Below are 72,089 nucleotides of genomic sequence, written 5' to 3'. Positions count from 1 at the left end.
TGTTCACCCAATAGCCTTTTCCCATCAGAAAATTTATCAATCTAAATCTCCAAGCATGGAAGTTGTTCTTGTCAAGCTTCTCTGCAACAATATGGTTAATTCCATCATTTGACATCTTGTCTGCAACAACACAAACTTACCAAAAACAACACTCTTGTTTGACCTTGCACAAACTGTTGTATTCTTTGCAGTGGTACTATACTACACCCAAACTGTCACAACTAGTGACCTCAACTTGCATACATACACCCAATAGCACATGTAAGACCTCTTTGCAGTACACACAGTGTCTGCACAACCAATCGCCCTTCCTACAATACCAAAAATAAAATTTTACAGAGAATCAAAACTTACCCGTAGTGTCCGTGGATGCCTGCTCTGCGAACTGAAAAACGGAGGTCCAGACACGCCTGAAACGCGTTTTCGGCTTGAAATTTTTTGTCTTAAGGACCAAACAACTGCCCTTAAGCTCCACTCCCACGAAGAAAGCTCCTCAATCGGAGTTTGTTTGTCGATGCCTCCCAAAGAGCTCCCGATATATAAGGGTGTAGTAGCCAATACAAAGGGGGAAGAGTAGATGAAGATCTTACCCTCGTACCACGCCCTATGCTTCTCTTACTTAGCATGAACCAAGCTCTGATACTATGAAAAGATGTAGCGGAGACGGGAGATTGAGCTCTTGCAAGCACACACACACTCTCACAAACCCTAGAAGAGAACACACAAGGTGAGAGGCTAAAAAATTGTTATTCTTCTTCTTCAACAAAAGAGGTCTACAAAGGAGAGATAAAGTGACTAACACACATACCTAAGTATATACAAGTCGGTGCCAGGTACTAAACCTGCTAGTAATGTAAATGTCGAACGGCCACACAGGCGCCTCGTAAGTGTCAGCTCATGTTGAGCTTGACATCTCAACAACCACTTGAAGGTAGGTAGACGCTTGAAACCATGATAAGAACACCACATACACTTATAACTATATTTACAACAACAACAAAACATCTAAAAAAAGAAAATCAATATAATGAATCCATCAAATAGAAGTAGTAACAATGGGCTTCGACTACAAATGGTGGCATAGATGGATCCAAGTTCATGTCCTTTACCATGTACACAACCTCCTATTTTGAACTCAAGAATGCATCTTTTTCAGGGTATTGTACCAAGCCTCTCACCCTGGGAGGGCTTCTACATGAGAGTTGCATTGTGATCCAACCATTCTCATCTTGAACTGCAAAGGTATCCACACACATTCCTCTCTAACATTATGCATAATACATGAGGGTATAGAAACATGGGTCCTTCTAGAGCTGAAGCTTCCCATTGAAAATAAAGCTTTAGGAAAAGGTAATTAAGATGAGAGGGAAAACAAGTAGATTATAGGTTCCAAGAGCAAGAAGCTCTCAAGAAAGGATGAGGAAAATAAGAGAGAGAGAGAGAGAGAGAGAGAGAGAGAGAGAGAGAGAGAGAGAGTGAAAAAGAAGCAAGTTGCAAGATTCAAGAGAAATTTACAGGTTGGAGGCTCCAAGAGCATGTAAAAAGATCCAAATGGCCTTGCATATAAGTGAACACTTATGGCCTTGCATATAATTGAACATTTCTCATATTGTAAACACACTCTCTCATTGTACAATAGAGTCTCGCTCTTGCTTCCCTCTTCTATCCTTATGCTTGTGTAGCTACTATAGGTGTGTGAGAGAGAGGAGAGGTGTACACCCATTTAGTGAACGTCATTGAGGTGACATATCTGGGGTGGGAGATTGTGAGAAGGATGTGAGAGAGAGGAGAGGTGTATACACATTGAGTGAATGGCATCGAGGTGTGGGAGCTATGCACGCTGTTGCTTCGTGCGGCTTACAAGCCAACAGTCCTCATGACACATGTTTGGATGGAGGTAGTGATGTAGAGTGATTTCTTGAGCTAATCACAAGGGGGGAAGGGGGGGGGGGGGGGGGGAGGGGCGGGAATTTCATTGAGTCTATAATAACACATACATGGAAAAGGGGAAAAGATGGGGATCTGCATCTTGATGCTTACATGAGCTAAGGATAAAAAATTCCACGAGTTTGTAAACGCCCTAAGAGTAGAGTTATACTTGAATGGCAGTAAAGTGAAGCATGCAAGTTATTTAAGCACGGTTGCACAAAACTCTATGTGGTGCTTGTATTCACATCGAGGTGGAGTTGGGCCAGTTGTAGATAATGGGTTGGGAGCTAGAAGCCAAAAATCTCTAGGTGTGAATGCTAGGTGTGAATGGTGACCTATTTGACCGAAGTCAAGTGAACCCAGCCTCAGGCACACTAGAATTGTCTCTCACACAGGCTTAGACAATGGCAGATCCAACTCGTCTGCCGTTTGCCAGGAGTTTTGAGGAAGGCCAGGAGCAGCTCCAACTTGAGCAATACGAGGATGCCGTGAGGAGTCTTGCACACGCGCATCAACTTGCCCTGAAATTTGATGACAGCACGGGAGCTTTCTTCAGCTACGATTACCTGAGACAGAGCATCCACCCCTGCATCGCCCCAGGGAAAGAGGAAGAAGAAAGGTGCTACTCGATGCTGGTGGGCTTCTTGCGGGAGGCCTGCGAGGGCAACAATAATGCTGAAGAAGAAAAAGCCTGGGCAGCATACTATTTGGGCGGATCGCTTTTCTTACAGGGCGAGGACATGGACGATAAGGCCGCCCATTGGCTGCAGATCTGCTACCGCCTCGCTTCCACAGATTACCTTAAATACGAGGTAAGCATGTCCCTTGGTGTATTGTTCTCACAAACAATTATCAGCAAAGCAGTAGATTATTATAAGTGCGCATTGCAAGCGGCCTTATCCTTGCAAAGAAGAGTTACCCTCCAAGTCTGCACTTTTTACATGCTTTGCCCTCTTCTTTGCAAACTGCGTAACACTGAAGAAGCACTTCGGCAGCTTTCTCACCTCCAAAGTCTGGCCGATCTTTCCGACGATCCATTCGTCAAAGGGGTTTCTGCACGAGTGGAGGGTCACCTTCGCTACCTATTACGTCAATACCACCAGTCTAAGACTTAGCTGCCATCACACTACTAGAACACCTCCCTGCTCATTTAAACGAATATTATGACACATACTCCCCCTTAGTTGGAGATCCTAATGACCCGATCCAGAGGATCAATATCACAGCTGAAAGCCTTGCTCGTGCGTGGTATGAAATTGGTGAGATAGAATTTTTTGGAGACCTAGCACATGCAATGGAAGCATTCCATAAAGCCTTGCAGTATGGCAGGATCGATGATGAAGTAGATGCCCTCAGTGGTCTTGCTAGGGTTTGCTTTTGGGAGGGGCGACTCCAAGAAGCAGATGAGTATGTTGATAAGATGCTTGAGCTCTCTGAAGATTCACATCAATCAGCTTTCGCACTTGTATTACGGGCAAGAATAACATACAGACGCCATGAAGGTGTCCTCAGTGAAGAAATCTTCACAAAAGCATATGGGTTCTTAGATGAAGCGGAGAGGAAGATAGCAAGAAAATGGCGAGGGGATCTACCAAAAGTCCAACATTGGCAAGGATTCCTTTGTGCTAAAATGCTAAAAAAGGATCAAGCAATTCAAAAATTTGAGCAGAGTCTGAAAGGTTTTTGGGAGGAAGAGGCTATGCTGGGGCATTCCAATAGCGAAGGGCAGATATCACATTTGGAGTTCGAAAAGTGGATTTTCCGCTACTTACAGATATGCTTGGTTAGTTCAGAACCAGAGCAAGTCAAGCGTGCAATCATCTGGGCCGAAAAGGAGCGTGCAAGGGATTTGATTCGGGAGATGAATGGTTATGTTGATGTTGGGCTGGATTCCTTTGATTCAAAAGATGAGGACACGGCATGGGAAGAAATAGAATCCATCGTCAGTCTAGCTGGTGAGGATTCTGTGTTTCTGCTGTTCACACAGCTACAAGACAATATAGCCATAATCTACCTCCTACATGGAGGAGATGAGCCCAAATATAAGCTCTCAGTCATTGAAACCATGGAAGAGTCAAATCAGTTTCTTATGCTTCCCATCTTTACCAGAGTGCAGCAAGTCAAGTGTCAGATCCTACATCCAAGTTCCACTACTAGTATTAGCGATAGCTGCAGGGTACAAAAAGAATGGCTAGAGTATTTTCACCTGCTGTTGATAGAGCCTTGGAAAGCTGAACTGGAGAGAATCAAGCCAAGCAAGATTATTCTTGTTCCTACTGAGGTGAGTAGCTCAGAATCTCTTTTGCTTCGAATATATACTTCATGGAAACTCATAGAATGGTGTGCACTGCAGGAATTATCTTTGCTACCATTTGCTGCTCTCCGGGATAGGTCACGAGAGGATGATGAAGAGCCGTATTTGATTCAACAGTATGCATTGGTTTATGCTCCTTCTCTCCAGGTGTTCAAGCAGTGTGAATTACAATGGGAGAGACTAAAAAACAGACAACCATCACATGAGCAAACAGCACTCGTGGTTGGGAATCCTACACTTCAACATGAACCAGAGCTTCAAAGCCTGGCATCTGCCCAAGAGGAGGCAGTCAATGTTGCTCAAATGCTGCAGAATGATGCATGCTTTTGTGACGTCAAACTTCTCCTAGAGAATGATGCCACTGTGGAAGCGGTGCTTGACTCTCTCGCAAGCTGTAATTGGGTTCACATGGCATGCCATGCTATTGTGAATGATGAATTTCCAAATGGTGCACTGCTACTGGGTTCACACAGTTCAACCAGTGGTGCCATGCAGCCTGGATTTACAACTGTCAGGGATCCTAGATCAAGGAAGTCGCTGGACGAGTCCAGATATTTTGATTCTGTGATGATGGTGGCAACAGAGAGTACAACATTGTTCCGAGGGATGGCAAATAAAAATCTTCATCATGGCAACATGATGCCTGCCACTGTGAATCTTGAGCAGCCCCAAGTGGAGAAATCTTTGCTGAAGTTTGCCCAACAGACACAACGGTGTGCTGGGAGGCTGACTGGGGAGGACATCACCAAGAAACTTCAAGCATCGGCAGTTGTGCTTAGTGCATGCAGCACAGGGCTGGGACAGGTATGTGGAGAGGGCATCCTAGGGCTGTCCAGGTCGCTTCATGTGGCAGGTGTACCTGCCACACTTGTCTCACTTTGGAAGGTGGGGGACAAACCAACTCTTGAATTTATGGAACTTCTGTACTCCAGACTATTTAAAGGACTGGAGCTTGTCCTTGCAGTCCAGAGTGCCATGAAAATCATGATTGAGGCAGAGGATGATTTTGGTAACCCGGTATACTCTGTTGAAGATTGGGCAGCTTTTATGATGTCAGGGGGGCTTTCCATGAAGCTTGTTTACTAGAATGAAACCATGCCCCCAAGCCTCCCCCCCAACGACAACAACAACAACACACACACACACACACACACACACACACACACACACACACAAAGATACCAGGTAAGTTTTGTAATGGTTTACACTGGGATGTCTTGAAAATTCACACAAGCCAATGAGTGAGTACCCTGCTGGTGTGTCTTGAGTACATCCGGCTGCTTTGAAGTACCACCTTTGCAAGTTACTACAACAGAAGGATCTACCCATGGGAAAAAATTCAAACCACAGCATAGCTTAGAGCTATAAATAAAATATATGAACACACTTAATACCTTGTGGTTGTCAAGGCCCCAAGGAAGAAGACAGAAATCTCCAAATCCTCGTTTTGTCAAAGATTTCAGGGTATCAGAATAAATGGCATTTGTAGATAGACTTGACAAGGGCTTTAATTGTGACAGCGATGTATATTTGCAACCATTAAGGACTACAGAAGGGTCATTGGTGCCCTGTTCTGCAGAAGCACTCGTGACCATTCTGTTCCACCATGGAGGCGGTGGACCATGGCAAGGCTGAAATTTGAAGGCTTACCCTAACCTTCATTTCGAAGGCCATAAACCAGGTTGACCTTCAAAATATATATGTTTGTGTAAAGTTTACGAATTTTTTTCGAAATAGTGGCCTTATATGGCTGCCTTTTGTAACCCTATTTTCTAATAGGAAGGTTTGAAGGGCTTGGATGCCCTTTGAAGGCTTCAAATTTCAGCATTGCCCAGAAGGCCAAATTTTACTTTGATCTTCATTGGCCATCAAATATATCTAAATATGTAAAAAAATTTAAAGAAAATTTCAAAATTTTGGCCTTCTGTTTGCAACCCAATTTAAAAAGAGGCCTTCTCTTGAAGGCTTGAAGGTTAATTTTGCCCTCTGAAGACTTCAGATTCTAGCATTGCTCCCTTGGGGACGTCCTGTCTGGAATGGGGCATACGGGTGTAGTCGGTCTTTGATTTTTGGGCCGATCAAATGTCCGTGACGGTGTAGGGAAAGGACTTGGGGAGGCCTTTTCCTAAAAGAAAATGGGGAGTTGGTGCTCGCCAGTGACCCATTTTCCTAGGGAAAGGCCAACCCGTGGCCTTTCCCAACCATAATGGTCTTGGAGGGTGGAACAATTTTTTAAAATTCCTTTTGTTGATGTGGCAATTTTTTGTTAGCGCTCTATTTTTAAACATTCCATGTGCTGATGTGTCAGGTCTTTATTGATCTTCTATTTTTTTTAACATTTTGATTACTTATGTGTCAACTATTAAGAGACTAAGGTTGAGTAGAAGGGTGAGAGAAGGGTGTGAGTGTGAATGGACTTGAGGTCCACTTGTTCACCTATTTAAAGGTGAGGCCATGAGGCATTTTGCATGAGAGCAAAGCCTAGTTGTATGCATAAGCAACTTAATAAGCAAGAGTTCTTTCTTGTATTTTGTGAGTCCCTCTCCTCCACACACTTCATCTAGCATGAGCACCACGTTTTTTTATCATGGTATCTAGAGCCTAGGTGATTTGAACCATTTGTGGTGTAGATTAGGTCAAAAATATCCATTTTTCTCTCTTTTTTCTTGTGTGGAGCTCAACCCTTTCATAGTGGAGGAGCTACAGCAGCTTGTAGAGGGCATATCTCTCCAAGATTTCTTCATGGGAGATGTAGACAAGGTCTGGGCGCATCCGGTCGTACGGCCAATTTGAAGCAAAGAGGTCTCCACGCGGCGGCATTCCGACTGCAGCAGCCCGGCGTCGAGTTCCTGCAGCGTAGTAGTCCGTACGTCTATTCTCACTGTGTAGTCCACCATTTGCTAAAGGGTTTGAGGGCTTTTTAAGCTCACCTCATCCCCTACCTACAGCTCAAGTTTGAGCTTCAACCGCCCACTGTAGCGCCGGCTGGAAGCAAAAGACCAGGCGCCATTTTTTCTCATCATTCAAGCTTTCCATTAAAGCTTGGATTTTTGGTTTTTCTTGCTCAATCATCTTAATCCCTTGCTCTAATCACTCAAGAGGGAGTGTGAATGTTTGTTGTTGAGTTCTCTCTTGTTTTTGAAGAGCTCCTATCCACATGAGATAGCCATAAGCCTCATGCCCGTCAAGCTTCAACATCAACACCAATTTTTATGCTTTCAAAGTGATTAAAGTGTGCTTCTAAGCACTAATTGTGTTGTTTAACATTAATCACTCTGTTAATCCAACAAAGGGAGGTTATCTTAAAGTGTTTTTAAACACTCATAGTGTTATTAACACTAATGGTGAGTTAATCACTATTATTTTATACTAAAAATATGCTTTTTAGTACTAATTGTGTTTTATCCACACAAATGGTGATATTAATCATCAACTAAAGTGTTGCTAAACACTAAGGTGGTCTTAATCATCAAAGGAGGAGGTCATTTACATTACGGAGGCTCTTCTTCATCAACATGGAGGTCGGGCACACACCAGAAGTGCTACATTTCAAGCCTTCATCAACAACCGCTTCTTCCAAAGAGGAATGGTGCAACCATGAATCAATTGCCTTCATCTCATGAGCTAAAGAGGTTGAAGAATTTTGGTTTTTTATCATAAAACTCAGATTTTCGAGTGTTCTTAAAGTTGGGCACATGTACATTAAGTGCTCATCTTCAATGTTTATGTGTGTTACCCTTGAGGCCCTTGTTTGTAAGAGGCATAGGCAATCCATAAGCCGTATGCTCTCGTTTCCCAAGCCCAAGACACTTCATTCCGTTGCATATTCTGATTTTTCATCGTATAAGATGAGTTGTAAGGTTGAGCATAGAATCCCTAAATGCTCTACCTTGTTGTTTGTCATGATTTTGAGCATTTTTTGGCATTACTTTTGTAAGAGGCATTGGCAACATTATGAGCCATGTCCTCTCCTTCTTGAGCCAAAGATGATTAACCTTATTTGTTTGAGTATTTACCTCAACCAATTACTCAGTAAGCTTGTAACTTCAAACCCTAAAGGGTATCATTTAACTAACATGCATAAAAGCTATTGTAATTGTGGAGTAGACACTGCCCTTGACCAATGCATAAGGCAAGTGGTAAGACCCTCCCATTCCCTTCCCCATTTAAATCTACCTCATTACTCATGGAGGAGATATATTATTCAAGGAAGCATAAAGCATGTTGGAGGACCATCTAAAAGCAAACCACTTAAGCAATGGTGGTGGCAGCCTGCTTATGATCATTGTGTGAGAATGGTCAAGGTGGAAAGCATATGGTGGAAGCAATGGCATGTATGTCTCAACCATGTCATCTACAAGAAGCCAAGCAAACACAAAGAGTGGGGTACACCGTCATCGAGGTGTACATCTTCATCGACAACAAATTAAAGACTTAGATGGCATCAATGTAATAGCCTCTAAGGCTCTAGGAACACTTTTGTAAATCCTAGATTACCACACCTATATTCCAAGCCTTGTACGCCTAATGTTATAAAGGCATCTTATGTCTAATACCTCCTATTCCATCCTTCCATAGTTGGTATTGAGGGGGGGTATTAAGAGACTAAGGTTGAGTAGAAGGGTGAGAGAAGGGTGTAGTGTGAATGGACTTGAGGTCCACTTGTTCACCTATTTAAAGGTGAGGCCATGAGGCATTTTGCATGAGAGCAAAGCCTAGTTGTATGCATAAGCAACTTAATAAGCAAGAGTTCTTTCTTGTATTTTGTGAGTCCCTCTCCTCCGCACACTTGATCTAGCATGAGCACCACGTTTTCTTATCATCAACTCATTTACTTTGCTTTGAGTAAAATTCTCACTGCTGATATGTCAATGTTCTATGGTGCATTCTTTAAAAACAATGCTTGTTGGGATTGATTTTTCCAAGATCATGATGATTAGGGTTTGGTTCTAGAGTAGCTGTTTATCGACCATGTATAAGCATGCTCAAATCATTGAGGTTAGGGTTCTATTCTAGAGGAACCCTTTATAGATTAAAATGGCTAAGAAAAGATAACATCGCCTATTCAGAGATGATTAGGTAAGGAAGAGTATCTCATGTGCCATGTTGCCTTTGCTGTGCATTGAAGGGGATGTTAAATTTTACCCTTGAAAAAGAAAAGCCAAAGTTTGAAAAGTTATCACATTAAAGCAAAGAATTTTGGTTATTAATGTGCCCTTCAAATGAAAAATGGGGTTGCCTTGAAACTTGAGGCCTTTGCAAAACTAATTTAGGGTGATGTTGCATTTAATTATGTTTTATGTGGAAGCTTGTGGGATCTTTTACTCGTTAGAGAGTAACATTCAATTTAGGCCTTGCACCCAACCTTCACCTTTTTACCCCCTTTACACAGCCCCAATGCCTCCTTGTGTCCATAATTCAAAAAAGTATGGGCAACCATTTCCTCTCGGACATGGATGGGTATAGAGACCTCCAACCAATGAGAATTTTTGGGATAGCTCGCGACACTTTTTTGGGAGTTATGGGCTCCAACACTAGGGTGAAAATTTGGGTTGTGTGGAGAGTGCCCAAGCTTAGGTGCCCATCCCATTGTAACTATATAGTTTGGGAGTCCTAGTGTTGTGCAAAGGGTTTTAGACTGTCAATGCATAAGAGAGAGAAAGAGAGAGTGAAAGTGTGTTCGGTCCCACCCATAGGTGTATTTACTTGTAGGCTAAATAGTGGTGTGTTGATGAGACTTGCATGAAGCTTCTTGAGGAGGAGATAAATTTGGTTGCTCTTTCAGGCAGGAGGCATGCACCTCTTTTATACATGAACTTGCTTATTGAGTATTGGCCTTGCAAGCATGGTTGATCTTGAGTAAGGGGTTGGCCATAGGGCTACATAGCCAGAACCTTGGACACCCTTCTCCTATGTCCTTTAGGCATGGTCTTGGTCCCCTTATGGATTGCTAACATGGGTTGTCCATAGCCTTAGGAAAGATCCACATACCAAGGATGTTGTTTTTGATGAGCAGCTGGTATGCTGCTGAAAAAGAAGCTGTTGGGACTGATGTGAGTGGAAATGTGATTGCATAGAATGCAAGTCAGTAATCACAGTCTTTGAGTGGACCAGGAGAGTCCTCATCTAGTGGTTCCGTTAATAGACCATGGAGTGGCAGGCTGCGTCATAATACCAGTCCTGCAAATGTGATTAGTACATTACATAAAGGCAAAGAGAAAGTGGTTGAGCCCCTTAGTATGCCTGACATTTCTACAGGGCATTCTCATGTTGATGGAGAGTCTAGTGGCTCAGATTTGAGCCTTGATGAGGATCTTGGGATACCAGCTATGAGAACACCTGGTGTAAAGAAGGCTATGGAAGCCATGAATGCAAAGCTGCAAAGATCTGGGAGAGTGAAGAATCCTGTGCAGAGGTTTACCTATGATGGTTATGTGGCACATCACTATATGCATACATGGCAAAATTTGTACACGTTGTAGAGCCCATGCATTGATGAGGCTGTTGGAAATGTGTGTTGGGAGAAAGCTATGGATGAGGAGATGGATGCACTATATGGAAATGAGACTTGGGATTTAGTGCAATTGCCTGAAGGCAAGAAAGCCATTGGATGCAAGTGGGTGTACAAAGTAAAACATAACAGTGAGATGGAAGCATAAGCACGTACAAGGCTAGATTGGTAGCCAAGGATATGCGCAGACATATGGCATTGATTATGAGGAAACTTTCAGCCCAGTTGCCAAGATGGTAACAGTGATAGTTGTGATAGCAGTGGCTGTGTCAAAGTAATGGTCTTTATATCAGATGGATGTAAAGAATGCATTCTTGCATGGGGATTTGTAGGAAGAGGTGTATATGTTGCAGCCACCTGGTTATGAGGATGTGACTCACCCCTCGAGCATGTTTGCAGGTTGAAGAAAGCCTTGTATGGCCTAAAACAAGCACCAAGAGCATGGTCTGACAAGATTTTTGAATATCTTGTCACTATTGGTTTTCATATAGCCAATGCAGATTTCTCGCTGTATGTGAGACACAGTGATAGAGGGGTTGTGCTTGTTGTCATCTACGTAGATGACCTGATCATTACGGGGGACCATGATGCAGAGATCTTTGAAGTAAAGATCTTGCTTAGACAGAAGTTTGAGATGAAGGATCTGGGGGAGCTCCGATATTTCTTGGGCATTGAGGTGATTAGGTCGCCACATGGTATTGGATTACTGCAGACACAGTATGGCTTGGATATGTTGTCTAAGTATGGTATGATAGGCTATAAGCCTATCTCAGTGCCATTGGATCAGAATGGCAAGTTGAGTGCAGAGAGATTTTGGAGGATCCTACTATGTATAGGCGCATAGTAGGAAGCTTGATTTATATGACAATTACCAGGCCAGATTTGAGCTATGATGTTGGGTTGGTGAGTCAGTTTATGCAGGTTCCTAGGAAGCTGCATTTGGATGCATTGAGACACGTACTGAGGTATGTGAGGTCTACTTTGCATTATGGACTATTTTATGAAACTGGGACAGAGATATGTGTACCCATGTACACAGATGCTGATTGGGCTGGTAGTATCTCAGATAGAAGATCTACTAGTGGTTTCATGTTTTCTTTGGGGAGTGCTGCTGTGACTTGGAGCAGCAAGAAGCAGCCTACGGTTGCTCTATCCAGTACAGAGGCCGAGTACAGAGGTGCTGCTATGGCAGTATGTGAGGTAGCTTGGTTGAGAAAGCTACTTGTAGATTTGGGTCTATCAGTGGATAGACAAGTTGTCATTTTCTGTGACAACATTAGCAGTATATAGTTGGTCAGGAACCCAGTTTTTCATGCTCGCACGAAGCATATAGAGGTCCACTATCATTTTGTTAGAGAGAAGGTTTTGGCAGGAGACGTTGACCTTGTTTATGTCAGCACACAGGATCAGGTCGCTGACATCTTCACCAAAGCATTGGGTAGTACAAAGAAGCTCCGAAGATTCAGGGCTTCGCTTGGTGTACATGAAATGGAGTTGAGCTCGAGGGGGAGTGTTGAGATATCGAGCTCATCTAGTGAGGCGGTGGACACTGATGACCCACCTAGGGGATAGGCCCCACACTTACACCACTGGCATGGTTGGTAAGATCATGGGTGATATGCGGCCAGTGGGATGACAGGCTGTTTGACAGCCATTCTAGAGACTAGCATAGTTATAGCGCCAGCTCATTTAGTTGGGTTCACACTATAGAGAACCCTAGTATGTACTTGGTTGAGTACCTTTTCATATTGTGTGTACTCTTATCTTTGTATATGGTGTGTTGAGTGTTGTGTGTGTACTCTTATCTTTGTATATGGTGTGTTGAGTGTTGTGTGAAGAAGAAGAAGATTTTCAGCCTCTCACCTTGTGTGTTCTCTTTTAGGGTTTTGTGAGTGTGTGTGTGTGCTTGCAAGAGCTCAAGCTCTCTTCTCCCCTGCATCTTTTCACTATAGGCCTCTTATGCTTTTGCCAAGCGATCCTAGATCGCGTCCAAGACTTCTTGGTAGAGTTGTCACATGCAAACCTTTCAGTGATGTGATGTGGTCATGTCTCTACCATTTAGCCGCTTCAGAGAGCATGCTTCTAGTCGAGTTTGGATCAATTTTGGGGTATTTTATTTATTTATTTATATTTAGTCCAGGTGCACAAAGAGTAGCCAAATGTAGACATGTATATTATTATTAGACACCTTTTATTGTAATTTTAGGGTTGGTAGCTAACTAAATTTAAAGGCCATCCAACTAACACTATAAAAAGATGGCAAAGGGTGAGAGTCATTCATGTGAGCAAGGGGTGAGAATTATTCATGTGAGCAAAAGACAAAATGCTTGGAGATAGAGGGCAACCAACAAACAAGAACCAAGTGAAATTTTGGAATTTCAAAACGAAATAAACTAGAATAGCATAAGGTTTCAAGTGATTGACATAGAAAACATTGTGCTTAGTCCAACTCGATGGAAGTTGGAGCTTTAGAGATGCTTCATTTTTTTTCTTATTTTCTCAAAATTGAAAAGGGTTTGAAAGGGTGGCTTTTTGGCTCTTTTGTGCTTTATTATTCAAAGCTACATTCAATAGTCGTCTGAGACTTCAACGTCTTTTTCGTTCTTGTTGGCTTGCCTCCTATTAATTGTCACAGGAAGCCATGTCTCGACCATTAACTAGTCCATAATACTACAACTCTTACATAGTTAGGATTGCAATGGTTTGTGTTTGTTATTGTAGCCAGTTTTTCTAGGTATTTCACGTTAGGTTCGTTGCATGCATATGCATTTTTGTCTAGGCTACATATCAATAGTCCATTAAGTAAACTGCATTTGCATTTTTAGACCAGCCAACAGGTACATGCATTTTTTTTTGGTATTTGTAGTACAACATTCCAAAACATCATGCACGTGAGCGTTTCTAGTCAAATGTGTGTTTTTAGCATTTAGCCCAATCGTACCCACATGCATTTTTGAAAAGGTAGCAAGTGGAAGCAGAGGAAAGAATGATCCAACACTTGAGAAAAATGATGAATGAATGAAATGGCAAAAAGCCTATTCTTATATACAACACAATAGCCATGTTAGTAGCTAGTAGAAGAAACCCACAATTGGTGAAAAATACCTATGACTATAAAAAAGCGCTTAAAAATGTGGGAAAAATACCCACTACTGAGTAAAATACATCAGATAAATATGGTGCATAAATGGTGCGATAAATGCTGGAGATGAACACAGTCCAACACCTCCTTGTAGCTCCAGCATGGTGGACCGACTCCTATACGGGTCAAGAGCCGATCAATAGAATCTCAAGGAAGAGGTTTAGTGAAGAGGTCAGGTAGGTTGTCTTGAGAGGGACAATACCCCTGAGAAATGCTGCCATCAGGGGCCAACTCATGAACAAAGTGAAAATGAACCTCAATATGTTTGGTCCTACCATGAAAAGGTGAAGTTCGAGCCAACACCAAGGCACTTTGGGCTTCTGTCTGTAAGAATGCAAACAAAGGAGTACGAAAGAACAATAAGGCTACTCAGCATTTGCATCAACCATAACAGCTCACATCAAGTATATCTAAATAAGCCTGGTATTTAGCCTCAGTAGAAGAAATTGAGACTATATCCTGCTTCTTGGATCAATGGGAAACGAGGTCGAAACCTAAAGTGAAGCAATAACTAGAAGTGGACCACCTGGTATCTTGGTCACCTGCCCAATCAGGCACATCAGAGTATCTAGCAAGCTCAATGCTGAAAGAGAGATCATAGTCCAAGGTACCAAATAAAGATTAAAGAATCCTGAGAGAGGCCAAGCAATAACTAGAAGTGGACCACCTGGTATCTTGGTCACCTGCCCAATCAGGCACATCAGAGTATCTAGCAAGCTCAATGCTGAAAGAGAGATCATAGTCCAAGGTACCAAATAAAGATTAAAGAATCCTGAGAGAGGCCAACTAATAACAATGTCGAGGAGTGGAAGAGAATGGACTAAGAACACTAACACTGTAAGAAATGTTGGGCTTGGTATAAGTCAAGTGAATAAGAGAACCATAAGCCTTCGGTACTACGTATTGTCCTCAAAGATGGGAGTAGAATTATCTCAAGAAAGCTTGGAGTTAGGATCCATCAGCAGCGGACAGGAAAGAGGACAGCACTCTGTCATCCTAAATGTCTCTAGGAACTATTGTAGATATATATATTGGCTAAGGAAAAATCCATTAGGATTCTGATAGATCTCCATACCAAGAAAGTAGTGAAGTCGTAAATCAGTTATCTCAAAAGTGAGAGCTAAATCTAATCAGAGTTATTCAATCTTGGCAAGATGAGAGCCAATATGATCACCAAAAATCATCAACATATAAGACGATTAAATATATTAAAGTATCCTGAGCAAAGACATAGAGATTTTTGTCTGCAAAGCATCTCTCGAAGCCAAGGGAAAGAAAGAATGCATCAATCTTATCATTCCATGCCTTGGGTGCCTGTTTCAAATCATAAAGGGCTTTGTGTAATTTGTACACCTTACCCTCGTGTCTAGGAACTTGAAAACCTAGAGTTATTCAACATAGACCTCCTCATGCAATTCACCATTGAGAAAGGAAGACTTGACATCCATTTAATAAACCGGCTAGTGAGGATGAACGAAGAGAGCAAGAATTACTTGGATATTGGTGTATCTGGCTGTAGGGGAAAAAGTTTCCTCATAGTCAATACCCTCAATCTGAGAATACCCCTTTGCAACCAATTTGGCTTTGTATTTGTTTGGAGAACCATCGCCATGAAAACTTGGTCTTAAAGACCTACTTGACCCCAATGACCTGCCTATGCAAAGGCCGCTCCACAAGCTCCCATGTACCATTCCTTTTAATGGAATCAATCTCGGTCTCCATGGTTGCCCGCCACTTAGAAAGAGCAAGATCTTCTTTAGCTGTAGTAGACTCATATGATTGCACCACTTTACTCATCAAGGTGAGGTTACAGGAATGATGAGGCTGTTGTAATCCTTGTGCCCATGTCAAAGGTGAGGTTACAGGAATGATGAGGCTGTTGTAATCCTTGTGCCCATGTCAAAGGTTTTGTTGAGGATTTAGTAAGCTGATAAAGATCAACATCTGAGAGATAAGAGTCAAGGTTGTTGTAATCTTTGTGCTCGTGTCAAAGGTTTGGTTGAGGAGTTAGTAACCTGATAAATATCAACATTTGAGAGATAAGAGTCATGGAAAATGGCTTCCAGCCCCATCGTGAATCTTGGGGGAAATCCTCCATCGCACAGAAGCACGAGGAGAAGGAGAATCTTAGGGCAGAGAAACTTGGGGAGATGATGTTAGGGGTGGAGAAGTCGAGGGGGTGGGGGTGTTGAGGAAGAAGTAGGAGGATAAGGAACCTTTATGGTAAGCGTGGGGTGAGACCAAGAATCATCGAATGAGCGATCAACAAAGTGAACATCGCCGAGAAATCACTTGGGACTTCTTCTCCTATTCCCATAATCTGTAAGCTTTGGATTGAGATCTATAACCAAGGAATTTGCACTTCCCAGATTTGGGATCAAATTTGGACCTGGCAAAATTAGGGATATGAACATAGGCATCACCAGCTGAAAACCCTGAGATATGAAAATGAAGGTTTCTATCGTGTAAAAGCCTCCTTCGGTGTCATGTTTAGCAATCGTCTTTATGGGAGAATGGTTGATGATGTAGAAGTAGTGGTCACATCTTCTCCCCAGAAAGAGGGAGAATGGTTGATGATATAGATATCAGTCATAGCTTCTCCCCAGAAAGAGGGAGGAAGATCGGGAGAAAAAAGCATGGTACGAGCCATCTCTTGAAAAGTCCTATTTTTGCATTCAACCACACCATTCTGCTATGGAGTGCAAGGTGTGGAGAACTAATGACCGATACCTTTCTAGGAACAAAAGATGTGGAAACCTTTGGAGATGAACTCTCCTTCATTGTTTGAATGGACTTGATGAACCTTCTATGTGGTCACATTCTCGACTAGAGCCACCCACTCTTGAAAGTAGGAGAAAGCCCGAGATTTTTCTGCCAAGAAATACACTCAAATTGTACATGAGAAATCATTAATAATAAGCATGAAGTACCTAGCACCACCTTGGGTAGTTCGCATGGGACCACACAAGTCCATATGTATAAGCTCTAGGATGTGAGAAGCCCGATGAGTAACCTCATGAGAGAAAGGCTCTCTGTGTTGCTTGCCATGCAAATAAACCACACAAGTGGAGTGGGAGGGTTTTGATTGCGATGATCATTTGCTGAGAAGGCAACCACTACTGAAGAGAAGCATAGTTCAATTGCGATGATCATCTACTCAGAAGGCATCCACTACTGAAGAGAAGCATCATTCAAGTGCCCCTGCAAACAATGAGACTGTGACTCATTCAAGAACTAAAATGTCAAACTACAATGCCGTAGCCTTTCTTTGCAATCTGAAACACAGAGAGCAGATTGCTAGAGATCTTGGGAACATAAAGCACATCTCATATGGTAGAAGGCTAGCCAAGAGAAGAGTTAAGTTGCATGATACCCACACAAGCTCAAGGCTCACCACTTGGGCCAAATATCATGAGTCATGTGAGTAATGCACCCATTGTCAACCACCCAATCCATAAGATGTGAGGTTGCACGAACAATTGCATTTGTAGTGGGAATCTCATCAATGATGATGAAGATAGTCTCCTTTGTGTGGAAGAGGATCTCTGGGATTGGTTGGTAGCCGGAGAGGTTTGATTGGTGGGCTTATTTGTAGAACCAACTTCTCTTTTCTTCTTGCAAAAACTAGGCTAAATGTGACCTTTGTGACCACAATAATGGCAAGTAAGATCCTTATGAGAGTAGGATTGTTAACAGTTTAGAGTCAACTTTGCTGGTGGAACCCTTAGACGGCTTATTTTGTTCCTCATAGACGCCTTGTTAGAGTCAACTTTGCTATGCTAGTGGAACCCTTAGATGGCTTGTTTTCTTCCTCGTAGCTCTATACTAAAGTATACCAACAAGAGTATGAAGATCGAGAGTAGAGGGAAGAAGTGAAATAGTATCACAAAAAAATGAGAAAGTTTCGAGCAATTTGGTGAGGAGCTGATAAACAAAGTCTTCATCATCAGTAGCCTTGCTCCCCAAAGATACCAACTGCTTCTGGATGGTAACAAACTTGGTGATGGAATCCATGATGTTATTGTAGATCTTTAGGTTGGCAAGCTGATTCTCCAAGGAAGTCTTCTTAGTAGAGTTCTCTCTATGTACCTCCTTTGAATGCATCCCATAATTCTTCTACGGTCTCATCATCATTGTCATCAAATTGATGAGTAATAGATGATTTAATGTTGAAGAGAATGAATGCATGTGCTTGAGCATCCTTATCAAGCCACACATCAATCTTAGCTTGACGAGAAATTGTGGTTGGCTTGGCATTGGTCTTAGTAAAAATACTCCATAGCCGCATATTGGAGCAAAGTATTCATCTACAAAGACCAATCAAGGTAATTGGTCCCATCTAGGATGATTTCCTTGGAAAGTTGTGGAATAGATGAAGAGATGACAGTCTGTACAGATGATAGATAATCCTCCTCTTGAATCTATAGAGAAAAGAGGCTGCAACCCAGGGGGGTCTCCCACTCCTCTCACTAGATGCTAGGTGAGGTGAAAAAGATGTAGAACTATACTTCTTCTGGAGATCAATGCACACAAGTGAAGACGAGAGAACTGACCCGATGCATGATGAAGTAAGGGAGGGAGAGGCTAATGGAGCAAGTGCATATTGTTACCATTAGTCCGCCGAGGTAGTATGGATGAGATAGAAAATTAGGGAAACAAAAAAATTACCTCCTCTACAAGGAGGGAGGGCTGGTGGAAAAAAGAAAACGCTAGTTGATAGTCTTCTTGTAGTGTAGAAGCAAGGGCCTAAGAACCATAATGCTCTAATACCATGAGAGATTGGTTGAAGGCGACAAGCAGAAACAGAGGAGAGACTTGGAGCAGCCAACAATGATCCAACACTTGAGCAAAACGATAAATGAATTAAATGGCAAAAATCATGTTCTTATATACAACACAAATAGCCAAGTCGACTAGTAGAAGAAATCCACAACGACTGGTGAAAAACACTTATAAATGACAAAGAGCATGTTCTTATGTACAACACAAATAGCCAAGTTGGCCAGTAGAGAAGGAACCCACGAACTGGGAAAAAGTGCCTATAAATGTGGAAAAAAATACCCAGACTGAGTAAATACACCAAATAAATAGGTTGCATAAATGGTGCAATAAATGAAAAGATGCAGAGAGAAAGAGAGCTTGAGCTCTTGCAAGCACACACACACTCTCACAAACCCTAGAAGAGAACACACAAGATGAGAGGCTGAAAATTGTTCTTCTTCTTCTTTCCAACAAAAAGGGTTCTAACAAAAGATAAGGAAAATACAACATAAGTACTAAAGTATTATGTACATGCAGTCCATAATGTGAACACGCTAAGTGGACTAGGTAGGTGTGAACTAGTCAATGTAGTCCAGCTGTAGAATCGCTGGTGAAGATATGTTGGTGCCAACTACCAAACTTGCCAATGATGTAAATGTCGAACGATCACCCAGGCGCCTCGTGAGTGTTAGCTCATGTTGAGCTTGACATCTCAACATTCCCTCTCAAGCTCAACTCCATCTCATGAACTCCAAGTATATCTTGAAATTTGCGGAGCTTCTCAGCTCCCAAGGCCTTCGTGAAGATGTTAGTGACATGATCCTGTGCTGACATAGGCCAAGTTGATGTCTCCTGCCAAGACTCTTTCCTTGATGAAGTGGTAGTGTAACTCAATGTGTTTCGTCCGCACATGGAAAACTGGGTTCCTGGCTAACTGTATACTACTAAGATTGTCACAATATATGACAACCTTTCTCTCCACATGCAACCCCAAATCAACAACAAGTAGCTTGCGTAACCAAGCTACCTCACATGCTGCCACCACAGCTCCTCTGTACTCGACAAGGCAACTGTAGGCTTCTTCTTCAAAACATGTGGGTTCAACATCTTGCACAACTTTAGCCATATATGCATAATACTGAGAAACATAACCATCATATGTCAACCTATCAATAGGTTTTCTGAATCTCCCTGACCTATGTTGTCCATGATCACTACCTAGCTTAATGATGAGCAACATAACCATCATATGTCAACCGATCAACAGGTTTTCTGAATCTCCCTAACCTGCGTTGTCCATGATCATTACCTGGCATTTTTGCAGCTTCTCTTGCCTTTCTTACACCAGGTGTTCTAATAGCTGGGATCCCAAGCTCATCATCAAGGCTCTTCTCTGAGCCACTAGACTCTCCATCAACATAAGAATGGCTTGCAGAAATGTCGGGCATACCAAGAGGCTCACCAACCTTCTCTTTGCCTTTCCGTGATGTACCAATTGCATTTTTAGGACTGGTATTTTGACGCAACCTACCCCTCCATGGTCTATCAATAGACCCAACACAAGAGGACTCTCAAGGTCCACTCAATGAATGTGATTGCTTACTTGCATTCTGTGCAATCACATTTCCAGTTACATCAACCCCAACAACATCTTTTTCAGCAACATACTAGCTACTCATTTCATCAAACACATCTCTACTTACCCTCAACTCCCATGTAGTAGGGTTATAGCATATATATCACTTTTGCTCAAGGGAGTATCCAATAAACACACATTTTTCAGCCTTTGGATTCAGCTTCGTACGCAACTCATCTGGCACATGCACATAGGTAATACATCCAAAAACTTTCAAGTGAGACAAGTCATGTTTCTTGCCACTAAATTTCTCCTCTTGCATTACATCATGTATGGCTGCAGTAGGAGTCTTGTTCATGATATAAATTGCTGTAGAAACAGCTTCATCCCAATAGTTGTATAGCATATTCTTCTCTGTCATCAATGCTCGTACTATCTATGCAATGTGCCTATTTTTCCACTTAGCAACTCCATTTTACTACGGAGTGTATCTATGTGTAAACTTTCTATGAATGTCGTTCTTCCGTAAGAAATTAGAGAACTCATTAGAGAAGTACTCTCCCCCTCCATCTAACCTTAGGAACTTCACATGCTTCCTTGTCTGATTTTTAGCATCACTCTGAACTTTTGAAAATGAGTGAAAACTTCACTTTTCTCCTTCATGAAATACACCCACACTTTCCTTGTGTGGTCACCAATGAATGTTACATAATATCTGCAGAGCCACCCATGGACATAGTTTTTACTGACCCCATACATCTGAATGCACAACATCTAGTACACTCCTGCTCAAATTTATGTCATGTGGAAATACATGCTTTGTCTGCTTTCCAAATTGACATGTTTCACATACTTTCTTCATACCATCAACCTTAAACTTAGGCAGCCCTGTCACAATTTCTTTAGTCTGCATAGACTTCATTCTTTGCACATTTACATGGGCAATTCTCTTCTGCCAAATTTCTGTATCTGTAACAACTCTTGATCCATTTACAAACATTGTAGCACTCACTTATATTTACATTTAATGTAAACATTATGCCCACTCTGTTACCTTTTGCAACCAACCTGCACTTATCTTTAAAGTCTTCTACATAACAACCATTAGGGTTAAACTGCACCTGCAAACCCTGCTTAATCATCCGGCCAACAGAAACCAGATTCTTTGTAATGTTTGGAACATGAAGAAGTACATTTTCAAGGTACTTCACCGTACCATCCTGCATAGACACTGGCACATCTCCAACATGGGCAACTGGATGAGTAGTATCATCCCCTATTTCAATAAAACCTGGCTTTTCAAGATTTTTCATATCCCTTAACAACTCACCATGATTGGTCATGTGGTTTGAAGCAGCTGAATCCACATACCATACATCATCATTGTATGTAGATACATCATTTTCTAACACAAAATTAAGCACATGTCACATAAGAATCAACCTTTCATTGTCCTCGTTACTTCGGCTAGAGGACACATAATTATTTTGCTGCACTTTTCCACTTCTCATAGTCATTTTGCTTCTTACAGCAATCTGCATACACATGCCCAGATTTTGCTTCTTACAGCAATCTGCATACACATGCCCAGATTTGCCACAATAAAAACAGCCTCGTGTATCATTTTGCTGCCTTTTCCATTTTCCATGACCTCTTTGACTCCCCCTACCTCTGGTCTCTTCCACATGTGTGTTGTTGTTGTGATTCATGGGACTGTTGTTTGCTAACCATAATTTTGATTACCTGTTCGGCCACCACCTTGGCCACGGCCTTGGCCTCTACCTCGTCCTCCTGCACTTGTGTAGAAGGCCTATTGCTTTGAACTACCTTTGTTTTGTGAAGATTGGTCTTCACCCAAACTTCCTTTGTTTTGTGAATATTGGTCTTCACTCAAACTCTTTTCTTCAATGATCAGCATTGAAACCAAATCTGTAAAGTTGGAAATGTTCTCCTGAGTCTGAATAGATGCCTTGAATGCCTTGTATTGTGGCCCAAGACCACGTAGACATACTTCCACCTTATTCATCATCATCAACAGGAAACATCAATAGATGCAAGGGATTCCACAATGCCCTTGATCTTCAAGGCATAATCATTCACACACATGTTTTTCTTCTCCATAGTATGAAGCTCATTCTTCAATTGAATCTTTCGTGCCTTGGTGTTAGTTTCATACAACTTCACCAAGGTGTCCCATGCCTCCTTGGGTGACTTGGCATCTTGTATATGCCCAATCATGGTGTCATATATACTAATAGAAAGATAATACATGACTTTTATTGCTCCTTGATTCTAATCCTTATATTATTTTATATGTGCAGTAGTTGGATTAATCTCTGGCATGTCTAGTGCCTCCTCATGCTCACCGTCCCAATAGCCTTTTCCCATTAGGAAATTTATTAATCTAGACCTCCAAGCATGGAAGTTATTTTTGTGAAGATTTTCTCCAACACTTTGGTTAATTCCATCATTCGACATCTTGTCTGCAACACAAACCAAAAATGGCATTTTGTTTGACCTGTATAAACTGTTGTATTCTCTGCACAGCAGTACTATACTACACCCAAACTGTCACAACCAGTGACCTCAAACTTGTCTGCAACACAAACTTACCAAAAATGGCACTTTGTTTGACCTGTACAAACTGTTGTATTCTCTGCACACAACAGTACTATACTGCACCCAAACTGTCACAACCAGTGACCTCAATTCGCATACATACACCTAATGGTAGTTGGTAAGACCTCTTTGCAATACACACAATGTCTGCACAACCAATTTTTCTTCCTGTGATTCCAAAAACAGAAATCTACAAAGAATCGAAACTTACCCGACAGTGCACGAGAACGCCTACGAGCTAAAAAATAGAGGTCAAGACGCGCCAAAAACAGGTTTTCGGCCCAAAAAATCCATTCAAAGGATAGTTTTGTTGCCTTTGCAGCTCTGCTCCCATGAAGACAGCTCCTCAATCGAAGTTCATTTGCCGGTGCCTCCCGAAGAGCTCCCGACAAGGGTGTAGTAGCCAACTCAAAGGGGGAAGAGTAGATAAAGCTCTTACCCTTGTACTGCTTCATGTGCTTCTCTTTTTTGGCCGCTCATCTTCTTAGCATGAAACCACTCTTTGATACCATGAAAAGATGTAGGGAGGAAGAAAGCTTGAGCTCTTGCAAAGCACACATACACTCGCACAAACCTTAGAAGAGAACACACAAGATGAGAGGGTGAAAATTTTTGTTCTTCTTCTTCCCAACAAAAAGGGTTCTTATACAAAAGATAAGGAAAATACAACACTATATAAATGTGGTCCATAATGTGAACATGCTAAATGGAGTGGGTAGGTGTGGACTAGTCAGTGTAGTCTAGCTGTAGAATCTCTGGCGAAGATATGTCAGTGCTACCTACCAAACCCGCTAGTGATGTAAATGTCGAATGGTCATGCAGGTGTCTCATGAGTGTCAAATCATGTTGAGCTTGACACCTCAACAATAAATGGGATAAATGCTAGAGATAAGCATAGTCTAATAATTTTTTGAATATGCATGTGCGTTAGGCTTTGTAGCCAGTTTTAGGGTCTTGTATATGAATATTTGCATAGTTGTATAGAACTTAGGTCCAAGTTAGGGTATCCAGAACATCAAGGATCCTCATTGGGAAGAGATAATCACCAACACTATGAATGGTTTAGAAGAGCGACATGCTAGACAAATGAGCCAATAGAAGGTTAGCTTTGCAAAGCTAAATGACATACAAATAGAATTTGAACACATGATGATGGCTGTTTACATGGATACCTAGAGTGGAGGTAGTTGGGGTAAAGCCAATGTCAATTGATAAGAGTGCCATAGTTGAAGACCAAGTGTGCAAGTGAATCTATAATCTGTGAAATTTTGGGGTCAACTAACCAATCTCTGATGTTATTACATGTATCGAGGAGGTGGAAACACTTGAGGTTCAAGAATTTTTATTCCAATCTATTTTGGTTTGATTTGGAGCATCTTTTGTTTGATTTACATAAGTTGATAAGGTTTTAGGCAAGGTTTTTGTATTGGAATCAGTTTTTTGTATTAGGTTGGTTTTTGTTTGATTTATATGATTTTTTTTAAGCATTGGAGTATGTTGTAGCGTTAACAAGTCTTTTTCTCTATTGTTTTAGGGCTAGAGTAAGGTTAGGTGCCCATTAGCTTAGTACCAATTAGGAGTAATTATTATTAGTATAAATAATTAGCAAGTTCACTTAGATTAATTGTTAATCATATTTATTATTAATGAGTTAAAGATTAATGTTAGTATAAGTGTCAATGTTAGTATTAATAATTAGTGGTTATTGGTTTTAATATTAGGCGTTAGTATTAATAGTTAGCACTAGTAGTTAGTTAATTATTACTATTAGTTAATGGTTAGTTAGGATTAGCCAGTTAAGTTAGTACTAACTCTACTAGTACTAGTAGTTTGTATTAGTAGGATTAGCTAGTTAAGTTAGTACTAATTACTAGTAGTTAAATTATTAGTTTGCTAATTATTAATATTAATTAGTGGTTAATTAGGGATAGCTAGTTAAGTTAGTATATTAGCACTAGTGTTGTAATTGAGCCACAAAAGTATCATTTATGTAAACCTGAGATAACTGTTACACATGAAGTTTAATTATTATGAAACTTTCCTAGTGAGTTTTATTGGTACAAAGAAAAATTTTGAAAAAGTTTCAACTACATGGAAAACTACAAAAGGCTCCTTCAAAGACCAATACCAAGGATAAGTCCTGATTGGGCTAAAAAAGATAAAGCCAATAGAGGGGTGCCACCAATATTTGTGAAATTCATATTTAAAAAAAATTATGCATTAAAAGGGCAAAAACAATACTGAACAAGTTGATTTGGAGGGGCTTGAAAAGTAATTAGCTTATATCCAATTGACATGATAGATATAAATATTAATCACATACATATAGTATTACTAAATTCAAATAGTTTTTTACAAAAAGGATCTCAACCATGACCATTTAAACTAGTTTTTTGAAGCAGTTTAGGCTCTTTCAAATTTTTTTCCGAATACTATCTAGTGTTAAGTACATTTCCTAGGAGGCTTTGATTTTAGAATTTATAGTTAGGGAATAGGATTATTTTTACAAAGGTGTCCAAATACCCACTTTTGTGGATTTTTTTACAAGGCTAGTGTTAGTTAGTATTAATTATTATTAAGTCTCATGAAAGTGAGCCTCACACCTCTCTTAGCCTCCTTTGTGTTGCCTTCGAGGTGTGGGTCCTCTATCCTTGGCGTTTCATTTGTTGTGGGTCCTCTATCCTTGGCCTTTCAGTTGTTGTGGGCTTGCTTGTGTGAGAGCCTCAGACCTCTAAACCTCCTCTGTGTGGCCCTTGATGTGAGATCCTCACACTTTCGGATCCACAACAATTCTTAGCGTTGGTTCCCCACATAATTCTTCCTTATCAGGTGTTCCTTGGTAGGGTTAGGCCTTAACGTCATAGCCTCCTTAGTGTGGTCTTGAGGTGTGACCTTAGCGTGAACCTTCACGGTGTGAGCTTCATAAGAGTGAGCCTCATGAGCATAAACCTTCATGACGGACATGTAAATTTCACATTGTGAAGTTTTTATCCAAGTTGCGTCTAGTTGATATTATGTTAATTCTTTCTATCTCTAGTGGTGCATATGCTATCAACTACCTTTTTGCTGTAATAATTCTTTCTATTTGTTGATCCTTAGTGCTCCACAAAAGGCATGGAGCGATCTCATTGGCATGGAGTGATCTCATTGGCATGCTTGATACCGATTCCAAAAAGCAACGATGCATGGAGGTGGAATCAATGATTCCAATCCTATGAGGCAGTTACTCCTCCAATGGTGGTATAGGAGAATAGAGATAAGGTATGAGGACAAATGATTAAAGTCCAAATCCAATGATACAAAATCTATTCGCAGGAGGGCAATATATGAATTGAGGAAAGAAAGATATGAAAACAGCATGGCTAGAGAACATCATATAGAATGGTTTTGATAACCCAAGAGAGAATCGGTAGAAAATGGAAACATCGAAGTGGTGATGGAAGTGATTTAGAATTATAATTAAAGAAATAATATTTTATGTTTCTGGGAGTATTGAAGCAATCCAATATTTGAAAAGAAATAGGTGTTTTATGTGTATGAGACTACTAGAGAAATCCAATGTTTTAAAGAAGTAGGTGTTTGCTAAAGTCAACATGGAAAACTTTTTCAAAATAAGTGTTTGCTAAAGTCAACACGGATAACTTTTTCAAAGTGTTGATATTTTTTAAAAGTAAGTGTCAATAACTTATAGTAAGTTCCATTTATAAATGAAGGCACTTCTTTCATTTCTCTCCATTCCTCCATTTCTCTCCATTCTTTATAGCTTGTGAGCATGGTGCGTACTAAGCAAAGAGTAAAAAAGATGCCTACCAAGACACCAGTTCATTCATGCAAATCTCGTGAACGTAGTAACACCGATAATGATGAAGGTTAAGCTCCTCCAAATAGGAAAGCTACCCCTCTTGCTCCACCTAATAATGTTCATCCACCGATGCATAAGAAGAGAAGATGGAGACTAGGTATCACTGCTCTTTGTAAAATTAGAATTTTTTAGAAGAGTCCTGCGTTGATCATACCTAAGGTGCCTTTATGAAGGTGGTGCAAGAAATATTGCAAGATCTACAAAGGGGAAATCACTATAGGTACTTTTTAACAGATCAAGAATATAATGTGGGGTGATGAATCTAGTGAACGTACTAACACTGACAATGATGAAGGTCAAGCTCCTCCAAATAGGAAAGCTGCTCGCGTTGCTCTCGCTAGTAATGTTCATCCACCAACGTATAAGAAGAGAAGATGGAGACCAGGCACCGTTGCTCTTCATAAAATTAGGAGGTTCCAGAAGAGTCTTGAGTAATTGATTATACCCAAGGTGCCTTTATCGAGGTTGGTGTAAGAAATATTATAAGATCTACAAAGGGAAAATCACTACAGGTACTTTTCAAGAGATCAAGCATGTAATGTGGAGCGATGGTCAGCCCAAGCGTTGCTTGCTCTTCAAGAGGTGGCTGAAAGTTACTTTTGGTGGACCTCATACATGATGGTGAATTGTTAGCCACCCATGCATGGTGCATCACACTCAAGCCCTCGGATCTCTATCTTGTTCATAGGACTCATAACAATAGTGATGCATTCAACCTTAACCATGACATGGTTTGAAGAGCTGTGTAAATGCTCATGTATCATTTTGTGTTTCATATTTTTGTTCAGTTCTACTCAACTAGTTGTACTTGATGCAATGTAGTACCGGATTTTGATATTTTAAGTTTTCTTTATTTCCAATGTTGTGTCCTTGATGTGATGTATCAGATTTGCCCATTGATTTGGATATTTTAAGTTTTCTTCATTTCCAATGTTAGTGTGTATATTCTTATATTTTCATGGAAAATAAATTGCATGTGCATGTGCAGGTGTATATTCTTACATTTTCATGGAAAATAAATTGCATGTGCATGTGCAGGTGTATATTCATAATTTTTCCAAGAAAAAATTGATGCATGGTGTGCAGTGATTATAATGGGCTGAAATTTGTTCTATACATAGATCATGTGGCTTTCATCATGAGCATTCATGTGCATGTGCAAGAAATTCCATGTGCATGTGCATGTGCATGTGCAAGTGCATGTTTATACAATAATATTATTTTTTCAAGAAAAAATTGATGCATGGTGTGTATGATTAAAATGGGTTAAAATTTGTTCTATGCATAGATCATATGGTTTACATAGCCTAGATAAAATATCATACCCATGAGAGGCTTGTAGGCCCCCTGTCCGAAGGCTCACATGTGGAGGCCTTCTTCTTTTTTTAAAGTAGAGGTCTCTACACGACGCAAGCCTTTGGACAAGGGCCCTATAGGCCTATGATGGGGCTGCTATTTTATCTAGGAGGTGGTCTATGATACTTCTATGTACACATAAAATTTGAGCTCATTCTGATAAGGAAAAGTATTTTTGAAAAGTAAAAATTGTTAAATATATGTATTAGGCCAAAATTTTTTTAAAAAAAATTTCCATCTATAAGTATGGAAGTGACCCTCATTTCAGCTCTATTCTTATCTTTGATTTCTCTCCCTCACCTCCAAGAGCATGGCTCGCAGCACCAAGTAAACTTCAAAGAGAGTCTGGCCTTCTAAGGTGGGTCGTGGAGTACCCCACGTCCAACCACCACTGCAACAACATCACAAGCGCGGGTGGAGGCATGGCACTGTGGCTCTCTGTTAGATTAGGCAATACTAAAAGACAGTCCAGCTGCTCATGCCGAAGTTGTCCTTCCAACGTGTGATGCAAGAGATCATTCAGGACTTGCAACTTCGTCTCATGACATGAGGTTCTGGGTTCGCGTGCAGCATCAAGCCCACTACCTACATGGTGGACAGCTTAGGCCTTGGAGGCACTCTAGCAGGCTGCGGAGGTATATGTAGTGGTTTTGTTTGGTGACATGGTGTTTCCAACTATCCATACAAAGAGGGTCACCATCACTGAGAAGAACATGCGGTTGGTGCGACATATACAACGCTGGAGAGATCCTTCGGGCTAGAATCTTTAGTTATATTTGTATATATCTTGCATGAATGTAATTCTCAAAATCTATGTAAAGCTTAATGTATATCTTGATAAATATACAAATTTTTTTCTCTTATCTTGTGGTGGAAATAAGTCTCTTTTAATTTGAGTTTATATAATTTGTTGATTTATTTGTGTCTTCAAATTGTTACAATTTTCATTTAAGTTATGTGTGTAATTTGAATTTATTTTCTTGAGTCGACTTTAAAATACATTACAAGACATGTACTAAACAGAAAACTCTACAACCCAAATTTCCATTCATAGCATAAAAAATTACAGTCATCAAAACATATGCATCAAAGTTACATAGTCATCATGGCTATATCCTAGGCTTCTTACTACTAGGCTCTCCAGACTCTGAAGCCGCCTTGATGGATGGAATCAAAACATGGAACCCTTCAATCCTGTACCCCCAACAATGCCACGGTCCACCACAAAATGTAAGGGGCCCCACCTTTGAGTTGAGAACAAATAAAGCAACTTTGAGCGTTTTGAATGAAGCACCCTTTGTAAGTGCTTTAATCTTCAAAAAGTTCTCTACATACCTCGGAGAGAAACTCTTGTGAAAGACTATCACATCATTGGCAAGTTTGCCAATGTACCCCTTTAGCGCAGAGTCTTGAACCCTTCCTTGGCCCCCAGACCTTCCACTTTGCCTCGATGCAAGTTCATCAAGATACACAATTTCTTGCTCACAAATAAAAATTAATGTCAACATCAATCATGCAATGCATGGAGAGAAAGATTTTTTTTTATAGAATGGCCCAAAATTTGATATATCGGGCCTCTATAGCATGTAGACCCCACACATGTGATGCCATGCCCATCAGAGGCCTGCAAGGGCACTGTCTGAAGGCTCATGTAAGAAGGCCTGGTTTTTTCAAAACCAAGCCTTCTCACCCGAGCCTTCGGACAATGTCCAAAGCCTAGTTTTTGCAAAACCATGCCGTCTCACGAGCAACGAGCCTTCGAACAGTGCCCTTACAAGCCTCTGATGGACATGGCATCACATATGTGGGGTCTACATGCTATAGAGGCCCCATATATCAAATTTGGGGAGCATGGTAAAAGGAAGTTACCTTGTCTGCTTTGTCAAGCTCCTTCTGCAAGGGTGCCTCCAGATCTTCTCTTGGAATGGATCTGCCCCATCGTTCGACTCAACGACATGTGTCACACGCCATGGTCGAGGTCTGAAAAGTTCCTCCCCTGCAAGCACTCGGACTCTTCATCTAAAATCTCATATTGTGGAGTTGCATCCTCAATCTTCTTCTGGACCGGTGATGATAGCAGAAATTTCATCTACACTACTATCATCATATCGTGCTACCTCATTGACAAAAATCAAGGGTAAGCCTTAATCCATGGTGTTTTTCTATCTTTCTCAATGATAATCTTCTTCCCAACCCCTCTAATGCTTGGGAAGCTTTTTAATCAATGGTTTTTTCTGGAAATCAAGCTTTTTAATGATTCATAATGTTTAAATGGTTTAATGCTAATCTTTATGCTTAATTATAATATCTTTTTTATTAGTAAATCTCTCCTTTTGAAAGATTAATCATCTTTATGGTTAGATCCTTGGTAGAAGGATGGATCTTAATGATAATCTCATTATCTTAATCAAAACTCTAGGCTTGATATGCTAGAGAAGCATATTAAATATTTTTATGATTTTAATCTAGTTAAAAATGATGTTAAATTCTTTTAAGCTTGTTTATGATTAAGAAAAAGCATATTAATTCATTTTAAGATTAAAAGAGAGTTATGCTAATATTTTTGTAAGTATTTTCATATAGTAAAGTTGAATGGATATTTTAAGAATAATCAAAAGGCTAAATATAATTATGTTTATAATTATGCTATGTATGCATAATCAAAATTTTAGTTTAAAAGAGGAGTTCCTATCACATTTCATAATTATGGGTATTTATTTAAAAGTAGAATTTTGAGAATTCTCAAAAAATATAGCAAAACTATGGTAAAATTTAAAAAAATAAATTTTATTTTATGCATAATTTTTTTAATACAAAAAAGGAATTCCCATTGTATTCTAGGCATAAACATTTTTATGCTAAAAGAATGATTTTTGTTACATTTATGAAAAAATACTTTTATAATATTTATGCATATTTATTTAAATAGAAAAAAGAGGAATTCCCATCATATTCTAGGCATAGATATTTTATGCTAAAAGAATGATTTTTGTCATATTTATGAAAAATACTTTTATAGTATTTATGCATAATTGTTTAAATAGAGAAAAGAGAAATTTTTGTTATATTTATTTTTTCATGTAAAAAAAAGATACAAAAGAGGAATTCCCACGATATTCTAGATACAAAAAATTTAAATATTAAAAGAGGAATTCTTGGCATATTTCAAAACATGGGTATTTTTATTTATTTAAAAGAGAAATTTTTATCGTACTTTAATTAGAAAATGCATAAAATAAATTCGATGTTAAAAAGAGAAGGTTTCACTACCATAATTTCATGTAGAAAATTATGGTATATTAATGTTGAGGTTCAAAATGGAGAAAAGAATATTTTAAGATATTTCTATACAAATAAATCAATAAAATGATGTATGCATATTCACAAATGGATTATTGAAAAAAGATTTATCTTTATTTAATTCCATTATTTATCAGATAAATAGAAGAAAAATCCTTAGGAATCAAAGCTAGGATTAAATACGAGTAATTTATGGTTAGATCACGACCATGTGAGAATGGTGGGCCAGTAAGATGCTTACCTATCTCTCTCGAATCAGAAATTAAGCAAAACCTTGTGACCATTCCCATTTCTTCAGTACAAAGAATGGATTACTAGTGATTTAGAGAAGTTTTCCTTAGACCGGAATCATCAAGAAATAAGTCAGAAATTCATTGTAATTGATAGGTGGGCTACCAAGATACTAGAATTGTGATTTTCATTAAGAAAGTTTGGATACTGAGAAAAAGGTTCTTGTGGAATCAAACTCAACGGGAAATTCTTACTTGCGTAGAAACTCTATTTTTCTAAAGGATTGCCTTACGTCAGAATGCGGAGGAAGCATTTGGCTTATGGTTTAATCTAAGGAGAATTACATTGTAATAGCTCGGCAGGGAGGACATCGCTTGTGGCAAAGCCTGCCAAGGTCTTGACCAGCCTCGGTATGGTTAAAATGGTGTGCTTCCGGTACGATGGGCGAGGGGGCGACGAAGCGGTCCTTGAGTGAAGTGCTAGGACACGTAAGGAGAATCTTAGAGGGTTCTGGCACTGCGTATGTCAAGGAAGATATTGATGGACTAGAAAGAAATTATCTAAGTGAACTAGAACTTGAAATTGGATCTCGTTGGTTGACTAGCTGGTCTTCAACGGAGAGTCCGAATGACATTTTGATTGTAAAACATTGGACTAGAGGCGACTTCACTCTCCATGCACAAAGCTAGCTTGCCAACATTGTCAGCGTCTTAGTGGCTTGTGTCAACTTTTCCAGCCCGCTCCAGCTTGAAATCACCAATCTCACCATTCCACATTCCGCATTCCCTTAACAACTCCAATTCCCTCTTCAATGGCCTCTTCCCAAAAATATTCTCCAAGCTTTAGAATCTGCAAGTGTTGAATGCCTTTAATGATAATCTCACGGTACGCTACCTTTAGAATTGAGCCTTCTACCTTGTTTGCAACACTTGCACCTAGGGGAAAGCTTCGTTACTGGGAATATACACCCGCAATAAGGCAACATAGAGAGCTTTAGTATTTAGCACTATCTAGGAATGGGCTAACACATGCCAGTAGCCTCCTGTCCCCCAGTGCACCTAGCTAGGCTTGCTACGCCTTGCCTATATAGGCTAATGATGTTGTTGCAGTTTGCATAGTGCGTTACTTGGTTTGATAGCCTTCTACCCCCCATCCTGTTGAAATTTGAGCTTAATGATGAGCTATGGTGGATCAAACACTAGAATCAACATAATTAACAAAGTGATTAGCAAGTGATTAAGACATAATTAGTGAATAATTAGCACATAGATTAATGTAGGCATGGATACTCAAAAACCAACAAATTCTCATTAGGGCTATGCCTCAATTTATAGAGTTTACATCAAGCATCAAATCCCATTGATTTCTCCATGATTCACTCCCAGAATATCTCCACCTCTTGCCTGATTCTCTCCACCTCTTCTCTTTTCCCTGAATATCTCCCAGAATATCTCCACACTCCTAAATTCCCTCATGCTACCCTTTATTCTCTCCCAATAGATTCTTCTCACCTTTTCACAGGTTCTTTCACAATTACATCTTCTCTTTTACAGCCTCTATCCAAGAGCTTGTTCCCACACACACCCTATTCACTTGTATATTTCAACACCTCCCCTCAAGTGAATAATCCTAGCACTCCTGGACCCTGTATCAAGTTTCCCTCTTACTTGATAGCCCGCGACCAGTGCCTCAAGTCCCTAAACTCCATAGTCCTTGACACTCTCTCTCTCAATGTGTCCAAGGCTACTATAAGTGCCCGCGACCTTGACTAAAGTGCTCACACATACATCTACCACTTGGCCTACATCATCGGTGGCTCAGAGGTGGTTTTACTTTATTGGGGCAGGTTACATTGGGTTGTGGGTTCTCTCTCTCTCTCTCTCTCTCAGAAAAGATGATCCGACTCCACTTCCCTTGGAGCCTCCATGAAGTTTGCCGATGTCGTTCCTTCTTCACTGGGTTTCCTGTAGCAGTCTCTCGCCATGTGTCCTGACTTTCCACATTTGTGGCAAGTGAAGGTCCTCCCTCCTACTCTGCCTCTTCCTCGTCCTCGTCCTCGAGAGAATCCTCCTCCGGTGAAGAATGCTTTTTCCTCTCTTGCTGTTGAGTCAAGCTCTTTCTTCTCTTTGTCTCTGCTCTCTTGCTCTAGTAGAGCTGCTTCTATCTCGTGTATCTTCAGTTCAGGTACATTCTTTAGTGTTGCTACAATGTTTTCATAATCTCCTTTGTCCACACTTTTCAAAAGTACAGCTAATGCTTCATCATCTTCTACCTTTTTGCCAATAGCTGCCAGCTATTGCTTAATGCTTTTATATTTGTTCAAGTGTGTGATTAAAGGTTCACTTTCCTTCATGTCTAATTTGTAGAATTGCATTAATAGATTTATCTTGGAATTTTTTGCTTGTGTACCAAATAATTTATTGAGTTCATCCCATGCATCTTTTGCCCACTGTATCCCTGTGATATGATGAATGATCTCATCATTTAAACTGAGTGCAATAAGTCCCAATGCTTTTTCATTCCTACTCTTCCACTCATTTTCTCCTCTCTCTGGGCATTCATCTCTCCCTTCAACTAATCCCCACAGATTTTTCCTCATCAGCAAATACATGGTTTTTGTTTGCCATGTATAAAACTGTTCCCCATTAAATTTGGCTGTTTCCTGTGCTGAATTCATGGTGAAGTGAAGGGGGTCTTACCTCTTGATCCAAATTCAAGATTCAAGGGCAGTGTCTACCCTTTTACAACTCAATCTGGTGTTTAATAGATAATTACAACAATTTTATCAGCATAAAATCACCAGAAATTACATTAAATTAAGGGTAACCAATTTGTACGGGATGGTTGGAGTACCAAACCAACTCCGATTTGCAATCTGAAGCTTTAGGGATCTGTATCAGATACCTAATGGTTAATTTGAACCCTCAATTGCACCAAAGTACAGTGATTAGCACTGATTAATCACTGATTAGTAAATTAATGCTCTGGTTTGTGTGCAGAAAACAGAGTATGCGGGGAGCCCAGATCTGGTGCCTTCCACTTCAAATGAGCTCAAATGCTTTCAAAGGCATCAATAGCAATGAGTCTAGTAGAGGATTAAGCCAAGAAACACAAGATTTGACCAAATAATGAAAGCTTAATCTCTGTTTTACCAAAGTCACCTGCAGATTTGATGAAGAGCTTGGATCTCACTGTAGACTTGATGAAATTGATTTCTGTCTTCACCAGCTTGTAGAGCATGCTTGATTACCTCTTGGGCTAGGAGGAATTGAAGCAATTTGACTTGATGAAGTAGCAATGGCAAAATCTGCAGAGAAAAAAGGCACCGGCGAAAAACGCGAAATCTCCTGAGTCCTTCGGCGGTTTGCTGCGCCGTTTCGATGGGCTTGAAGCTAGATGTGTAGGCTAGCTTGTGTTAAAAGGGCAAGACCTAATGTTGACTGTGCATGGAGAATGGAGTCCTCCACTGGCTGGGGGTGAAGGGGAGAAGTGAAAACTCACTAAAAAACTTGATTTTTTGCTAATTACCTACTAATCTTGATTAATCAACTAATGGGGCCATAAACCTGGTTGATTCTAGGCATGGCTCTGATACCATGTTGAAATTTGAGCTTAATGATGAGCTATGGTGGATCAAACACTAGAATCAACATAATTAACAAAGTGATTAGCAAGTGATTAAGACATAATTAGTGAATAATTAGCACATAGATTAATGTAGGCATGGATACTCAAAAACCAGCAAATTCTCATTAGGGCTATGCCTCAATTTATAGAGTTTACATCAAGTATCAAATCCCATTGATTTCTCCATGATTCACTCCCAGAATATCTCCACCTCTTGCCTGATTCTCTCCACCTCTTCTCTTTTTCCTGAATATCTCCCAGAATATCTCCACACTTCTAAATTCCCTCATGCTACCCTTTATTCTCTCCCAATAGATTCTTCTCACCTTTTCACAGGTTCTTTCACAATTACATCTTCTCTTTTACAGCCTCTATCCAAGAGCTTGTTCCCACACACACCCTATTCACTTGTATATTTCAACACATCCCACCTAGTTGGGCCAAAGCAACTATAAAATGCGTTTTTTATATACTAGACACGATACATCAAAAAAAAAATTTCCACAAAAAAAATATATAACGTCCTAAAAAAATAAAAAACATCCTAAAAAATAAAAAACGTACTAAAAATAAAAAATGTGATTTTAAAAAAAAGTTATCTTTTTACAAAACTATTGTGTGCACACACACACATTTAAACATACATACATACATACGTACATACATACATACATATATATATATAGACAGAGAGAGAGAGAGAGAGAGAGAGAGAGAGAGAGAGAGAGAGAGAGAGAGAGAGAAAGCACACACACACACATATGTGTGTGTGTGTGTGTGTGTATGTATATATGTATATATATACACACACACACATACATACATACATACATACATACATACATACATACATACATATATATATATATATATATATATATACACACACACACACACACACACACACACACACATATATATACACACACACATATATATCTCATTGCCTAGAGAGCCGTCATTCGATGATGATGGTAACCTCATTAGTGAGGATAAGCACGAGGATGCCTTACCATTTGACATTTAAGAGTCCTCTCATGACTCTCTTGATGAGCCTTCGGATTTAGATTGCATTGATAGCTCATCCTCATCCTCATCTTCATCCTAGCCTCTAGGCTCTAGGCCTCTCTTCTCTCCCCACTTTTGTGATCTTGATTCCTAGTCCATCCTTTATCCTAAAGCCACTCTCTATTTTGTATCCACTCTCTATTTCTAGCGCATGTTGTGCATACGAGCCGTGGCATATGCCGTAGAGTTTTTGGTTTGTTATCCATATATGATGTGCCTCTTTTACCATCTTTACTCTAATGGCATTATTGTATGATGTATCATTTGTTGTTCAAATTAAACTATCCCTTGTTGGTCTCGAGGGACGCAGGAGGCTAGATTAGCCGAAAAACTAGGGGGTGATACTCGCGATGTATGAGAAAACTGCAACACGACTCTGAGGATCATCCCATCTAGCAGAAGCAGGTATCATATCCAAAGATCCTCTGGAGTAGCTGGAGCTCGAGAGCATAAGAACTGGATCATCATCCTCCGCCTCAAAAAACAAATGTGGGCCTGGTAATGGCCTAGTAATGGAGCCAAGAGACAGCACCCCACGTAACAAAACCCTCCTGCGCTCCTAGTCTATAAAGCAGCAAAGAGATTGCCCTCCAAATGGACTGAGATGTGGCACATAGCCATAAGCAATGGTGGGCAGACTCTAGAACATGTAACGAGCATCGGGTAGTACAAGTTGGGTCATGCCCCTATAGTGGTTGCCCAAGTCCCAACTGGAAGCCCAGCATGCCCAAGCCTTTGCTGTACCTATTCAGTCGCTTACTTCAAAGTTGCCTGACAAGGAGAGCAATCTTAAAAAGAAGCTTGAAGGTCTAAAGAATCACTTAAACAATATGTTGTTTGTAAAAATTGCAAGAGCTATTGACCCTTCCCAAGACAAGTTTTGATATTTCAGTGACACAACAATAGCTCCATTAGGATCATAGCAAAAAATATCAAAGGTTCATTGTAGATGAGCAACTTGCTTGCTGTATCTATTCAGGCGCTTACTTCAAAGCTGCCTGACAAGGGGAGCAATCTTAAAAAGAAGCTTGAAGATGTGAAGAATCACTTGAAGAATCTCGAGTACCTAAGTGACCTGTAGAGACAAGGACCACCGTCTCCACCAATTATCATTGATTCCTCAACTAATTCTTTAGATATTCAAGCTTATTTTTAAGATTGCTCCCTTGTCAAGTAGCTTCGAGATAAGGGCTTGCATAGGTACACCAAGCAAGTTGCTCATCTACAAGACTGATCATACAAGCAGGCAAAACCAAAGGTTTCTTTGTCATACAATATGGACTACCTGGTCTGATAAAGTGTTTGAGAGGCGGCTAGGATTTGCGAAGACCTCTACTTTTTGCCTCTGTATTAAAGCTCCCTTTGACTCACTTCTAGTGTCCTTTCGCGAGGTTCTCTTGGAAAATGGTGGAACCATGTGTACGGCAGATGTAATATTTCTACATGTTAGTATACAATGTGCTCTTTCACCTTGCCCATTCCTTTGGAAGAAGGCTTAAAAATGTCATGCTGAGGCCTTGAAGGTCCATGCCACTAATGCCTAACACAAAGTTTATGTGATTTCTGTATGAGTCACACATTTCCACTTAGCTAAACAAATTTCAAGAACAACCAGTGTGAGTCACCAGTGTGAGTCATTTTACCATGCAATAGGTAGCTCAGGAGCTTGCTTTGAAAATAAGAGGTCATGGTGACTGACTCTCCAAGAATTGTATATGAGCTTCTAGTTGCTCGTCTCTAGCGGACATAAAAAAACTAAAAGCATGATTCAAATAAAAGCATCTCTTGTCAGCAATGTCCTTCTCGGAATGACCAACAATAAACATGTCATCCACATAAAGTATCAACATAATAAGTTGTCGGTCTCTCCACTTTTTCACATAAAGATGTGGATCCTCAGCACTTCTCTTGAATCCTTGGTGCATAAATGTATCAAACTTATGATACCATTGCCTGGGTGCCTGCTTCAATCCATGAAGACTCTTGCATAACTTGCACATGAGATGTGCCTTGCCCAGTTTAGCAGTGTATCTTTATGAAGTTTATTTAATACATGGAAAGAAAGCTATCTTATTGCTATATGGGCTCCATGTGGCATATATATATCCATGTATCTCGGCCTCTAAAAGAACCCATCCTCTATGCTTGTGTACAAAAAAAGAAGGAAAATCAAAGGCATATTCAGCCCGTGACATCCACTTCCAAAAGCAAGAGAAAAGAAAACTATCCATCTCTGTAGCCTACTCCCAAGCAAATACACAAAGAGAGAGAGAGAGAGAGAGAGAGAGTCTAGACCCCTGGATGGAGAAGATAGAGAGAGGGTGGGTGGTGCTAGAATTTTCATCACTGGTGCCTCGCCCTAGTGCATTATTGTATGGCTAGTATGTGTCCCGGACTGGCCACCCTTTGCATTTCATGTAGGTTGCATGGCCGGACCATTCAGATTTGGTCCGACCGGTCATTTCTGGTCCACCCTTATTTTTCCCATGCCTTTTTTAATTCCCCCTACATTTTTTGGTCGTGTGGTTGTCCTACCTACACTTAGTGACCTACATAAGGATACCTAAGGTGGAGGCTAGGGACATGGTTGTATGGTTTCCATAAGGGTAGCTGGAGTTTGAGTCTCTCTCTCTCTCTCTCTCTCTCTCTCTCTCGTGCTAGCGTTCCCACAAGGTGTGCACACCTGCTCTCGTGACACTCTCCTCTACTTTCGCTATGCATTCTCACATGGTATCAGTTATCACTAGGTTACAAAGGGCTACAGCAGCAGCTGGAGTTTCTTTTCTGCGCGTGAACATCACCAAAACCTCAGGATTTCTCTGCTGAGAATCTGCGTTTGCAGCCTGCAGCTTCAGTGCTTGCAAAATTCAGCGTCGTGTAACTCACGCAGCAGCAGCACTTGCGTTTTCAGCAGCACCTGCATTTTCAGCAGCAGATCAGCCGCCACCTGCACTCTCTAGCAAATGCACCTGTCTACAGAGCAGCCACCTGTCCAAGCTCAGCACCAAGCGCACACCCGACATGTCGACTCCGTCCACGAAGCAGAAAGGGCAGCAGGCTCAAGCCCAAAAGGCGGTCGTCTCCTCGACTGCGACTTCGACACCTCCCTCTTCCTCTGCGACCACGTCGGCATTGGTCAACGCCACATCCAACAATTATCCTCTCACCCAGTTTGTGGAGGAGAAGAAGTTGGATTTGCACAACGACTCAGTTTGGAGAACCAGAGTGAAAACCATCATCTCGTACCATAGGCTCTGGGATTGGTTGAATGATTTCACCAATTCGACAACCCAACCATCCCTCCCCACTGCTACTCAGGATCAGATCGACGAGTGGGTCGACCGGGACATCAGAGTCTTCACCTTTCTCATGATGAACCTCTCAGATCGCATCACAAAGGAAGTATCTATGGAGGAGCATGCCCATTCCCTATGGAGACGGATTCTTGATCGGTTTGAGGAGAAGTCCTTCGCCAGACAAATCACCCTTGAACGGGAGCTTTACAACCTCCGGTTCAAAAATTTCAACTCACTTGATGGGTTGACCCGACGCATGCGCGGGAGCTCTGGGACGACCTTGTATCAGTCGGTGGCGATATCACCTCGACTCGCATGGCTGGCCTCTTACTTTTCAAGCTTCCACCTCGTTTTGACCCCTACTTCCAGAGTCTTTTGACTTCAAGACGTACCTCCTTCCCTACCTGGGACGAGATCCTTCCTTCCCTGAGACAGATCGAGGGGCACTCAGCTTTCAGAGCTGGTGGTGCTGTTGATGCCGATGGAGCATTGGTTGCTCAGGGAGACAAGAAGAAAGACAAGAAGAAGAAGAAGAAGAACAAGGACATCGAGTGCTTTTACTGCTAAAAGCCAGGGCACAAGGAAGCGGAATGCAGAAAGAAGAAGCGTGAAGAGAGCGGCGGTAAGGAGAAGCCGACAGCCTCGATAGCAGTTGCATCTTCCTCAACGAAGCACGCGGGTTCTGTACTTGTTGCGACTACAGAAACCGCTCTTGCATCCTTGCAGTCAGGCACTTGGGTGGTCGATAGTGGTGCTACCAAGCACACGAATCCCCAAAAGTCCTAGTTTAGTTCTGTTACCCCCACTCATGGGCAGACCGTCACTATGGGTGACAACCATGAGATCCCTGTTTCTGGCATAGGCCAGATTGACCTCTTCCGCAGCTCTTCCGACCCGAAGTTCCACATAGGCTTTATGATCCAGACACCAAGACCATGACGATGAGCCGTGATGTTGTGTTCGATGAGTCTTTCTGTCACGTAGGCTGTAATGCCTGTAACCGACGGTAAACCGGATGGCCATGTCCAGGGTTCAGTGGGAGAGGACGCCCATGCGGAGTCATGGGCGGCCAGGCTAGTGTGGCCTGCCGTCCACACTATATAGCCTGGGGGATGAGGGGCAATCCTCATTCTTCCTCTATGGCTGGGTGGTGAGGCCGTCCCCTCTTGTGGTAACGCCCGTATAGCGGCATTACAGATATCTAACACTGGTATCAGAGCGTGGTTCAATGGGGTCGTCAGAGTCTGCGCATGACCGGGGGACCGATGGTTTTCAACCATTCATCTTCTCACCCTTATCTCCACAATGGAGTGTGTGGAGGGAGGCGGCCAAAACATTTGGAAGGGAAGAACTCTCTCTCTCTCTCTCTCTCTCCCCGTCACACACAGCAAGCAAAAACGCAGGTAAGCAAAGCAATTTTCGTTTTGTTTTTTTTTCTCTATGTTGAAATTGTCTACGAAAGAAAATGTTGAAGCCTGTGTGTAAGGATGGGGGGCGAAGACCATCCCCATGGCAATGGCAGCCCCACGAGCTGCGTTAAAGCTCCGTGTGGGAGCTACTGTGTATGGGGGGCGAACAGTAGCCCCCTACCTCACGTAGCGCTGTTGTGCAAGGGGGGGCTTGCCTTGGAAAGGCAAAGAGTCTTAGCGTTGATGCCCAGCTTGAGATGCTAGAAGAATACGTTGGCTAGCCCAGGCCCGTGTTTTGCTGAAATGCAACGTTTGAGTGGGGGGAGGCGTGAACAAAAGCTGAAATGCGTGAACAAAATGGCTTGCGCTGGCTTGCATTGAAGCTGGTCTGTGTGGCCAGCCAGGCCAGCCAGGCGGCGGGGGCCAGCCAGTCCAGCCAGCCAGCGGGCGACGGCCAGCCGGGGGGACGGCCAACCAGGGGCGGTGACGGCCAGCCATTAGCGGCGGCCACCAGTGAAGAAGAAGAAGAATTTTTTTTATTTTTTTAATATATATATCATTATTAATTTTTAATGAAATTAAAAATGAACTAAATTCAAACAAATCCTCTCTCTCGGATGGGGAGGAGGGATAATCCCCGCAAGGGATAATCCCGGCAAGACACAGCCTCTCGATCATTTTTATTTTTGTTATGAAGACTCTGGGAGTGTAGCCTCGCCAGATTTCAATTTCCACTTTTGCGAACGTCGTCTTGCTAGAGTTAAAGTTTTTGTTCGGACAAATTTGTGTTTGTTCTGTAGTGACAAACAAATGTGTTCTTCTGTAGACACACCTTCTCCGCAGTGTCACCACTCAGGTCTAGTCCGAGGTCTAGTCCGGAGTGACTTGGTCCTAGTTCGAAGTGAATCGAGGGTAGCACATGTGGTGATCACACATTTGGTTCAGAGAGACTAAATTTAAGCTGAGCATAGACTTAGTATTGACCAGCAAAGTCACGTAGTTTGGCTATAGTGTAAATCTAAAATTGCGGTGTGTTTTACTTGGGCTAAGAGGACCGGTAATGGCGTCAGTTGTGCCCAAATTAGACAAACTGCTTATCACGAGAAATCAAGGTAAGCCTAATTGAGCCGTAGTGCTCATAACCCTTCACAATCTTTTAACAGTTGCTAGAAGATTGTGATAAACTTTGGCAAATGAGAACCATGTACAAGCGTAGTCTTGATGTGGTTATGCCTTGTGTCCAAACAAGTTGCTTACTGTTTGTAGCAACAAGAGAGCCTTAGCCCGTAGAGGCAAGCTGGCCCTTGTTGTAGTAACAAAATAGTGTCACTACTTGGGCCTAGAGAGTAGTGACTAGTTTGATTTAGTCACGAAGATTGCCTTGTAAAAGTAATCCCTAAGGTGTGTATTACTTGGGATAAAGGGGCTAGCAGTGCTGCTAGCAGTACTCAATTGAATGGTTTATCTAGGAGTACTAATATGAGGGATTAGCATATGCCTAGATAATAATAGCAGATTTAGGATTGATTTGTAGAAATCAAAGGTGAATCTGAAGGGGTATAGTCTTGAGATGTAATGCTCAATGCCCTTATAGAAGTTGATCGACGAAGAGAACTGTTCTTAAACTTACTAGCATGGTTTTCTCTTCTTTTTATTGCCATGCGTCGACATCCCACTGCTCGAGAGTTTGTGATGATCTTTCGAGGGGGGAAAGAGCCTTTTTATATGTCACATCAATTGGTTTGGTGGTAATTTGATGGTATGGGACATCAAATTCTCACGGAATCGATTGTAGTCTTGGTGGAATGGGACGCCAAGGCTTGTGCATGTAACTTGACTCTTTGGCAGGTCTGTATGTACACTTGTCTGTAGTGATAAAGTGTGCAAGATAAAATTTGAACTTTGAAAATTACCAAATATAGCCATAAGTTGGGATAAAACCCAGTTATTACAGAGTTCGAAGAAGCTCTAGGTAGTAAGACCATGATGGTGTACTAGTGCTAACAGAGTGATTTAGTTTCGGAGTGATCTAAATCTAGAGGTTAGCAGTAAGACTAGTTTGGTTGGATAGTTTCATGCATGGGGGACGCCCTATAGCATTTTGCAAGCGTAGTCTTGCCTATGTTCAACATAAGTGTGCGATTATGAGCACATTTTAGTTGCTACCATATGAATTTGGGAAATATATTACTTTCCTACGTAAGCAATTGTAATATTGCATGACAGGCTATTTTGCTTACAAAGTTCATGTGCGTGTAAACCCTATAAGTCGTATGACCCCTGGGGAATGAGTGGAGCATTTCTAGGATTTAATAAGGTTTTACATGGCAATAGTGAGTAGTATCTCACTCCAGACGAGCCTGGTTGTTGTTAGTATCGGATTCGACGTATGTAGTGTACATAAACTCGGGCTGAGTTAGGATAGGAGGCTAAGCCAGAGAGCTTAGTGGTAAATCCTACTGTATATGGTGAGTTTTGACTTAACCGGAGTGTTAAGAAGTAAACTCAAAGTCTGGGACTGAACTGGAGTGTTCGGAGGCAGACATATCTTTTGTTAAATCGGAGAATTTAGCAACAGCAGATGAGAGCTTGGGGTGAACCATGGTACCCAAGAAAAAAGCTCTTCACACTAAAATAGTGCACAATAATTTTAGGGTGATAAAAATCCATTGCAGGAATGTTTTACAACTTTCCATAGATGATAGATGAAGACCATGTACTTTACGGAGTTAAAGTACATAGGTGGTGACTTCGGCGCCACATTTTTTGTAGGAAGTCACCAGTGGTGTGGTTAGGTCAGCCGAGACTCCACAAGACCTATGCACTAGTTTTAAAGTTGACCTCTATGATAAGGACGTCCAAAAATTTGTGTTGTAATACTAGAGATTGTACTGCAATGTGCAATGGAGGGGTCAATTTGTGTAGTCACTTCTTAGTAGCAAGTGACTTAAGCATCTTGTTATAGATGGTTGTATATGGTGCTCCCACTCGGGGGAGGTACGCCATTGGGTACGGAGTTACTCACAGACTAGTATGGAGCTACTAGTGTGATGATAGTGGGTACGTAGTTACTCACTACTAATACATAGCTGCTAATAAAATTAAGATCCTCGAGTGAAAGATACTCTAGATCAACATTTTAAATTACCGAACCACAATCCATGAGTCTCGAGGTACTCATAAATATGTTGATGTTGCTCAAATCGAGGGACCGATTTGTTCCCTCGATTTGTTCGATGGTATGGAATAAGCAAGGAGAGTGGAGTAACTTAAAAGTTACACATCACTAGTCCTAGTGAGTTGTCAAGGTCATCTGTAGTTTGATGATCCCCTCTACCTATTAGACAACATTCAATTTTGCAAGCCCTGGCATTTAATCCGTAGTGATTATGAGTTTGGTGTGAGATATGGTTATGAAGTTCTTACAAGAGTACTCGTTTATTTGCTTGTCATCGGTTATAGCTTGATGAATTGCCACCTGTGATGGGTAGGTAGCTTTGCCGCTATAATGAGGAGGCAACAAATAATGTTCTCATAGTTATACTTCATACCAACACCAAACAGGGATAGGATGAAATTCCTAAGTTCATCATCACGAAGTACTGTGATGTTTGCATTTATATTGAATGTATGATGTAATGACACATTGGGCTTGTGTAATTACCATCAATTATCTAGCAACCTATGGCTTCGCAGCAAGCTCAGTCATTATCTGTGGATTGATAATGTGGTTATTAGTAGTTTGGAATTTTTCTTGATAGATGGTACAACCCACCCAAATGATTCATAAGTGTGTAACCGCTTATGAAGGGTAATAATATGAAACAATGAAGCACTTTGTTACAAGTGTGAAACCACTGATCTGTTGCAAAGCAGTTTATCAATAGTACCACCATATGTGCGTAGACACTATACCACATCTTCGTTGCAAGATGTTTAAAAGTTTCTTGGAAGGACTCAAGAATATAACATATGATATAAAACCACTGATCTGTTGCAAAGCAGTTTATCAATAGTACCACCATATGTGCGTAGACACTATACCACATCTTCGTTGCAAGATGTTTAAAAGTTTCTTGGAAGGACTCAAGAATATAACATATGATATTAAAAGTTGCAAGATGTTTAAAAGTTTCTTGGAAGGACTCAAGAATATAACATATGATATTAAACACGGTCTAGATTTGTTCTTGGACCTATGACACTAGCGCCTAGTCCGCTTGAGAGTAGAGTTTTTGAGGACAAAAACCTTTCTTGAAGGAAAGGAGGGATATCCTCAAATATCACATAAACTCGAATAGTTGTGTGAGTCCAGACAATACTTGAAGGGATGTGTCTGGTAATAGCAACAAAGAGTTGTAAGTGATTGGATGTAACTCCAGACACCCGTAGTGGTGTAAGAATCTTTATCAAACATCTCTACATACTATATGGTCTGCCCGCAGATATAGTATGGCATAAGAGATAGGAAGTTTGATTGTTATATTTGAAGGGAAATTTTCAAAACTTACATCTACTCTGAGTTAGAGTGGAGTTTAACCATCCGTAGATTGATGGTAGTTAGAAACTCAACAAGATTCTAGAGCATATGCTTGTGCAAAGATGTTACTCTAAGAGAGAAAGTATTTCTCCTATGGCCGTAGAGCTTTCCAAGGAGAGGTTTTAACAAGTTGGTGATGCAACATGGTAGCGTAGTCTACAAATATCTAGTAGCATAGTCTAAGAACTTGCGCTACTAGAGTGCTCTCCAGTACATTAGCTTCTGTGCTAATGACATGATGCAAAATCAAGGCATGAAATTTGCCTTGGGGTTTTGGTTGAAATACCAAATCACGGCTTGCGTGAGTACTACTAGACATTTGCTTACCAATGACTTCCCCAGTTAATGGCACGTCGGATTGCCCGTAGCGGCGGTCGAGCTCGACCGGACATGTGGGAGAAATATGCTAATTACTCCATTGACGACGGGTACTTACTTTACAAGGGTAGAGTATGTGTACTAACTATTGGTGACTTTCGGGCCCAAATTCTTAAAGAAAGTCAGGATAGTCCAAGTGCGGGTCATCTTGGGATTCAGAAGACCTATGCACTAGTAAAAAGACAGTTTTATTGGCCTAGTTTGTTTAAGGATGTCCAGACTTATGTGCTGAAATGCAGTAAGTGCCAGGTCAATAAACATGAACGTCTTAAGGTTGGAGGACCACTCCATCCGTTGGAGATTCCTCAAGGGAAATGGGAAAGCATTCCATGGATTTCATTACCGGTTTACCCAAGACGAGTCGAGGGAATGACTCGGTGTGGGTGGTAGTGGACAGGTTAACTAAAATGGCAAAGTTTATTGCCACGAAGAAAATTGTAAAAACGCCAGAGTTGGCAAAACTATTTATTGAACATCTCTACAAGCTATATGGCCTGCCCGCAGAGCAGATATAGTGTCGGATAGAGATAGAAAGTTCAACAGTCATTTTTGGAGGGAAATCTTCAAAAAGTTGGATACTACTCTGAGTATGAGTACAGCAGATCATCCGGAGTCTGATGGTCAAACTGAAAGAGTTAACCAAATTCTAGAGGATATGTTGCGTTCTTATGTTAGTAAGAAGCAATCTAATTGGGAAGAGTACTTGCCCTTATTGGAGTTTGCCTATAACAGCTCCAAACACTCAGCGCGATTGGATTTACACCATTCATGTTAATGTATGGATTCCAGCCGAAATCTCCGATGGCTGTAGGCCTAGAAAAGGAGAAGATTCAATCTGTCAAGGATTTCCTTGAAGATATGAATGATATGCTCAGAGCCGCACGAGAGAGCATTCGTAGCGCTCAGGATCGCGCTAAAACTTATGCGGATAAAGGACGAAGAAAGGTGACCTTTGCAGAAGGTGACTTTGTATTCCTCAAGGTTCCCGCGCAGTCAAAAACCATGAAAACGGGAAAGTGTGATAAACTTTCTCCGAGATATTGTGGTCCTTTTAAAATCCTTAAGAAGATTGGGGACGTAGCATATAAACTTGAGTTATCGGAGAGTTCTCAAGTCCATCCTGTCTTCCATGTCAGTAAACTGAAGAAATCAGTTCACGGGTTAGAGAACGCAGTTTCTCCAGAGATTTTGGTGGACTTGATAAAGCCACCAAAGATGCCACATGAACTTGAAAAGATTCTACAGTATCGTGACAGACAAACCCGACATAAAGTGTACTAGGAGGTACTTGTTAAATGGATAGATAGGGATGAGGAGGTGGCAACTAGGAACACCGTAGTGCAATTTCCAAAAGGTTTCCCCAGTTTGTTTTCGAGGACAAAAACTCTTCTTAAGGGGGGGTAATGTCACGTAGGCCATGTCCGGGGTTCAGTGGGAGAGGACACCCATGCGGAGTCATGGGCGGCCAGGCTAGTGTGGCCTACCGTCCACACTATATAGCCTGGGGGATGAGGGGCAATCCTCATTCTTCCTCTATGGTTGGGTGGTGAGCCAGAGGCCGTCCCCTCTTGTGGTAACGCCCGTATAGCGACGTTACGGATATCTAACACTTTCATTACATCCTCAGAGGGGGCAGCACCTCCTGTCATTCCTACACTACCTCCTCCATCAGCTACACCCTCTAGTACCACCCCCACCCCTACCCCTGTGACTTCTATACAATAGCTAGATGTTTCCTCGGATCATGCTCTTTCAGATGCTGACTCTGATCGTGATGATGCTAAGGACCCTCCTGCGGATGTGGCGGTACCACCAAAGGAGAAGCACATTCTTGGTTGGTTGTATTCGACGGTATCCTCTTCAGGCATTACAGAGTTACCACCACCGCCAGACCCTCGAGCTCCTCGATGTTCTGCACGCCTCCAGTAGCACGGCTCCAGACGAAGAGGCAGGACTTTGATGGTGCACAGTTCGTGAACTTCACCCTCATGACGCAGATTCAAGATGCTCCAGCTGAGCCTTCCTTGGTGGAGGAAGCACTCCAGCATGATTGCTGGAAGAGTGCCATACAGACGGAGCTGGAGACTATTGAGCCGAATAATACCTGGACTTTTGGTATCCAGGCCCAACAAGCAAAAAGTTCTCTACAAAATGGATCTTCAAGACAAAGTACAAAGCCGATGGTTCCCTTGACAAGCACAAGGCAAGACTAGTTGCTAGGGGCTTCACACAGCGCCCAGGCGTCGACTTTGACGAGACATTTGCTCCCACCGCTCGTATGACCACCATACGCACTGTTTTATCTTTGGTAGCTAATTTTGGTTGGCATGTTTTCCAGATGGATGTCAAAAGTGTGTTTCTGAATGGTTTGAAAGAGGTATACGTGGAGCAACCTCTTGGATTTTGGATCTCACGCAAGGAGGATTGGGTCTATCGCGACTGTGGAAGGCATTACATGGACTAAAGCAAGCTGGTAGACAGTGGTACCTCACACTTGACCAGTTCCTAGTAGTGAAGCTAGACTTACGGTGTACCTCTTTAGATTCCGACTGCTATATGTTGTTTCTGACGGCTCTTCAGTGGCCATTGTGATTGTCTATGTGGATGATCTTGTCTTCACAGGTTCATGGACTAGCCAGATTACTTCCATTATGAAGGCTATGGAGACCCACTTTGAGATGACAGATCTCGGCCTGCTTCACTATTTTCTTGGATTTGAGATCTACGACTCCAAAGGGCATCTTCTTTTTGCAGCAAAAGTATGCTCAAACCATTTTTTGGACCGATTCTAGATGACTTCATGCAGATCTATTGGCACTCCTCTTGAGCCCGGGGAGAACATATCTAGTGTGACGACCCGCCACCACTGTTTGATCAGGAACAGTATTTTGTGTGGCTTACTTATTCCAGACCAGATATCTGCTTTGCTGTGTCCATTTTGAGTTCATTTTCCACTAAGCCTCGTCAGCAACATTGGCAGTGTGCCACACGTACCCTCAGGTATATCAGTGGCACCTTGGACTATGGCGTGTTCTATGGTCGCTCCAAGGGTCCCATATAAACGGCTGCTTGCTTGCTTCTAAACCCATTGCAAGCTCCTTTATCTGCTCTACATTCATGATTGCTAAGGTTCCAAACGATACATAGATGACAGAGACTATGTCCTGCTTGTCCAGTGGATTGATGTGTGGTTAATGTGGATTGATGTGGATGGATGTAGGCACCCATTAATGATTTGGCACTCTCTTGAATTCATCACTACTGTAGAAAGTGTTCCTCATGTCGCGGGCAGCAGAAATAAAACTCATGCACATACCTACATGCATCACCATCGCTACATGACCCTTTTTGAAAATCTGGGCAAGGGACACAGCTATAATGATATTTTCTAGGGTCCCTTCCCCAAATCTTCAGGGGAACGAGTAGACATCTTCCTTGGAATGTAGCCGAATCGGTAGGTCATTTTGGCCTTTTGAAGACATTAATATATCATTTCATTTCATCTCTCTCTCTCTCTCTCTCTCTCTCTCTCTCTCTCTCTCTCTCTCACACACACACACACACACACACACACACACACACACACACCACTTAGTGGTGGCAGAGCGACGATGGTAGCGCTGCTACTGCTGGTGGCGGCGGCGGCGAGGGAGGAGATGGTATCGCCTCTACTGGTGGCGAAGGAAGAGGGGTTGTTTCTGCAAAAAGCACAAAGTACTCAAGCTAGAAATCTCAAACCTCTACTTGGAACATAAGAAGGTATTATATGATAATTAGCATCCTCTGCAAAAACACAAAGAACTCAATCTACATAGAAATAGCTCTCTCTCTCTCTCTTTCTCTCTCTCTCATGATGTAAATTGAGAATTGGTCTTCACATTCTCAATGTAAATTGAGATTGTGACAACTCTTTCAAAAAGGGGTTTCGGCATTATCTCACAAGAGTCAATGTCAAGGCCATCAAGGACACTACAATAGCACAGTGAATGAGGTATAACCTATGAAACATAGTTCATCATTCTATGGCATTACACCATTACACATTTTGATCTTGGGAGCAAAGACGGGGATAGGCCTCAAGGACATGTGTACGGTGTGGTGAGAATGTCTGCAAAAAGCCTGCAGAGCACTCTCTCATTCCTATCTTGCTCTTGGAGCTTCAACGAGTCTTTCATTACTTACTTAAGGGCAACAGTTCAAAACACACTCTAGTATCTAGCTTGACTTAACAAAAGCTACAAGGGCAACAATTCAAAAAGCTACAAGGGCACCAGTATCCAACTTAAGAGCAACAGGTCAAAGGCCACTCCAATATACAACTTGAGTCAACAAAAGATACAAAAGCAACAATCCAAAGCCTAGCCATACTTGACTTAACAAAAGACACAAAAGCAACAATCCAAAGCCTATAGCCATACTTGACTTAACAAAAGTTCCACCCAAGTAGGAATTGAGGGTGGCATTCATTGGCGACGTAACATATTTCACAAAAACCTTGAAAGCCGAAAGCGACGGCATGAACATGAGGCTTACAGACTAGTTTTCCAAGCATTACAGACGGTCTTCCACTCAGAAATTTTGGAGGCACTTTCTTCCCAACCCCAAGCTTCGGATATTCCCAGCCATGACGTCTAGGCATGTGTTTGTTAAAGCGATCTATGCCATAATGTTCTCCACAGCCATATCTGCATCGGAAGTGTTTTTCATTCTTCATCTCCACGTGGAGCTCGTAAAGCATCGCTTTCCATCTGTCAGTCCCTTCGTGGGGTTTGGGTAGATCAATACAATCGCTATAACCACGCTGTTGAAAGGCGTAGACAAGTCATCATCTTCAAGGAAGATGATGAGATAGAAGAGAATTAGGAACAAGCCAAGATTTCTAGCTTTACAATGATGATGGAAGTTGGCATCTGTGACCACCCTTTATAGAATGGGTCCCCCCTTGATGGAATAAGTCCATCCTTATACAATGACTGGACCAATATGTATAGATAGGGGACCCATATATAGTTGTAGTGGAGACATATGTATAGGTAGTGGACCTATGGGTCCAAGCTTTTTAACATTATCTCATGTTTAGAGACTTTCTTGATCTTCTCGAGAAAAGTTTCCTTCTCAGGAAGCCTCATATAATGGGTTCCAATGGGGGTCCACCCCACATACTGGACCCACCTCATATAATGGGTCCACTGGAGGTAATGGGCCCACCTCATATATGGGGCCACATCATACAATGGGTCCACCTCATATAATGGATCCACCCCATACAATAGATCCACCTCATATAATAGGTCACTTAGAGGTAATGGGCCCACCCCATACAATGGGTCCACCTAATATAATGGGTCCGCCCCATAAAATGGGTCCACCTCATATAATGGGTCCGCCCTATACAATATGCGCACCTCATCTAATGGATCCACCCCATACAATGGCATTTGGATGAGATTGCATGTCAAGATATAAGGAGGTCTCACAAGATCCACTATTGGCAATGGGCCCATTGTCTTATACAATGAGGTCCAACCCCCATACAATCGGATGAGATTGGATGGATGAGATTGGAGGTCACAAGGCAGGACATAAGGAGCTCTACCCCTATCTTCCACCTCATATAAGGACCTCTACCCCTATCTTCCACCTCATATAAGGGGTCAATGTTTAGCCTACAAGGAGAGGGAGCTCCTCCACTGGCTGGGGGTACAGAAAGCTTCTTGAAAATAACTAAAAAATTGATTATTTCCTAATTATCTACTAATCTTGATTAACTAGATAATGGGCTCATAAACTTGATGGATTCTAGGCTTGGCTCTGATACCATGTTAAAATTACAGCAATGTGACGAGCTATGGTGGATCAAATGCTAGAATCAACATCATTAACAAGGTGATTAGATGATAATTAAGATGTGATTAATGAGTAATTAACTAATAGCTTAATGTAGGCATGGATAATAAAAAACCAGCAAATTCTCATTAGGCCAATGGCTCAATTTATAGAGTTTACATCCAAGCATCTAATCCCACTGATTTCTCCTTGATTCACTCCACCTCTTTTGCTTGATTCTCTCCACCTCTCCCAGAATATCTCCACACCTCCTAAATCTTCTCATGCTACCCTTTATTCTCTCCCAGTAGATTCTTCTCACCTTTTCAAAGGTTCTTGGTCGAGGGTAGCAAAAGGAACAAACCTTCAGCATCTCCCTCCCTCTCTCTCTCTCTAATAACAAGAGACGAGCATACCAGGAGTTCGTGAGCAGTTCAGGACAACTTGTGAGATCGAGCATAGATGGGCATGTATGCCTCGATGATGATCTCACATGCATGCAGATCAAGCATAGACGGGCATGTATGCCTCGATTTCAGCATGTGCAAAGAAGCACTTAGATGCTTTTGGCAGATGCGACTTGAAGGCTTTACACAAATAGCTGTTACATTGGTTTGCTGCTTAAAAGCATGTAGTGGTCTAGGAGACCCAGATCAAAGCCAAATATTAGATGCAAAGGTGGCCAGACATGGATTAGAGGAGGACCTTTTTGTTGGGAGTGCCTTAATTGACTTGCATGATTGACTTGCATGTCCAGTTCGGTTTTATTGAGAAAGCAGAGGAAGTGTTTCATAAGCTTCCCACTCGAAATGTAGTTTCTTGGACTGCACTGATTAGAGGATACAAAGATCTTACTAGGGACTTTGGACAAAGGCCAGAAACTACATGGTGACATATCAAGAGAGGGACTTGACAAGGATCTTCTCCTCGGTTGCACCTTGATTGACATGTACAATAGATTCAGCTTGCTAGATAAAGCACAGGACGCTTTTGACAAACTTCCAAACAATGTGGAATACATTAATGTGAGGATTTGCAGACCGTGAGCAGGGGATAAAAGCCATAAAACTAAATTAATTGTAGACAATTTTTAACATTTAGCAGAAATTCTAAAAAGCTATGTGCCATCACAAAAATTAGACAGCATGAACAGTCGTCCATGGGGTTCAATCAAAGAAAAATTGAGATAAGAAAGACAAGAAAGACCAGCAGAAGGCTGATAAGTAACAATCGAAAGAACAATCCAAGTATACGACTTTGAAGAACTGAGAGAGAGAGAGAGAGAGAGAGAGAGAGAGAGAGAGAGAGAGAGAGAGAGAGGGGAGACAATTCTATCTAGTCACAAAGCACGCAACTCTAGTATGAGAAGAGAGAGCACTTATCCAAATTACCTGAGAGCGCACAGCACAACTATTGCAGGTTGGTTGCTGACAGTAATGAGTTGTGTGGGTAGAAGCTGAGGTACAAACAATTTTAAAGAAAGAGAGAGTGATATATAAATGTATACATATATATATATAGAGAGAGAGAGGGAGAAGAATAGTCGACACGGAAGTAGAAATTCTAAACTTGGAGAGTATCTTCATAAAGTTTGTCATTTTTTAAGCACTTGAAATCTCTCTCTCTCTCTCTCTCTCTCTCTCAAAAAAAAAAAAAAAAAAAGAAACCACCGGGCTTTGACCCATTGATATTACTCAAAATGCCAAAATGGCAATTACATAGTATCACGGCGGCTGAAAAACGGGGAAAAAACCCCTTACGATACAACATAGGCACAAAAGGAGGGGAAAAGTGCCCCGCCCCATCAAACATAGAAGAACTGCAGAGTGACGACCAAAGCCCTAGAGGGCTCTTGTGTAAAGTTGCTATTACAGGCGGCACAGATCTGCCGAACACCATTCTCGCAGGGGCATCCAACGATGTCGCAATGGAGCACTTGAAACTCTTCACACAGCCCACCGTTTCGGGCTTTGCTTGAACACATTGGCCCAGCCAATCACACTGTGGCAAGAAGTGACTGCCGAGTAGAGATGAGGTCACAGCATGGAGGTAGAGGCTCAGGTGGGGTCGCATGTTGTTTCGGGAGGAGCTACAGCTACCATTGCACATTGTCCGGAGAGATGAGCAGGACAGATACATGTGGGTGAGACTGAGAGCGGAGACCGGCAGATTCCTCTACATTGCCATTGCTACTTTGCTCCTAGCACATCAGTCTACGCTGCACCTCGAGGGGAGTCCCCATTTTCAGTGTTAGATGAGGATATATGGAAGTTTTCCAGGGATGGAGATATCATCCTTCTTGGAGACTTCAATGCCCGCACGGGCAACTACCAAACGGTTTTTTATGACACCTCAGAGGAGATGCTGAGAGAGCTAGACATCAGTGACATGGGGCTTGACAGAGATTCACAGGATGAGCAGTGCACTGAGTATGGACGACACCTGATAGATATGGGGACTACGCATGGTCTAGCCATCTTGAATGGCATACAGAGATTCCCTGCACAGCGAGAGGTTTCACATGCTTTCCACACAGACATGGGGCTAGTACAGTGGATTATGTCATGGCTCAGCCGAGCTTTATCTCTAGTATTTGGGACCTCATAGTTGTTGGACCTAGGCCTGTTGGAGTGGCAGTTGATCATGCCCTTGTGACATTGACCATCTCTTTCCAGTTTAGTACAGTGCATATGCCACAGGCAGTAGTTCCTACCCGCTACACCTTTACCCGAGAAATGGACTCTGTTTACATAGATGGGATCTACAGATGCCTATGCAATGAGGAGCCAGGATGACCTCTAGAGGAGCTTACTTCTATAGTTTATCTACTATTGTACCTATCTTCAAGTCAGGAGACCCCATGGAGCTTGGGAATTATTGTACTATTATGATTGGACACACATTGGCACGGTTGTATGCATCCATACTTGAGCAGCAGCTGAGTAGATGGGTAGAGAAGGAGGGACTACGTGCAGTTGGGCAGGCAGAGAAGGAGGGAGGGTTTTCAAGGGTGTTCTACAAGCTGGTGAAGACAGTTTTTGATTTGATCAAGTCTACAGTGAGATCCAAGCTCTTCATCAAATCTGCATGTGACTTTGGTAAAACAGAGAATAAGCATTCAATGTTTGGTCAAATCTTGTGTTTCTTGGCTTAATCCTATACTAGACTGATTGCTATTGATGGCCTTGAAAGGATTTGAGCTCATTTGACTCTAAGGCCCCAGATTTGGACTCCTCGCATACTCTATTTTCTGCACACAAAACAGAGGATTAATTTACTAATCAATGATTAATAAGTACTAATCATTGTATTTTGGTGCAATTGAGGGTTGTTCCTTTTTCCTTCTTCTGTGGATCACTTTACCAGTCTCTCAGAGATTCTTATGATCATGGAGATCTTGATTTTCCACAGCTTGAGGTGTTTTCCTAGTGTTTCTGATTTGAATCTTGGCTGTCCCGTTCTTGAACAGCTATGATTGTACATTACTTTTATTAATGAAGTAGTGGTTTCACTAAAAAAGTGTGTATATGTGTACATAGTGTTGCAATTCTTACATTGGTTTGGGATACCTCCACAAATAGAGAAAATTCTCTAAAAGAAGAAAATAGATTCCAAGGAGTTCTTACATCGCCTATTAGTGTGTTTAACTGCCAGATTTCCAAGCATATGTTTTTCGAGAAACTTCTGGATCATTGGCAGATTGGCAAGGAAATGGACAGACAAAGCTCCTTTCTTTGCATGGACAAGATTTTGGGCACTTTGTACAATGTGGATTGATGATCGACTGGTATTCCAATCGCCTTAGATTGACAAGTATTACTACTTCCATCAATCATTGTCAATCTTTATATGATTGTGCTAAGCTACAACAGCTAGACTAGTTGCATCTGGACCTGTTTTTCCACTACTTTTAGTTGTACATTGTATAAGAAGTGCCCTCATTTTGGGAGCTCTTCTCTTTATACATTAAAGAAATAGAAAGTACTCTTGACCACATTTTGACACTCAGGGCCATCATTGAGGAGGGCAGATCACATGGGAGACGAATCTATTGCAGCTTTGTGGACTTCCGCAAAGCGTTTGACATAGTGCCCAGAGCTAGACTGATGCACAAATTGTAGGAGATGGGAGTGCCCGTAGAGCTGATATGGGGGATCATGGCATTATACAGATTAATAGCGGGGCATGTACGCACTCTAGAGGGTTTATCTACTCTAGTTCACTCCACCATTGGAGTGAAGGAGGGCTGTCCGCTCTCTCCTACTTTATTTGGTATGTATGTGGATGAGGTCTCCGACTATATTGGGGCAGATGGTGATAGAGGTGCACAGCTGTCAAGGACATGGATTCCACTATTGTTATATGCTGATGATATTGTTTTGATCTCCGACTCTTTGGAGGGGATGCAACGTCACCTGGACGCTTTACATAGATTTGCCCATGACAGTGGTTTGTCTGTCAACCTTGGCAAAACCAAGGTTATGGTGTTCAACACCACCTCACAGTGGATCAGGAGATTAGCACCTACATTTATGTATGGTCAGGATACACTGGAGTATACAGATTGTTATGCCTGGGTGCAAAGATGCAGGGGGGAAGAGAGCTTGAGCTCTTGCAAGCACACACACACACTCACAAAACCCTAATAGAAACACACAAGGTGAGAGGCTGAAAATCTTCTTCTTCTCTACTCAACACTCAACACACCATATACAAGATAAGAGTACACATAATATGAAAGGTACTCAACCAATACATACACGGGTTCTCTATAGTGTGAACCCGACTAAATGAGCTGGCGCTATAACTATGCCAGTCTCTAGAATGGCTGTCACACAGCCTGTCATCCCACTCGCCGCATATCACCCAAGATCTCACCAACCATTCCAGTGGTGTAAGTGTGGGGGCCTATCCCCCACAGTGGCCACCGCCTCACTAGACGAGCTCGATATCTCAACACTCCCCCTCGAGCTCAACTCCATCTCATGTACACCAAGCGAAGCCCTGAATCTGCGGAGCTTCTCTGTACCCAATGCTTTGGTGAAGATGTCAGCTACCTGATCCTCTGTGCTGACATAAACAAGGTCAAGATCTCCTGCCAAGACCTTCTCTCTGACGAAGTGATAGTGGACCTCAATATGCTTCGTACGAGCATGAAATACTGGGTTCCTGGCCAACTGTATACTGCTAATGTTGTCACAGAAAATGACAACTTGTCTATCCACTGATAGACCCAAATCTGCAAGTAGCTTTCTCAACCAAGCTACCTCACATGCTGCCATAGCAGCTCCTCTGTACTCGGCCTCTGTACTACTGGATAGAGCAACCGTAGGCTGCTTCTTGCTGCTCCAAGTCACAGTAGAACTCCCCAAAGAAAACATGAAGCCACTGGTAGATCTTCTGTCTGAGATACTACCAGCCCAATCAGCATCTGTGTACCCATGTACACATATCTCTGTCCCAGTCTCATAGAATAGTCCACAATGCAAAGTAGACCTCACATACCTCAGTATGCATCTCACTGCATCTAAATGCGATTTCCGTGGAACCTGCATAAACTGACTCACCAACCCAACAACATAGCTCAAATCTGGCCTGGTGATCGTCATGTATATCAAGCTTCCTACTATGCTCCTGTACATAGTAGGATCCTCCAAGATCTCTCCTGAGTCTACACTCAACTTGCCATTCTGATCCAATGGCACAGAAATAGGCTTACAGCCTGTCATACCATACTTGGACAACATGTCCAAGCCAAACTGTCTCTGCAGTAATCCAATACCATGTGGCGACCTAATCACCTCAATACCCAAGAAATATCTGAGCTCCCCCAGATCCTTCATCTCAAACTTCTGTCTAAGCAAGATCTTTACATCAAAGATCTCTGCATCATGGTCCCCCATAATGATCAAGGCATCTACATAGATGACAACAAGCAAAACTCTTCTATCACCATGTCTCACATACAGCGAGAAATCTGCATTGGCTACATGAAAGCCAATAGTGACAAGATATTCAGAAATCTTGTCAGACCATGCTCTTGGTGCTTGCTTTAAGCCATACAAGGCTTTCTTCAACCTGTAAACATGCTCGGGGTAACCCACATCCTCATAACCAGGTGGCTGCAACATATACACCTCTTCTTGCAAATCCCCATGCAAGAATGCATTCTTTACATCCATCTGATGTAAAGACCATTGCTTTGACGCAGCCACCACTGCTATCACAACTCTCACCGTTGCCATCTTGGCAACTGGGCTGAAAGTTTCCTCATAATCAATCCCAATATGTCTGCGCATATCCTTTGGCTACCAATCTAGCGTTGTACCTGTTTATGCTTCCATCACTGTTATGTTTAACTTTGTACACCCACTTGCATCCAATGGCTTTCTTGCCTTCAGGCAATTGCACTAAATCCCAAGTTTCATTTCCATATAGTGCATCCATCTCCTCATCCATAGCTTTCTCCCAACACACATTTCCAACAGCCTCATCAATGCATGTGGGCTCAACAACCTGCACAACCTTTGCCATATATGCATAGTGATGTGCCACATAACCATCATAGGTAAATCTCTGCACAGGATTTTTCACTCTCCCAGATCTTCGCAGCTTTTCATTCATGGCTTCCATAGCCTTCTTTACACCAGGTGTTCTCATAGCTGGGATCCCAAGCTCCTCATCAAGGCTCATATCTGAGCCACTAGACTCTCCATCAACATGAGAATGCCCTGCAGAAATGTCAGGCATACCAAGGGGCTCAACCACTTTCTCTTTTCCTTTATGTGATGTACTAATCACATTTGCAGGACTGGTATTATGACGCAGCCTGCCACTCCATGGTCTATCAATAGACCCACTAGACGAGGACTCTCTTGGTCCACTCAAAGACTGTGATTGCTGACCTGCATTCTGTGTAACCACACTTCCACTCACATCAGCCCCAACAGCTTCTTTTTCAGCAGCATACCAGCTGCTCATTTCATCAAAGACAACATCCCTGCTTACCTTCAACTCACGTGTAGCAGGGTTATAACACCTGTATCCCTTTTGCTCAAGGGAGTATCCAATAAACACACATTTTTCAGCTTTTGGATCCAGCTTAGTTCTCAGCTCATCTGGCACATGCACATATGCAATGCATTCAAAGACTTTCAGATGAGACAAATCTGGTTTTCTGCCAGTAAACCTCTCCTCTGGAGTTACATCATGTACGGCTACAGTTGGAGTCCTGTTCATGATGTATACTGCTGTAGAAACAGCCTCAGCCCAATAGCTATGCGGCATATTTTTCTCTTCCATCAATGCTCGCGCAATCTCAGCAATGTGCCTGTTTTTTTGCTCAGCAACTCCATTTTGCTGCGGAGTGTATCTGCATGTGAACTGTCTTCGAATACCATTCTTCTTCAAAAATTCAGAGAACTCATTGGAGAAGTATTCTCCCCCTCCATCTAACCTTAGGCACTTTACATATTTCCCTGTTTGCTTTTCAACCAAAACTCTGAAATTCTGAAAGTGAGTGAACACCTCACTCTTCTCCTTCATGAAATATACCCACACTTTCCTTGTGTGGTCATCAATGAAAGTCACATAATACCTGCAGTCTCCCATAGATATGGTCTTCGTAGGACCCCATACATCTGAATGCACAACATCTAGTGCATTTCTGCTCACATATCTGTTACGTGGAAACACATGCTTTGTTTGCTTCCCAAATTGGCATGCTTCACATATTTTCTGCATACCTTCCACTTTAAATTTTGGTAGCCCTGTCATAATTCCTTTTGTTTGCATAGACTTCAATCTCTGCACATTTACATGTCCAATCTTTTTATGCCAAATGTCTGTGTCTGCAACAATTCCTGAACCATTTGCAAACATCACAGCACTCATTTCTGGCATGTCTACATTCAATGTAAACATTCTGCCCACTCTGTTGCCTTTTGCAACCAACCTACACTTGTCTTTGAAATCTTCAACATAACACCCATCAGGGTTAAACCGAACCTGCAAACCCTGCTCAATTATCTGGCCAACTGAAACCAGATTCTTTGTTATGTTCGGTACATGAAGTACATCTGCAAGGTACTTCACTTTGCCATCCTGCATAGACAATGGCACATCTCCAGCTTGGGTAATTGGATGAGCAGTGTCATTCCCTGTTTCCACAAAACCTGGTCTTTCCGGGTTTTTCATCTCCTTGAACCACTCCCCATGACTCGTCATGTGGTTCGAAGCGCCTGAATCCACATACCATACATTATCTTTTTGTGCTGCATCAACATTTTCAGACATGGTATTCAAACGACATGCTGCATAACAAACAACCTTACATTATCCTCATTATTTCTGCTTGAGGATGCATAGTTGTTTTGCTGCACTTTCCCATTTTGCATGTCAGCCTGCTTCTTATAACATTCTGCCTGCACATGTCCAGGCTTACCCCACAATAATAGCATTCACTTGCATCATTATATTGCCTTTGCCAATTTCCACGGCCTCTTTGACTCCCCCTGCCTCTGAATTTGCCTCTTCCACCTGCGTGTTGTTGTTGTTGTTGTTGATTCTGGGACTGTTGTTGCTGTTGCTGCTGCTGGCCATAATTCTGATTACCTGTTTGCCCACCTCCTTGACCGCCTCCACGGCCTCCTCTACCTCGTCCTCTTCCTGAACTCGTGTAGAAGGCCTGTTGCTCTGAACTGTTTTTGCTTTGTGAAGACTGTTGGTCTTCACCCAAGCTCTTCTCTTCGATAATCAGTATAGACACCAAATCTGTAAAGTTGGGAATGTTTTCCCGAGTCTGAATAGACGTCTTGAATGCCTTGTATTGTGGCCCGAGACCACGTAGACAGACTTCCACCTTGTCATCATCATCTACTGACACACCAATAGATGCAAGGGATTCCACAATACCCTTTATCTTCAGCGCATATGCTCTTTTTCTCCACAGTATGAAGTTCATTCTTCAACTATATCTTACGTGCCTTGGTATTTGTTTCATAGAGCTTACCAAGGTGTCCCACGCCTCCTTGGGGGACTTGGCATCCTGAATGTGCCCAATCATAGTGTCATGTATACTAATGGATAGCCAATACATAACCTTCCTGGCTCCTTGGTTCCAGTCTTTAAACTCTTTCACATCTGCAGCAGTCGAATTTATATCCGGTATCTCCGGTGCCTCTTCATGCTCACCTTCTATGTAGTCCCAATAGCCTTTTCCCATCAGGAAATTCATCAACCTGAACCTCCAAGCATGGAAGTTATTCTTATCCAGCTTCTCAGCCACAATCTGTGTTATGCCATCATTAGACATCTTGCCAAACACACAATTTTACCAGAAACTGCACTTTGGTTTTTCTGCACAAATTGCTGTATTTTCTGCACAGTGGTACTGTAGTACTCTCAAATGTCACAACCAGTGACTTCAATGTGTATACATACACCCAATGGCAACTGTAGACCTCTTTGCAGCACCCACAGTGTCTGCACAGTCAATCTGTCTTCCTGCAGTTCTTAAAACAGAGTTCTGCAAAAAATCGATGACTTACCCGCAGTGCTCGAAATCGCATGCTTTCTGAAAAACGGAGGTCCAGACGCGCCCGAAACGCGTTTTCGACCCGAAAATCACAGTCCGATATAGAACTATATAGTTGTCCTATAGCTTTACTCCCGCGAAGAAAGCTCCTCAATCAGAGACCGTTTGCCGGTGCCTCCCGTAGAGCTCCCGACAAGGGTGTAGTCACCAACACGAATAGGGAAGAGTAGTTGCAGCTCTTACCCTCGTACCGCTTCCTGTGGTTCTCTTGCTTGCAGCTCAGCCCTTAGCACGAACCAGGCTCTGATACCATGAAAAGATGCAGGGGGGAAGAGAGCTTGAGCTCTTGCAAGCACACACACACACACTCACAAAACCCTAATAGAGAACACACAAGGTGAGAGGCTGAAAATCTTCTTCTTCTCTACTCAACACTCAACACACCATATACAAGATAAGAGTACACATAATATGAAAGGTACTCAACCAATACATACACGGGTTCTCTATAGTGTGAACCCGACTAAATGAGCTGGCGCTATAACTATGCCAGTCTCTAGAATGGCTGTCACACAGCCTGTCATCCCACTGGCCGCATATCACCCAAGATCTCACCAACCATGCCAGTGGTGTAAGTGTGGGGCCTATCCCCCAGGCGGGTCATCAATGGCCACTGCCTCACTAGACGAGCTCGATATCTCAACATTGGGGTGGTCTTTAGTGGGCCAGTGTTTTCACTGAGGAGAGCAGCAGAGACTAGGCTGACGAGAGCTTATGTAGCATTGGGATTTGGTACTCAGACATTGTATCAGATCCACCAGGTTGTAACTTTTTTGGTCTCATAGATCATTCTGGTCTTTTGTAGACGTTAATAGAACATTTCATTTCCTTTCATTTCTCTCTCTCTCTCTCTCTCTCTCTCTCTCTCTCTCTCTCTCTCTCTCTCTCTCTCTCTCTCTCTCTCTCTCTCTCTCTCTGCTAGTAGGCTACGTTTCCTTCTAAGGGTGGGGGCCCGAGGGAGTAGGACATGGGCTAGTTGTGCACATGACACCGCCCTATCAAGCTCCCTGAAGAGAGCTTTAAGGCAGTGAGCAATCTTGAGGCCAGGACAATGCTAAGCGAGACGGGTGCGGAAAACAATAATCCAGCATAAGGCACAAGCATGAGGCACATACGAAAAACCCTTCAAGTACATACATGAATAAGAGAACTCTTGCATTCTCCACCACATGAAAAGAATCAAAGAACTGTCTACATATGTGCTGAAAACAGGCCCAGAATGGAGGATTCATAAAAGCGTGTGTGTGTGTGTGTGTGGAGTGAGAGAGAGAGAGAGAGAGAGAGAGAGAGAGAGAGAGAGAGAGAGAGAGAGGTACCTGCAAGAGCTGCAACCTGCAAACAAGTGCGGAAGGAGAATTATGCCACTTGGCACAGTATCATTGTTTCACTACATGAAAGCAAAGCTTGAAGCTTAAGCTTGACGCTTAAATAGAAAAAGCGAGAGGGCGTTTTTAAATATTAGTACTCATATGCATCGTTCAAAATTTTCAAGCACCATAGAGCTTGTCATTCCACCACTGGCAGAGTAGGTGTATCGCGAAGCCACAGGTATACTGCTCTTTCTCTCTTTCTCTCTCTCCTCCTCCTCTCCCCCCCCCTCTCTCTCTCCCTCTCTTAAATGCAGACTTCTTTTTTGTTAACCCAAATGTCACAACGTGTTTGTTCTGCACGTTAAGCTTCCATGAATCTTCTTGACTGCGTAAGTTGGGTGGATGAAAAGGCCGTGAACCCTAAATGTCAAACAGTTCAAAGTAGCATGGACGGTTCATCTGTATACGGATTTAAAGGAGGGGGAATTAGGGCTTTACAGCTGGCACACACAGGGGGTGGTTTTTGTGTGCATTCATGAACATTGTAGTCACTATTCTCTTTCTTGAGAGCAAGTTGGAATGCAGCGGCATCAGGGGAGGGCTCTTTTGATGAAGAGACTAGGTGCAGGAGGGTAGAAGAGGTCCCCTGTCTGTGTAAGGGCTTGGAGAGTTTTTCATGTTGATGAATAGAACTGTAGTGATGTATTTTCTGGCAGAGGAAGTAGAAAGGTAGAGCAAGGACGGTGGAGAAAGCATGTGTCATGTCATTAACAAGCAATGTGAAACCCCATCAATATAACTCTTGTTGTATCGTGTCACCGAGCCCGGGAGCTGCTCGCACATTTGGCAATATGACAAGTGACAATATTTAACCTTTGTCTCTGATTCCTGCACATTCACAGCAATCTGGTTCGACAATGAAGATGGGTAAACAACTTCATTGTCGAACCAGATTGCTGTGAATGTGCACCCCTCAGCTTCGACAACAGGGGGTGGTTTTTGCGTGCATTCATGAACATTGTAGCCACTATTCTCTTTCTTGAGAGCAAGCTGCAATGCAACGGCATCAGGGAAGGGCTCTTTTGATGAAGAGACTAGGTGCAGGGTATAAGAGGTTCCCTGTCTGTGCAAGGGCTTGGAGAGGTTTTCATGTTGATGAATAGAACTGTAGTGATGTATTTTCTGGTAGAGGAAGTACAAAAGGCTTGCGCAGAGAGCAAGGATGGTGGAGGAGGCATAGGAAACCGATGTGAAGGTAATTAGCAGATGGAGCTGTGTTGATCTCTTGTAATGAGAGAGGAGGAGAGCCTAAACGAGAGGGTAATGGAGGTGAAGGAGCACTTAATTTGCAGCCAATGCAGAGCGGGCTATGGGAGATCTGCGCAATATTGTGTGAAAGACACTATTAGAAAACGCCTACAAAAAAGAACGAGGGAATGGAAGGAAGACTGTCACCACATAGGTAATAGACAGACACAGAGAGTGCCTGTCTGCACATACGAAAACCCAAGATGAAGAGCTTGAGAGGAATGGTTGTGGCATGTAGACTGGCCGTACCCCCACTTCAATTCAGACATACCCTCCCTCCCTCCTCATTCCATTCATCTTTTCTTTTTTTCTTTACCCTTTTTATTGTAAAACTGTTTTGGACAATGTTGAAAGGAGAGGGGTGCCACTTGGCACCATGTTATTGGTTGGGTAGAAAAGCTTAAAGGGTAAAAAAAGCTCTCCTTCTTATAAAAGTGATGTCCTTATTGTCTTACGCACGCACGCGTGAGAGGGAGAGAGTCTCAGAGAGGCCAAATTGTCTGCTGTTCTACTTTCTTGCATTAAGAGAGAGAGAGAGAGAGAGAGAGAGAGAGAGAGAGAGAAAGAGAGAGCAATCTGCTGATGATTAAACATTCCTTGCTACCCTCGACCACAAGTTGTCCTAAACTGCCTTCTACGAACTCTTGGTATGCTCGTCTCTTGTTATTAGAGAGAGAGAGAGAGAGAGGGAGAGAGGGAGATGCTGCAGGTTTGTTCTTGGTACTTCCTTAGGGGGTTCAAGAGAGCATCCAAAAGGTAGTTTTCCTTTCCTCGTCTGTGAGGTGATTGTCGGAGCCACAGTTGTGCCGGGTCCTAACGTACGTACGGGCTTCACTTATACTTCACTCATTCCCACCAATCTACTTTGAGTGTTGTGCTTCTCTCTATCTCTGCTTGCTTGCTACATCTATATATGTGTTGCTACCTTTGTTTCCACTCCAACAATGCCTACCATTTTTGCCAATTATATTTCAAGGTGTTGTTTCGACTACAGTAGCACGCACGTGTTTGTGTTCTAGACATGAGCACTGATCTTCAAACTGAAATGAAGCTTCTTAAAGTGTATTTAAAAGTACTCCAAGACTTTACAAAAGGGAAGTACATGTGTATATATCCAATTCAAGCACACCTCACCAACAGCCCTAAAATGCTTTAAAAAAAAGAACGTGTATATATCCAAAGCACACCTGCCAATAGCCCAAAATGCTTCATCTTACACTAGCAAGTGAAAAGCAGGGACTCTTTTGGATAAAAGTAAAAAGCCCTGATAACAAATGAACAGGCACAATAGCAATGCATGACGAGCAGATATAGAAATGCATGATATCATGGGGGCAAGGTGGCTGCAAGTTTAGGTTTGCTGTAGAGACATGAAAGCAATTTGACTGTTCGCTGTCCAGCCAGCTATGCAATCCATTTTCAGCCCCCAGACCATCTACCATCTACCATCGCATCATTGCATTTGGAGTCATCTCCCATAGTTGTACATTCATTTGTGCAGTCCATAAAGCAAATACCATCCCGGTAACGGAGTGGGGGGCCCTAAGAGGGTTTGGGACCCCATCTGGTGTCGTCTCTTTCTCTCATTCTCTCCTCTCTGCCATTCACATCAAGGTTGTGTATCTGCTTAAGCATAGATTCTTAGCTACGTTTATTCCGCTGCATCTGACAGGAGTGCAAATGAACCGCACAAATGAAGCTGACACAGTACTACAACTGAATTTGAAGATCTTCCATAGCAGATTTTGTGCAAGCAGCAAGAGACTACATACACTACTTATCGGGTTAAGGCAGTGGCAGTGTCATATCCATGCGCAGTCGAGAGGAGGTTGGAGTGGCAAAGAGCTAGATGTGGAACTGTTGCCACACTCATGATCAACCAGCAGGGGAAGCCAACACTCCTCATACCTAGAGTACCCACAGACCAACCATTTAATCGTTCAAACGAATGTCTTTCCAACATCAGGTGCTTACCATTGAGATCAAACTTTGACACACACACTTTTTGTAATTTTGTATTATTAAGCGTGGGAAACACGGAAAAAATGCTACAACGAAAAGGCCCATCCAGAAGGGAAAGGGCAAAAACCTAAAAGCAATCAAAGTATAGATCTGGGATGCGATCTGGTAGATCACCCACTCGAGTAGAAAATTGAAGACTTTGTCGAAGAGACAATTTGAATACTGCAAAATTGTTTCTGACAACTCCATGAAACACGAGGAGATTTCGCGAATGCCAAAGTGTATGTATGAACCAGTATCTGAGGAGCCAGACAAAAAAGGCACGGTGTTGGTCCAAACCTCGTGGTAGAATGCCAAACAACCAAAAACGTTTCCCAAAGTGGCGAGTAGAGAAATGATATCTCAAGGACAAGCATATCTGCCATTTGAGATTTCTTGAATGAGGGCATGACCAAAAAAGATGTAGTATTGACTCATTGTTTTTTTTACATCTCACACACATAGCATCAGCAATGTGTCGTTTCCCCAAGATATTTCCCACAGGCAGGATGCCTAAAAGGCATCTCCAAAGAAACAAGCGTTCTTGAAGAGGCAAACCCGAAGCCCATATATATTTCAGCCGCTTGCGCCACCAAGGCAATGACACACACACACACACACACACACACATACACTTTTTTTTTTAGTAAATTTGTTTTGATTACTTTAGTGCAAAACCCAAATATAAGTGCCCATGTTTGGGATTATGCAAAGAATGTAAGCATCAAAGTGGCTTTCCTTGCAAGTACATGATAATGAATGTTGAGGATATTCAATCCCCCATGCATTTTCAGTGTACAAACTAGTGCTGCTTTTAGCAAACGTAAAGCCTTATGCTTCAGCTGAGTTTTCCATAACAATTCCATGGCTTGCGACATGAAAGTAGAGATGGCCATTTTAGTCCACAAAACCAATGGAAGATAAAACTGGATGTAGGCCATAATAATGGATTGGACAGTCCTCAATCTAACATGTAGAGGCCATGTAGACAATTTCCAATAACGCAATTTAGATCGAAGCTTATCCATTACCCATTGAATTTGTTGTTTCATGTCCCCTATCGGGTAACCCAAATGTCTGACAATCTTATCAGCCATAACAATTTGACCTGGCCAAAAAAGAGAATGCCAATCACAAGTCTTTAGAGGCAGCAATTTAGATTTAGCAAAGTTAACATGCAGCCAAGCTGCTTGTCCAAACTGAAAGAGGGTATTCATTAAAGTACAAAGAACAATGGGATTATTCTCAGGCATAAAGAAAGAGTCATCAGCATATGCCTGCACCAAGAAAGAGTCGCTTCTCGGGATTTGCAACCCACGTAAAGCTCCATCATGTAGAAGTTTATCTAAATACAGTAATAACGGATGGGTCGCAATAGCATAAAACAATGCACTGAAAGGGCAACCTTGGCGAATAGAACAACCCAAAGACACTTGTATATGAGAGCTATTGTAGGAGCTATCTATGGAAGATTATATCGACACTTATAATATTCCTTTGATAGCTTCGGCAACAGCTCTCACTAGTAGCCTTTGTTTATTGTTGTGTTTCCGTTGTTACAGTTTCATACTACGATCTCTAAATGGTCCACAGATTATGTCTCTATATATATGTGTGTGTGTGTGTGAGAGAGAGAGAGAGTATATATTCATGTCAGTTTTGCGTGCGCGTGTGTTTGTGTCAACGTTAATGTATGTGACTGCCATTATTTACACATTGTATAATTTTGCTAGTATGGGACGGCGGAGAATGTATTCGGGCACAGAGAAAGAGAGGAGAGCAGCCGCCTCGAGGACTTGCTATAGGCGGCATCGTGCACGTGGTATGTTGGTGTCCAATTTGTTTTGATCTTCAATCCTATGTTTTTTTAAATTAGTAGTTATGGTTTATGTTTGTGTTGTAGGTGCCCGTGCCCCGGCTGCTCCCGTCGCCCCTGCTCCTCCTGCTCCTGCTCCTGCCCCTGCTTTCGCGCTTGCAGCTCCTGCCCCCACTCCGGCCCTTGTTGCTCCTGCCCCCGCTCTGGCCCCTGTTTCTCCTGCCCCCATCCGTGTTTTCCCCATCCCTATCAAACCTGCAGCTTTTGCTCCGACTCCTGCTCCCCCTCTTGCTGTAGGCTTCATCGACCTTAGCAGTCAGTGTCCACAGTAGTGTGGACAGTAGAGCGGACATTGGCTGACTGCCAAGCTCCTTATAGAGATCTGTTCCTCATCCTCATCAACAAGCCAATGGACACTACGAAAAGTCTCCCCAGACAACTTGAATTCATCCACAATTCACCTACAACTTGAATTCATCCACATTCACCTACAAATTACAATTCACATGCATAGTTGTTCATTGGTTAGTATGCTTCATATTCTATGAGACTATCATCTATGACTTATAAACCATTTACAATTTATGAATCATGATCTATCATTTAAATTTTACCTCTCTAGCAATATCCATGCTATGCATAGCGCGCAACATGCGTAAGTTAGCGTGGCAATACACTAGCCACTCTAAGTGTTGTGTGCTCAAGCGATTCGAAGCTTCGTGTGAATGAGAGAATAGGCACTCCAGTTTCTCTCACATGCATCCAAAGAGCAATTCTGCGCTAGGACTCTCAAGGCTAAGCGCTGCTGGAGAGTGTCAAGCGTGTACCCAAAAGTCTCCCACCAGAAAAGGGGTGTATATAGCTCAATCGCTGTGTGAAGCCCTAGCTAGGACAGCTTCACAGCGACGGCTTCACAACAATTGAGCTACGGCTTCACAACCATTGAGCTAGGATAGCTTCACAATGATTGAGCTAGGACGGCTTCACAACAATTGAGCTAGGGTAGCTTCACTACAGCGATTGAGCTAGGGCTTCATAGTAGCGACTGAGCTAGGGCTTCGCAGAGCGATTGAGCTAGGGCTTCACAAACAATTGAGCTAGGGCAGCTTCACAACGATTGAGCTAGGGGTTCACAGTGAGCTAGGGCTTCGCAGCAGCGATTGAGCTTAGGGCTTCACAAAAATTGAGCTAGGGCTTCACAACAATTGAGCTAGGGCTTCACAACAGCGATTGAGCTAGGGCTTCACAGCAATTGAGCTAGGGCTTCACAGCAATTGAGCTAGGGCTTCACAGCGATTGAGCAAGCTAGGGCTTCATAGCGATTGAGCAAGCTAGGGCTTCACAGCGATTGAGCGAGCTAGGGCTAGCTAGGGCTTCAGAAGAGCGATTGAGCGAGCTAGGGCTTCAGAGTGATTGAGCGAGCTAGGGCTTCAGAGCGATTGAGCTAGGGCTTCAGAAGAGCGATTGAGCTAGGGCTTCACAACAGCGAATTGAGCTAGGGCTTCAAAGCAATTGAGCTAGGGCTTCACAGAGCAATTGAGCTAGGGCTTCAGAGCGATTGAGCTAGGGCTTCAGAGCGATTGAGCTAGGGCTTCATAGCAGCAATTGAGCTAGGGCTTCAGAGAGCGATTGAGCTAGGGCTTCACAGCAACGATTGAGCTCAAGAGCTCAATCGCTGTGAAGCCCTAACCCTAGCACTGTGAAGCCCTAGCTCACTCTGTGAAGCCCTAGCTCAATCGCTTGTGAAGCCCTAGCTCAATCGCTGTGTGAAGCCCTAGCTCAATCATTGTGAAGCCCTAGCCTAGGACAGCTTCAGAGTGAGGGCTTCACAGCGATTGAGCTAGGGCAGCTTCACAGTGATTGAGACAGATGATTCTGCCACTTGCACATTCGCCTCCTTACATCCCTTACTGCTAGGGACAGCAATGGAGTTGGAATATTCCTACAGCCTACTAGCCCATCTTCATGAAAATACATTTGTGAAGCACATGAGTTCCGACTCTTACTCGCGTTGCTTCCACCAGGGTGCATGCTTCTGTAATCTACAGGCTGGTGTAGCACAAACTCCACATATATTTGCATTGCATATGAGATGGGGATCTGCCTATTTTGAGGCAATTGGCCCCCATGGGCCGCAACATATTGCAAGTAAATGTGTTGTGCCATCTCTTGTTGACAGCATCTTACCACAAAGAACGGTTTCCCCTTTCAATGAAGTGTTTGTTCATCACCATCCCAAAAGCACCTCACAACATGCTCCTTCAGATTGTTTCTTTCTATTAGAGCCTTCACCCTATCAAACTTAAGTCCATCGGCGGGTGTCTTGCAAATCAAATCAAGCCTCCAAGTGTACTGCTCCTTTCATTTTATGAACTGAGCTCAAGAGGGACTCAAGTCCATTCAGTATGGTTAGTGTTCCTGATTTATGGACCAACAACTTTCTACCTTGGATTGATTCCATCTGTAGAGACATGATCAGGCGGCACAACACCACTCAGCTCTACCTCCATGATACAGTAGAGATTACATCATGCTTTGAAAAATGCAATAATTTTGAAGCATAGAGCGAATGTTATGAAGACTTGGGTTGCAACTAAGAGGATCAAAAGAAGCAAAGATCTCTCTCTCTCTCTTTCTCTCTCAAATTTGTGCACAGTGCTTTGACATCTAGTCTAGTGACCAATGCCCATGTCTGCCTATCTACTATTAGTGTCAAGGTGCTTCACTCGCTGACAAGGGTGAGTTCCACAACAAATAAAGCTCCACTAAGTTGCACATAAGTTTTCTATGGAGCTTTTGGATTTTGTCGAGATTAGTCTAAAGCTCCACATGGGTGCAATATTTTCTCCAAACCAATAAGCTAGTAGTTAATCAAAGCCATCGCCACACTCTATTCCAGTTTCTTATTTTAGTAATAACGACCTTATAAATTGTAAGCTAAGACAATTTAAGCCAAGGCACGATTGTCATGACACTCATTTTGACATAAGATGATAGTGCATGGACAATTGAAGAAACAAAGCTGAGGAAAAGGTTCGTCTCTACATTTAAACTTGGTGTTACAAAAATCTAAAGTTCCTAATATACCTCTCCCTCTAAATATATTGCAAGATGAAGTCATACCTAATGTATCATACATAATAGGAAGTAAGAGTGTTCATGCTAGCACAAGATTCTTTCTTAATCCTGCAACAAAATAGCTTTTCTCAAAAATTAAACGTTACAAAGTTTGTGGTTATCATACACTACAATCAAACATCAAGAACATAACTCTCTCTCCATAGAAATAGGCAATGCAAGATGACGTCGTACCATACCCAAGAGGGCTAGCTTATTTGAATAAGGTGTTGGACTTGCACCACTAAAATCTATATATGTTTATTTGTATATGTATATCTATGTGTAGAATTTGCTAGTAGCTACCCATGGGTTATCCCAGGAATGAGCGGGGTTTCACCACCATAGCCAGCCTAAAGTGTGCCTTGAAGCACATCCTATAAACAGGTTATTGAGCACACCAGATTTAGATCATAATTCATAGTTCATAAATTATAGTTTATACTACATAAAGCATAATTCATAGTTCACTGAATAATGAACTTAGCAAGGAACTATGGACTATGAATTATGAACCATGAACTATGAGCTATATACTATGAACTGTGAACTATGCATTGAACTATGAATTTTAAATTTTGAACCATGAACTATGAGCTATATACTATGAAGTATGCAGTAGGTTACAAAATCGCGTTGTGCATGCCTATATGTTACTGGAATCATTGGAGTTTGCTTGTGACTATATCTGGGTGAGTGGTAACAAGTCGCGTGAGCTATGCGTCTACCACCTGGACTCCCTCGATTCGTTTGCAAACGTGGGCTCTACAAGGGAATCGGCAGTCTCTACTCATGAAGCGGTGGTATATCTCTAGCTGCTTAGACTCCTCAAAGGCTCTCCGCTTCCTGCGGGTGGTATATCTCTAGCTGCTTAGACTCCTCAAAGGCTCTCCGCTTCCTGCGGGTAAGGCGGTGCATCTCTCTGTGTGCTACTCTCTTTGTAATGACTCCTACCTAAAGGAACATAAAGAATCTCATGAAATTGTGAAGCTGGTATGGCAGTGGTGGCCGCTCGTGAAAGCAGCCAGAAGGGTCAAGCTTGTGTGGTTGGCTCACTCTGTTTTATTGTTTTTTAGTATATGAGCTGAATGATGATAATCAAAGGGACCATGTAGAGAAAAGCACTTATGACAACTTTGTATCTTTCATAAAAGATACATTGCATAAGTAGCATTTTGTGCTTATGAGAGGTGTACA

General features: G+C 42.1%; 1 protein-coding gene and 2 pseudogenes across 1 annotated transcript; all 3 read left to right on the top strand.

Annotated features, from left to right (window-relative positions):
* Window positions 1–2,279: 2,279 nt before the first annotated feature.
* LOC147607125 (uncharacterized) lies at window positions 2,280–6,157 on the top strand. Its single transcript, XM_086791621.1, has 2 exons — window positions 2,280–4,210; window positions 4,283–6,157. Exons 1-2 carry the CDS (start codon window positions 3,224–3,226, stop codon window positions 5,327–5,329), a joined length of 2,034 nt encoding a protein of 677 aa, XP_086647747.1. The 5' UTR covers window positions 2,280–3,223; the 3' UTR covers window positions 5,330–6,157.
* A 33,160-nt stretch (window positions 6,158–39,317) lies between these two features.
* LOC147607124 (uncharacterized) lies at window positions 39,318–40,531 on the top strand (annotated as a pseudogene).
* Window positions 40,532–53,882: 13,351 nt separating this feature from the next.
* LOC147607123 (uncharacterized) lies at window positions 53,883–54,726 on the top strand (annotated as a pseudogene).
* The last annotated feature ends 17,363 nt before the right edge of the window (window positions 54,727–72,089 follow it).

Source organism: Cibotium barometz, chromosome 56 (assembly GCF_041138505.1).
Source record: "Cibotium barometz isolate CiBa-2024 chromosome 56, ASM4113850v1, whole genome shotgun sequence".
NCBI classification, from domain to species: Eukaryota; Viridiplantae; Streptophyta; class Polypodiopsida; order Cyatheales; family Cibotiaceae; genus Cibotium; species Cibotium barometz.
This window is presented reverse-complemented; position numbering and strand designations above follow the sequence as displayed.

Bases quoted from the DNA above. Each gene is read 5' to 3' on its own strand.
- LOC147607125 (XM_086791621.1), top strand. From the start codon at position 3,224: ATGGAAGCATTCCATAAAGCCTTGCAGTATGGCAGGATCGATGATGAA. The intron at 4,211-4,282 runs GTGAGTAGCTCA...TGTGCACTGCAG, and splicing joins TTATTCTTGTTCCTACTGAG to GAATTATCTTTGCTACCATT.